Below are 72,089 nucleotides of genomic sequence, written 5' to 3'. Positions count from 1 at the left end.
GTCTTCACACACTTATCTCTGCCTGCCATAGTCTTACCCCAGTTTCTGATGAAGAAGTTAAGCCAGATCAAAATTCTCAGGATTTCATCAACATAATAATTATGGTGGATTTAGGATATATAACCAGCCTCAGGCTATGTGACTCTGGCAAAGCTGGGGCCTCTGGACTATATCTTTTCTTCCATGGCCCACATCACCTTCACATCCCTCACTGCCAAATTTGTGGGTGTTCTAAAGAGCATTTCCTTCTCATTTCAACATGACCTTTATGAAACTAGATATGTAGTTACCAGCTGTTTAAAAATTATTCAGGAGAATCTTGCCTTTTTCACAGTAATCAAACAAACATATGCTCCAAGAGTACCATTCTCTTTCTGGTGAAAGTCAGCCAGATGATCCCATCTGTACCATGGCAGCAGAAGAAGCTTCTGCAAATTAATTTCTCTAAGACCAGCTGCCTGTGCAGCTTTTCCTCCTGTTGCCAGAGCCTATTTCCTTAGTGTTCTGTCTGCTCAAAAGTGGCACTGACTTTGCAGAGGTTGTTTATGTCACAGACTCTCAGCTATCTATTCTTCTCCCTTTCCATGGCAAAACCTACATGATTTCCAATTAATTTCTGTAGAAAAATCTCCACAGTGAAAAATAAAGCAATTTTTTCAAGGTGATATTTTGAACCAGATTTCACTGTCAGTACTTCTATAAAAGTGTAAATGACATATTCTTTCTCCCACTCCCCCCAAAAGTCTAGAAAACATTACAAATTCTCTAGTAGACCTGCCCAGGCTTCCCAATAAAGGTTAAAAACCTCCTTTTTCTTCTTCAGGAACCATACTGAATCTTTAAAGTGTCTCATGATGACCTTAATTGGCTGCAAATCTCTGAATTATTTCTACACTACAGTGTGATCCATGATATTTTTCTTATTGCTCTTAATAGAAGTTATTTTATCCAGTGCACTTCAATGCCTCTAGCTCACAAAAATGGCAGTGAAATTGATCTTTTAAAACCTATGCTTTATATGGCAGTACATAAGATATCAAAGCAATATTAAGCTTAACTGTTTTTTGTTGTTTTTGTTGCAGTGTTTATAAACAAATGATTTGAAATTTGTTGGCAGAATAAATCATTCTTTTAAATGGCCCCCAAATTAGTATAATGTCAGTCTAGCCTCAGCTCCACGCTTTCCCACATTTACTAACATTCTGAAATATGCTTTGTGTAGTTTATTTACAAAGAAAGCCAAGTACATGTGCAAATATCACACTAGAATTATTTTTAAAAATGGTTTCAAAAGGTTAAACAATTCACCATCAGTATCAGTAAACACAGCTGCTAGATGAGAGAAGAATATCTAGACAAAAGAAGGGTTATTGAATTATGTAGCATCAGGGGGCTTTAAAAAATAAAAGATTTGATATTACTATTATCATAAACATCAGTTAAACAGAATCTGAAGCCTTTTAAATAATTGCAGATCCATGCCAACTCTACCATTCTTAGAGAAATAATGTTTTTCAATAACAATTGTTGAAATAAAAATTTGTTTTTAACTGATCCTAAGATATATAGCTGTAAATTTTAATTAACCAGAAATACTACACTTATGCACCACTTAGCAATCAGGATGTCTTCTGAGAAATGCATGGTTAGGTGATTTCATCACTGTGCAAACATCATGGCATACACAAACCTAGACGTTATAGTCTACTACACACCTAGGCTATATGGTATAGCCTATTGCTCTTAGGCTGAAAACCTGTACAGCATGTTACTGTACTGAACACTGCAGGTAATTGTAACACAATGGTAAGTATTTATACATCTAAACATATGTAAACATAGAAAAGGTACAGTAAAAATATGGTATAAAAAACATGGCTTACCTATATAGAGTACTTTACCATGAATGGAGATTACAGGATCAGAAGTTGTTCTGGGTGAGTCAGTGAATGAATATGAAGGCCCAGGACATTGCTGTACACCACTGTAGACTTTATAAACACTGTATACTTAGGTTACACTAAATTTATTTAAAAAACAGTTTTATTTCTTCAATAATAAATTAATCTTAGCTTACTGTAACTTTTTTACTTTGCAAACTTAAATTTTTTGTAACTCTCTGACTCTTATAATAACACTTGGCTTAAAACATGAACACATTTTATAGCTGTATAAAAACATCTTAATTATTTACATCCTTATTCTATAAGCCTTTTTCTATTTAAAAAAAAATTTAAACTTTGTTGGTAAAAGCTAAGAAACAGACACACAAATTAACCTAGGCCTACACAGGGTCAAGATTATCAGTATCACTAGCTCCACTTCCACATCTTGTCCCACTGGAAAGTCTTCAGGGACAGGTTTAATACATATTGAATATTTGCTCTGGCAGGTAATTTTCCTCCACAATCAGCTTACCTGGAGTTTCCAAAAATTCTTCAGCTGTTTTCACGTCAGCACTCACAGACTCATCACTTAAGTTTACATTATGTAATGGATAACTATTCTTGAAGTGTTTAAACCACCCAGAGATATCAGTAAATTAAACATCATAGTCAGGTCCAGACTTTTCTTTCAACATTAAAAACAAACTTATTGCTTTGACTATGATCACCACGATATTGAGAGGGATATGCTTCTGTGTCTGGTCTTCGATCCAGGTCACTAGAAGGTTCTCTGTGTCTGATGTAGGCTCTTCTTGAACTTCTGTTAGTCTCATTGTCTTCAATGAAGCTGATACTTTATAGCTTCTGTCACTTTGTTCTTGTTCTTCAAGATTGTAACTATGTTAAAATAGAAAATGCCTGACTGGTGAGCAATAACCATCATTGATTTTCTACCTTTATTTTAATTAATCACGTTTAATTTTATTTCAAGTTAAATCACTCAATATGGTCTCTAATTGGCAACAATAGCAGTGGATTTTGTATGCTTAGGGGTCATATTGAATGAGATTAAATCAAGCACAAGATAAAATGATGCAATCAAGAAACATGGTAAATACAAGGTATATGAAGCTGTTGCCAGAGTAACATGCATACTGTTTTACAGCAAACTTTTTTTATAAGTAGAAAGAGTACACTTTAAAATAATGATAAAAGGTATAGTACGGTAAATACACAGTAAAATATTCATTTATTACTATGGTCAAGCATAGGTACTAGACATAATTGTATGTTCTATACATTTATTTGACTGGCAGTGCGATAGGTTTGTTTACACTAGCATCTCCACAAACATGTGAGTAATGCATTGGCCTACAATTTCATAGGTACTAGCAATTTTTCAGCTTCATTATAATTTTATGGGACCACCATCATATGGGTCTGTTGGTGACTGAAACATCATTATGCAGTGCATGACGATATTCCAGTTAATTACAGTTTCCAATAATAGCAACAATGAATTCCTTTCAAATGAGTAACTGCAATAACAAAAGTGTCTTTGATGATGACTGTCATTCTAGAGAAATCTGGAAGACAGTTTATCAGTTAGGTGCAAGTGACAGAAACCTCAATTCATACTAAAATTTCATCGTAAAGAGAATTTACTGGTTCACATACTTAAAAAGTCTGGAAGCATACGAGGTCTGACAACACAGTTCATGAACTTGTTGCAATGATGTTGCTAACTGTTTTGATATCAGAGGGATTATTCATATGAAATATGTACCAACTGGACAAACAATTAACCAAGTTTACTATTTGGAAGTAATGAAAAGGCTGCATGGAAAAGTTAGACAACCTGAACTTCTTGCCAACAATCCACGGCTCTTGCATCAAACAATGTACCAGCTCACACCACACTGTCTGTGGAGGAGTTTTTAGCCAGTGAACAAATAACTGTATTGGAAAACCCTCACTACTCACCAGATCTAGCCCCCAATGAATTCTTTCTTTACCCAAAGATAAAGGAAATATAGAAAAGAAGACATTTTGATGACATTCAGGTCATCAAGGATAATATGATGACAGCTCTGATGGCCATTCAAGAAAAAGAGTTCCAAAATTGCTTTGAAGAGTGGACTAGCTGCTGGCATTGGTGCATAGCTTCCCAAAGGGAATACTTTGAAGGTGATATTCAGCAATGAGTTATGGAGCACTTATTCTAGGATGAGTTTGTGCGCTTAATTGTCAGTCCTCATATGTTGCTTCAGGTTAGACTTCATCTAGCAGCTAAAATGATATCACCAATGGACCTGGACTTCTCCATCTCTCTGCCATGACTTCCCATGTCAGGATTGTTCTTTAGTAGGACTAGGGACTCTCCTACTGGTTGCAAATAGCTACCGACACTAGCTTTGAACCTCACATCCTCACACCACACCATCCAGAACAAGAGACATTCTGCCAATTGCTGTCCCAGAAAATTAGAAAGCCAATGTTACATCATCTGGCTATCCATCATCTCTGATTCTGAATTGATTATATGTCCATTTTGATCCAATTGCTGTGGCCAGGGAGACTGGATAGCCAGTAGGCTGAAGTCAATCACAGGCAAATGTTGGAATTAGAGTTCAGCAGGGACACAGAGGCTGTCAGGAGAAAAAGGAAACAAGAATTAATGCTAGGGAGACACCAAACACATATCTACTGCAACATCAAACAAGGAACTCTCAAGCTTTTAAAAACGTAAAAAGCCCACTGAGGTCAGATGATGGAAATGAGAGCAGAATTAATGCAAGCCATCAGATACCCCAATTTTACAACTGATTAAGCCAGATAGGTACTTTTTGCTATATTTTACCAAGCATCATAGTTGACATAAAAGTACATGGATGCAAGGAATTACATCATAAAAATTGCAGTGTAAGGTGAGCCTCTTGAAATCTCCCCTGGAAATTACAACAAATTGAATAACTATAACTCCACAAAGGACTCCCTGTGCAGCAGACAGGCAAGACTAAGAGGCACACGACAGAAATAACCTAAAGGTGGGCAAATTGCGCGAGCAAGGGAGGACAGAAGGGAGAAACAAAGAGTCCCCACGAGCGCATGATGAAAATCTAGCTCAATGCTCTGTGGGGAGCCATGATTTCTTGTTATTCTGAAGCCTTGCAGACTGGCTCAGTTTTAGCTCCTGAGGCATTGTCTCTGCCTGCACCTGGAGGGTGCTTGCAAGCTGCTGAGGAATGAGGTGGGAACGGCCAGTTCCCGGACACAGATCACTGATGATTATCAGGGTAATTGGTGGGCTTCGTCATTGAGATAATGACTTTGGGGAAGTTTCAGGGAGTCTGTAGTTTATACGTAAAAGTTGAAAATTTTACTCTCAATGAGGTAATGCACACTCGTGATTGTTAAGCTGCACGTACACAGGTGGTATAATTGGTAAAGGAAAGTAAACTCGGTGCTTCAGGATCACTGAAGACCGGCCGCATCATCATTTGTGTGAGTGTCTTTTTTCATTCCCACTCCCCCATTCAGGTACTGTTCGATTTGTGGCGGCTCGCCTGCCACAGTGCTCTGAGCTCACTGCATCCCAGAACTACCGCAGCTATGGGACAGGAAAGAACTCTGACTGCTAGGGCTCCACTTATGGCCCACAGAGCTAAGGGGACAGCTTACAACATGGCTGAACCCAATGCTCACTGCAGCGACCTCAGAGCAAAGGTGAGGGAAGAAGGCTGAAAACGGTGGTTTAAGAGCTAACTGCCGCAGAGAACAGAAGCCCTAGGCACTGAGACTAGCTGCCCCCTCCCTACCCTCCCAGACCTGCCTAGTGCTAGAAGTGGAACACTAGCAGTGTCAGATCAAAAGAACAGAATATTTGCAGTTCTGAGAACTGTGGTCCGCAGACACAGATTCACAGCCCAAATAGTTCCGGCAAACTGGAGGGAACTGTGGAAGCAGGACTGGGTGTGGTGGTGGTCACTGACATTGTTCTGGGCCACCTCTCACAACCCACCCTGCCCCTGTCCCCACCTATCTGGGCGGATCCCTGCAGGAGTAAACAGGACTGCTGAAACACATGGGCTCTGAATCTGGTGCAGGAAGAGCTTTGGTACTTCAAAAGCTCTCAGCATCCCTACAGGGACACTGCACCATGTGACCCACGTGAACTGTTAACAGAGGAGAAGCCCTCCTTCTAGGGAATCTCCCCATTGTGTGATAAGCTGGAATAGAGCAGAGAAAACATAACACTACACTGTGAGAGAGGAAAAAAACGGCTGCAGTTGGACATAAAATAAAACATTATGGCAACAAGTACTGGAAAACAAACGACAGACCTCTTTCTATCAATCTGTTGCAGAACCCACTCTAATAGATGTCTAGGAAGAGAAATAATAAATCATTAATTGCCATAAATAACCAAGGCAACAAGACAACTCAGAAAGAAAGTGAAAAGTCTCCAGAAAATTAACTTAAAGATATAGACATATGTGACTTAAATGACAGATTTCAAGATTGCAGTTCTGAAAAAACTCAACGTGATGCAAGAAAACACAGAAAGGCAGTTTAATGAACTCAGGCACAATCAAAGGAAAAAATAAACATTTTACCCAAGAGATTGAAATTTTAAAAAAGAATCAAATGGAATTTCTATAGATTAAGAACTCAATAAAAGAAATGAAGAATGAAATAGTCAGCTTAGGTAGTAGAGTTGACCAGATGGAGGACAGAATCAGTGACACCAAAGATAGAAACCTGGAAATGGCACAGATGGAAGAAGAAAGAGACTTGAGACTTAAAAGTAATGAAAGAAATCTACAAGAACTTTCTGACTTCATCAGAAAGAGCAATATAAAAATAATGGGCATAACAGAAGGAGAAGAAAGACAGAAGGGAACAGAGATTATATTCAAACATATAGTCAATGAGAAATTCTCAAACTTGTGAAAAGAACTGCATCCCCAAATCCAAGAAGCAAATAGAACACCTAATTACCTCAACCCCAACAGGCCTTCTCCAAGGCACATTGTATTGAAGCTGTCAAAAATAAACGACAAAGGAAGACTCCTCAAGGCAGCCAGGGAAAAGAAGACAGTAACCTACAAAGGAAAGCCCATAGATTATCATCAGATTTTTCAGCAGAAACTCTACAAGCTAGGAGGGAGTGGAAACAAATATTAAAACTATTGAGAGAAATTATGAGCCAAGAATAATGGATCCAGCAAAGATATCCTTTAGATATGAAGGAGGAATAAAGACCTTTCCAGACATACAGAAGCTGAGGGAATTTTATAACACACGACAAGCACTACAAGAAATACTAAAGGAGGCTATTCGACTACCATCAACAGGGACAATTTGTGGCAACCAAAACATAGAAATTGGGAGAGTAAAGGCCTGAACCAGAATATGGGAATGGAAAAAGAAAGCGTACTGAAAAAAATGGAATACCCTAAATATCAAAATTTCTTTCACATAAACTTAATGGTAACCACTCAAAAAAAATCCAGAAGTGAAACATATACTGTAATAAGAGAAGAAACAGAGGGAAAAATCATAGAATACCACCACACAGAAGGAATAGACAGCAACAAAAGGCAAAGAAACAATGGAGACACAGTCTAACCAGAAAACTAAAGATAGAATGATAGGAAATCCTCACATATCAATAATCACCATAAATGGACTGAACTCAACAATAAAAAGGTACAGAGTAGCAGATTGATTCAGAAAACTAAAGCCAACCATATGCTGTCTCCAAGAGACACATCTCAGCTACAAGGACAAGCATAGACTCAAAGTAAAAGGGTGGAAATTGAAATTTCAAGCAAATGGTATCCAGAGAAAATCAGGTGTAGTCATACTGATATCATATGAAACAGACTTCAGGGTGAAAAAGGTAAGAAGAGGCAAAGATGGACATTTCATAATGGTAAAGGGGACTATAAAACAAGAAGACATAACGATCGTCAATATTTATACCCTCAATCAGGGAGCACTGAAATATACCGAGCAACTACTAACAGAACTAAAGGGAGAAATTGACTAAAACACAGTTATACTAGGGGACCTAAATACATCACTGACAGCTATGGATAGATCATCCAAACAGAAAATAAATAATGAAATAGCAGCCCTAAATGACACATTAGATGAAATGGATATAATTGATATTTATAGAGCACTTCATCCTAAAACATCAGAATATACAGTTTTTTCTATTGTACATGGAACATTCTCAATGATAGACCATATATTGGGACATAAAACCAGCCTCAACAAATTTAAGGAGATTGAAATCATACCAAGCATATTCTCTATCACAAGGCTTTGAAATTTGATATCAACGGCAAAAAGAAAGCAAGAAAAAACACAAACATGTGGAGATTAAACAACATACTTTTAAAGAACGACCAGGTCAAAGAAGAAATTAGAGGAAAGATCAAAAGATAAATAGAAACAAATGAGAATGAAAATACATCCTACCAAAATGTTTGGGATGCAGCAAAAGCAATTTTAAGAGGGAAATTTATATAATTACAGGCCTATCTCAGAAAACAAGAAAAATCCCAGATAAATAACCTCACATTACACCTTAAAAACTAGAAAAAGAAGAACAAATGAAACCCAAGGTCATCAGAAGAAAGGAAATAACAAAAATCAGAGCATAACTCAATGAAATAGAGAACAAAAAGACGATAGAAAAAATTAATGTGGCAAAGAGCTGTTTCTTTGAAAAGGTTAACAAAATTGACAAACCCTTGGCTAGACTCACTAAGATAAAAAGAGAAAAGACACTAATAAACAAAATCAGAAATGAAAAAGGGGAAGTTATCACGAATGCCACAGAAATACAAAGTGTCATCCAAGAATACTATGAAGGACTATATGTCATCAAATTCAATAACCTAGAAGAAATGGACAAGTTCTTAGAAACATATAGCCTTCCTAAGATAAACTATAAAGAACTGGAAAATCTAAGAAGACAGATCACCAATAACAAAATTGAATCAGTCAACCAAAAGCGAAAGTCCAGGACCAGATGGCTTCACTAGTGAATTCTACCAAACCTATAAAGAGGATCTAATACCAGTGCTGCTCAAACTCTTCCAAAAAATTGAAGAAGAGACAGTACTCCCTAACTCATTTGATGAGGCCAACATTACCCTGATACCAACACCTAATAAGGATAACACAAAAAAAGAAAACTATAGACCAATATCTGATAAATATAGATGTAAAAATTCTTGCAAATCGAATGCAACAATACATTAAAAAGATTATTCATCACGACCAAGTGGAGTTCATCCCAGGGGCACAAGGATGGTTCATCATACGCAAATCTATCAATGTGATAAATCACATAAACAAAATAAAGGACAAAAAACGATATGATTGTATCTATTGCTGCAGAAAAAGCATTTGACAAGATACCACATTCATTTATGATTAAAACACTTAACAAAATAGATATAGAAGAAAAATACTTTAACATAATAAAGGCGATATTTGACAAACCCTCAGCTAGTCTCATAATTAACAGTGAAAAACTAAAGCCCTTTGCTCTGCATTCAGGAACACGACATGGCTGTCCCCTATCACCTCTGCTTTTCAACATAGTGTTGGAAATTGTAGCCAGAGCAATCAGGCAAGAGAAACAAATAAAAGGCATCCAAATTGGGAATGAAGTTAAATTGTCACTCTTTGCAATGACATGATGCTATATATAGAAAAACCTAAAGACTCCACCGAAAAGCTATTAGAAACAATCAATGAATACAGTAAAGTTGCCGGCTACAAAATCAGTGTGCAAAAGTCCATTGCATTCCTATATACTAACAATGAAATCTCAGAGAAAGAAACACACACAAAAAAACAATTCCTTTTGCAATTGCAGCAAAAAGAACAAAATACCTAGGAATAAACTTAACCAAGGATGTGAAACTCTACCTGCTGAAAACTGTAAGACATTTTTAAAAGAAATTGAAGAAGACACTAAGAAATGGAAAGACATTCCATGCTCATGGCTTGGAAGAATCAACATAGTTAAAATGGCCATATTCCCCAAAGCAACATACAGACTTAATGCGATCCCCATCAAAATCCCAATGGCATTTTTTAAAGAGATAGAATAAAAAATCATCAGATTTGCTTGGAACCAGAGAAGATCCCAAATAGCCAAAGCAATCTTAAGGAAAAAGAACAATGCTGGAGGTATCACATTCCCTGACTTTAGCTTGTACTACAGGGCAACAATAATCAAAACAGCATGGTATTGGCAGAAAAACAGACACATAGAGCAATGGAATAGAATTGAGAACCCAAAAATAAAACCACATTAACATGGACAGATAATTTTTGACAAAGAAGCAAAAAAACATACAATGGAGAAAACACAGCCTCTTCAATAAATGGTGCTGGCAGAATTGGAAAGCCATGTGCAAAAGAATGAAACTGGGCTGCTGTCTGTAACCATGTCCAAGTTAATTGAAAATGGATCAAAGATTTAAGCATAAGACCTGACACAATAAATTGCATAGAAGAAAACATAAGTACTAAACTTATGGATCTTGGGTTCAAAGAGCATTTCATGAATTTGACTCCTAAGGCAAGGGAAATAAAGGCTAAAATAAATGAATGGGACTATATCAAACTTAAAAGCTTCTGCACAGCAAAAGAAACCATCGATAAAATAAAGAGGCAACCAACTGAATGGGAGAAAATTTTTGCAAACAGTTCCTCCAATAAGGGGCTAATATCTAAAATATACAAGGAGCTCATACAACTCAAGAACAAAAAAACAAACAACCCAATTGAAAAATGGGCAGAGGACCTGAAGAGACATTTCTCCAAAGAGGACATACAAATGGCAAATAGACATATGAAAAAATGCTCAACATCATTAATCTTCAGAGAAATGCAAATAAAAACCACAATGAGATATCACCTCACACCAGTTACAATGCCTATCATCAACAAGACAAATAATAGCAAGAGTTGGAGAGGCTGTGTAGAAATAGGACCCTCATACACTGTTGGTGGGAATGTAGACTGGTGCAGCCACTATGGAAGGCAGTGTGGAGGTTCCTCAAAAAATTATGAATAGAATTACCATATGACCCAGCAATCCCTCTCCTGGGTATCTACTCAAAATATATGAAAACATTTATCCATAAAGACACGTGTGCTCCAATGTTCATTGCAGCTTTATTTACGGTGGCCAAGACATGGAAACAACCAAAATGTCCTTCGATAGATGAATGGATAAAGAAGTTGTGGTATATATACAAAATGGAATACTATTAGGTGGTAAGAAAAGATGAAATAGGACCATTTGTGACAACATGGATGGATCTTGAGATTATAATGCTAAGTGAAATAAGTCAGACTGAAAAAACAGAGAACCTTTTGATTTCACTGATATGTGGTGTCTGAACCAAAAACAACAAAAGAACAAGACAAACAAATGAGAAACAAAAACTCATAAACACAGAAAATAGTTTAGTGGTTACCAGAGGGTAAGAGGGGAGGGTGGTGGTAGATGAGGATAAAGGGGATCAAATATATGGTGATGGAAGGAGAACTGACTCTGGATGATGAACACACAATGTGATTTATAGATGATGTAATACAGAATTGTACACCTGAAATCTATGTAACTGTACTAACAATTGTCACCCCAATAAACTTTAATTAAAAAAAAATACCTGGATGCTAGAAGATTGAGTGATAGAAAAGATACATAGAAATAACTTAAATAAATAAAAAATAAAAATTTAATAGTAATATATAAAGCCCCAGAAAAATAACTGTGTTCCCTGAGATGTCTGTTCAAGCTTTGGAGGCAGATAGATGTGGATTTGCCTCAAAACCACACCATTTATTAGCTGTGTTGGTTATGGTAGGTTATTTTCCTCCCTTGATGTTCAGGTTTTTCACCTGAATAATAAGGACAATAAGGTTTTTAACAATACTTATACATTGTCTGGGAGTCATAATAAGTATGGGACTCAGTACATGCTATGTTTGGGTCTAGGATTTTCCCCATTGTCACCAAGAGTTTCCAATGAGTGATGGCACCACTGTCTTCTCCCAACCACCTTGAGGACAAAGCACTGCCTCTGAGTTTGTTGGAGGAGACTAGTCTTGCCGGAAGTTCTCTGTTGTTTACTTATTATTTTTCTGATTCTTGATTTCTTTATGAAACCTTGAATGGCAAGTTTCTAATGTATAAAAATATGTCTGGGATCATGCCTGTATCTCTTTACAGAAGGAGCAATTTCTGTGATGATGAAGAGGAAGTGAAGTAAAAGAAGAGAATGGAATGGACAAAAAGAAGGTGGAGGAAGTAACCAAACTGCTCACTTCCATAAAATAATCATAGCATTTTTGAGGAGTTTGTTCATCAATCTAATTCCTCCATAATTTATAGTAAAAAATCTTATTTTTATATATTTATTTTCAGAGAGAAACAAATGTCCTCTTTCTCCCTAAGCCTTTACCTATCATGACACAGCAATTAAGAAGATCAAAGCAGAGCACCAATGTGGAAAGCACCTTGACATTTTGATAAGAAGCATTGTGCATAGACTATGCAACAGAAACAATAAGAGGAAATATAAAAATAGGCAAGGCTACATATGATGGTGGCTTTTCTACAACAGTGAGTGCCCCTTATATGTTGTGAATTTATCTGACACATAACCTTAGTTCTCTCCTGCTACCAAAACTTTTTCTAAGTGAAAAATTCCCATTTGGTAATTAATAAAATTTATTTGTTCTTTTTTCCCATGATTATATATATATATATATATATATATATATATATATATATATACACATATATATATATTTACATATATATATACACACATATATATATATATATACACACACATATACATACATACATACATACATATGATAATCTTTTTTACATTTTTTATTAAATTTATTGGGGTAACATTGGTTATTAAAATTATATAGGTTTCAAGTGTACAATTCTATAATACATGATCTATTCATTGAATTGTGTGTTCAGTACCCAGAGTCAGTTTTCCTTCCATCACCATATATTTGACTCCCTTTTCCCTCTTCTATGAACTTCCCTCCTCCGCTTACCCTCTGTCACTTACATAGATTCTTTTATATCTTGCAAAGTGGTGAAGGAGGTAACCATATAATCAGTCAAATTAATCAGTGCTGTATGCTAAGAGTTATAGGCAGTAAAACCTTGCTCTGCATTCTTCCCAATCAAGATTATTTTGCCTTTTTCTAGGTGAAAAATATCTAATTTGACTGTAACCATTTGGAACTCAATTGTAATTCTAGCAAGAACTTTTTTGGGCCAGCTGGAATAAAAAGGTCATCGGACAGGGTTTCTAACTGTCCTGTAAACTATGCTATAATATATTCAACTTCCCACTCTGGTGATAAGCTGAATAGGACCTGATAATTCATTAACAGTAGGTAGGATGTATTTCTGGTACATGCGCTCAATGATGACTTTTGAATGCATTACTTTTTATGTATCTCTGACATATTTAAAGATGATCCCTAGGGGAAAAATATTTGTCTTGCATATTTCTTATTTTCTTTTCTTTAATTAACAAACTTATTTCAGAGTCACAAACTCAATTGAACAACACTTCATGATAATGTTAGTAAAGCAGATTCATTATTATCTTCTCAGGGTTTAACCTAAAAGTTACGACTATGAATAAGTAGTGCATACTGGCCAATAGTCCAGCAAAGCTGCCTTTGAAACCAGAAGTTTAGTGTTCCAGTTACAGGTACTTGCATATTTGTTTTATGTAAATAAAATAATATATAAGTTTTAAAACATAGATAAGCCATAGTTGTTCCTTTTTCCTTTTCTTATCTGAACCATGTGCTCATTTTATTTTATTTTATTTTATTTTATTTTATATTTATTAATTACAACTTATTGGGGGTGACAATGGCTAGTAAAGTTACATAGGTTTCAGATGTACAATTCTGTAATACATCACCTATACATTACATTGTGTGTTCACCACCCAGAGTCAGTTCTCTTCCCATCACCATATATTTAATCCTGTTTAGCCCAATCTACCATCCGCTTCTCCCTTATCCTCTTTTTTACAGAGGCCAAGACATGGAAACACCAAAGTGTCCTTCCATAGATGATTGGATAAAGAAGATGTGTATATATACACAATGGAATACTACTCTACCATAAGAAAAGATGAAATAGTGCCATTAGCGACAAAATGGTTGGATCTTGAGATTATTATGCTAAGCAAAATAAGTCACACAGAAAAAGTGAGAACCATATGATTTCACTGATATGTGGGATATAAAACTGAAAGCAACAAAGGAACAAGACAAACAAAGAAACAAAAACTCATAGACACAGACATGTGCTCATTTTAAATATTGAAGCCTGTATGATGTGCTCTGTTCCATATTGTAAATATAAATAAGATAGTAGTTGATAGTGTTGAAAGATGAATATTGATATATTTTTGTGAACTTAAAGTACGTTTTTCATGAGAATGTCTTTTAATGAATTAATTTTAAGGGTAACAAAAGAGCAAACTCACAAATTACTTCATATTCTCAGTATTTTATGATGAAGATGTATATTTCCATCATCCATGAAGAGTATTGATCAAAAACAATCTCCAAATTTTAAATATTTTGACATTAAATGTGCCCTGGAAGGATTCATGTATGTATTTTTCAAATTATTTCAAATTAATTTTTCAAATTATTAAAAATACTAAAAAATACATCAATAATCAGACATTTTACTTGCTCAGAAATATGTTCCTCATATACCTAGAGTGCCAAAAAAATGTATACACATGAATTCTATTCATATTTTGTTATTAGTATATATTATTACAATTTTTTTTAAATTAAAGTTTATTGGGGTGATAATTGTTAGTAAAATTACATAGATTTCAGGTGTACAATTCTGTAATACATCATCCGGGTATGTGTTCACCACCCAGAGTCAGTTCTCTTTCCATCACCATGTATTCCCTTTACCCTCATCTACTAACCCCCTTTCCCCTTACTCTGTGGTAACCACTAAACTATTATGTGAGTCTCTAAGTTTTTGTTTGTCTTGTTCATTTCTTGCTTTCAATTTTATATCTCACATATGACTAAGCCATATGGTTCTTGGCTTTTTCTGTCTTATTTCACTTAGCATAATAATCTTAAGATCCATCCATGTTGTCGCAAATGGAATTATTTCATCTTTTCTTATGGCAGAATAGTATTCCATTGTGTACATATACCACATCATCTTTATCCAATAGTCTATCAAAGGACACTTTGATTATTTCTCTCTCTTGGCCACCATAAACAAAGCTGCAATGAACATCAGAACAAATATATCTTTATGGATAAATGTTTTCAGATTTTTTGGGGGGTAGATACCCAGGGGAGGGATTGCTGGGTCATATGGTAATTCTATTGGTAATGTTTTGATGAATCTCCACACTGCCTTCCATAGTGGCTACACCAATCTGTATTCCCACCAACAGTGTATAAGGGTTCCTTTTTCTTCACCTCTCCAATACTTGTTATTATTGTCTTGTTGATGATAGCCACTCTAACTGGTGTGAGGTGATAGCTCATTGTGGTTTTTATTTGCATTTCTCTGATGATTAGTGATGTTGAGCATTCTTTCATGTGTCTATGGCCATTTGTATTTCCTCCTTGGAGAAATGTCTATTCAGGTGCTCTGCCCATTTTTTAATTGGATTTTTGGTTTTTTGGTGTTGAGTTTTATGAATTCCTTATATATTTTGAATATTAGTCCCTCATCAGAGGCGTTGTTTGCAAAAATCTTCTCCTATTCTGTTTGTTGCATCTTTATTTTGTTGATGGTTTCTTTTGCTGCATAGAACCCTTATTGTTTGATATAGTCCCATTCAATTATTTTAGGTTTTATTTCCCTTGCCTTCGAAGTCAAATTCATAAACTTCTCTTTGAACCCCAGGTCCATAAGTTTAGTAGCTATGTTTTCTTCTATGCAGATTATTGTTTCAAGACTTATATTTAGGTCTTTGTTCCATTTTCAGTTAATTTTGATGTACGGTGAAAAATAGCAGTCCAGTTTCATTCTTTTGCACGTGGCTTTCCAATTCTCCCAGCACCCATCATTGAAGAGAGTGTCTTTTCACCATTGTATGTTTTTGGCTTCTTTGTCGAAAATTATCTAACCATATGTGGGTTTATTTCCAAGTTTTCAATTCTATTCCACTGGTCTGTGTTTCTGTTTTTTCCACTGATGTCATGATGTTTTGATTATTGTTGCCTTATAGTACAAGCTGAAGTCAGGGAGTGTGAAACTTCAAGCATTGTTATTTTTTCTTAGGCTTACTTTGGCTATTCAAGGTCTTTTGTGGTTCTATACAAATGTGATGAGTTTTTGTTGTTGTTCTATTTCTTTAAAAAATGGAGAGACATCATCAAAATGGAGGCATGAGGTGAGCCTCTGCAAAGCTCCCCTGGAATTTACAACTAATCGAACAACAATAACTCCACAAAGGACTCCCTGCACAGCAGACAGGCAAGACAAAGAGGCCCACTACTGAATTCACCTAAAGGTGAGCGAATCGCGGGAGTTGGGGAGGAGGGAAGGGAGAAGTGCGGAGACGGAGCCGCGCGGGTGCAGGACGCAGACCTAGCTCGGTGCTCCAAGCTCGCTGCATTCCGGAACTACCGCAGCTGTTGGAGAGGGAAGAACTCGGACTGCTAGGGCTCTGCTGATGGCCCACAGGGCTGAGGGGACAGCATATAACATGGCTGAACCCAACGCTCACGACAGAGACCTTGGAGCAAAGACTGAGGGAAGAAGGCTAAAAATGGTGGCTTAAGCCCTCACTGCCAAGCAGAGAATGGAAGCCTTAGGCACTGAGACTAGCCGCCCCCTCCGTACCCTCCCAGAGCTCACCCCACCCCACCTGCCTGGTGCTAGAAGCAGCACAGTAGCAGTGTCAGATCAAAAAACAGAATATTTGCCGTTCTGAGAACTGTGGACCGCAGACACAGATTCGCAGCCCAACTAGTTCTGGAAGAGGGGAGGGAGCTGTGGAAGCAGGACTGGCTGTGGTGGTGATCGCCACCATTGCTCTGGGCCACCTCTCACAACTCACCCTGCCACTAGCCACACCTATCTGGGCGGATCCCTGCAGGAGTAAACAAAACTGCTGAAACATAGGGGCTCTGAATCTGCGGCAGGAAGAGGTTTGGAACTTCAAAAGCTCTTCGCATACCCACACGGATACTGCTCCCTGTAACCCAAGTGAACTATTAACAGAGGAGAAGCCCGTCTCCCAGTGATGCCCCCATTGTTTGAGAAGCTGGAATAGTGCAGAGAAAACATAGCACTACCGTGTGAGAGAAATAAAAGGCTGCAGTCGGAGAGAAAATAAAATATTCTACCAACAAGTACTGGAAAACAAAAGAAAGACCTCTTCCTCTCAACCTGTTGCAGAAGCCACTCCTGTAGATGTCGAGGAAGAGAAATAATAAATCAGTAATTGCCATGAATAACCAAGGCAACAAGACAGCTCAGAAAGAAAGTGAAAAGTCTCCAGAAAAGGAACTTAAAGATATGGAAATATGTGACTTAAATGACAGAGAATTCAAGATTGCAGTTCTGAAAAAACTCAACGAGATGCAAGGAAACAGAGAAAGGCAGTTTCATGAACTCAGAAACACAATCAAAGAACAATATGAGCATTTTACGAAAGAGATTGAAATTTTAAAAAACAACCAAATAGAATTTCTGGAGATTAAGAACTCAATAGAAGAAATGAAGAATGAAATAGCCAGCTTAGGTAGTAGAGTTGACCAGATGGAGGAAAGAATCAGTGACATCGAAGGTAGAAACCTGGAAATGCCATGGATGGAAGAAGAAAGAGACTTGAAACTTAAAAGAAATGAAAGAACTCTACAAGAACTTTCTGACTCCATCAGAAACAGCAATATAAGAATAATGGGCATACCAGAAGAAAAAGAAAGAGAGAAGGCAACAGAGAATATATTCAAACAAATTGTTGATGAGAACTTCCCAAACTTGTGAACAGAACTGGATCCTCAAATACAAGAAGCAAATAGAACACCTAATTACCTCAATCCCAATAAGCCTTCTCCAAGGCACATTGTATTGAAGCTGTCTAAAACCAAGGAAAAAGAAAGAATCCTCAAGGCAGCCAGGGAAAAGAAGACGGTAACCTACAAAGGAAAGCCCATTAGATTATCAATAGATTTTTCAGGAGACACTCTACAAGCCATGAGGGAGTGGAACCAAATATTCAAACTACTGAAAGAGAGAAATTATGAGCCAAGAATAATATATACAGCAAAGATATCCTTTAGATGTGAAGGAAGAGAAAAGACCTTTCCAAGTCATACAGAAGCTGAGGGAATTTTATACTGCACAACCTGCACTACAAGAAATACTAAAGGAGGCTATTCGACCACCATCAACAGGGACAATTTGTGCCAACCAAAACAGTAAAGGCCTGACCCGGAATATGGGAATGGAGAAAGTAAGCGTGCTGAAGATAATGGAATACTCTAAATATCAAACTTTCTTTTACATAAACTTAATGGTAACCGCTCAAAAAAAAAAATCCAGAAGTGAAATATATACTGTAATAAGAGAAGAAACAGAGGAAAAATCATAGAATACCACCAAACAGAAGTAATAGACAACAACAAAAGGCAAAGAAACAATGGAGACACAGCCTTAGCTGAAAACTAAAGATAGAATGACAGGAAATCCTCACATACCAATAATCACCATAAATGTAAATGGATAGAACTCAACAATAAAAAGGCACAGAGTAGCAGATTGGATCAAAAAACTAAAGCCAACCATATGCTTTCTCCAAGAGACACATCTCAGCTACAAGGACAAGCATAGACTCAAAGTAAAAGGGTGGAAATTGAAATTCCAAGCAAATGGTATCCAGAGAAAATCAGGTGTAGTCATACTGATATCAGATTAAACAGACTTCAGTGTAAAAAATGTAACAAGAGACAAAAATGGACATTTCATAATGGTAAAGGGGACTATACAACAAGAAAACATAGCAATCATCAATATTTATACCCTCAATCAGGGAGCACTGAAATATACCGAGCAACTACTAACACAACTAAAGGGAGAAATGGACCAAAACACAATTATACTAGGGGACTTAAATACATCATTGACAGCTATGGATAGATCATCCAAACAGAAAATAAATACCAAAATAGCAGCCCTAAATGACACATTAGATGAAATGGACATAATTGACATATATAGAGCACTTCATCCTAAAACGTCAGACTATACATTTTTTTCTACTGTACATGGAACATTCTCAAGGATAGACCATATATTGGGAAATAAAATCAGCCTAAGCAAATTTAAGAAGATTGAAGTCATACCAAGCATATTGTATGATCACAAAGCTTTGAAATTGGATATCAACTGCAAGCCGGAAAAAACACAAATACTTCGAGATTAAACAACATACTTTTAAAGAACGACTGGGTCAAAGAAGAAATTAGAGGAGAGATCAAAAGATACACAGAAATAAATGAGAATGAAAATATGTTCTACCAAAATATTTGGGATGCAGCGAAAACAGTTGTAAGATGGAAATTTATATCATTACAGGCCTATCTCAAGAAACAAGAAAAATCTTGAATAAATAACCTAATGTTACACCTTAAACAACTAGAAAAAGAAGAATAGATGAAACCCAAGGTCAGCAGAAGAAAGGAAATAACAAAAATGAGAGCAGAACTAAATGAAATAGAGAACAAAAAGACAATAGAAAAAATTACTGTGACAAAGAGCTGATTCTTTGAAAAGATTAACAAAATTGACAAACCATTGGCTAGACTCACTAAGATAAAAAGAGAGAAGACACTAATTAACAAAATCAAAAATGAAAAAGAGGAAATTATCACAAACACCACATAAATACAAAGGATCATCCAAGAATACTATGAAGGACTATATGTCACCAAATTCAATAACCTAGAAGAAATGGACAAGTTCTTAGAAACATATAGCCTTCCTAGGCTGAACCATGAAGAACTGGAAAATCTAAACAGACTGATCACCAGTAACCAAATTGAATCAGTCATCCAAAACCTTCCTAAAAGCAAAAGTCCTGGAACCAGATGACTTCCCCAGTAAATTCTACCAAACCTTCAAAGAGGATCTAATACCAATCCTGCTCAAACTCTTCCAAAAAATTGAAGAACAGACAATACTCCCTAACTCATTTGATGAGGCCAACATCACCCTGATACCAAAACCTGGTAAGGACAACACAAAAAATGAAAACTACAGACCAATATCTTTGATGAATACATATGCAAAAATCCTAAGCAAAATTCTAGCAAATCGAATACAACAATGCATTAAAAAGATTATTCATCACGACCAAGTGGAGTTCATCCCCAGGACATAAGGATGGTTCACCATCCACAAATCCATCAATGTGATACATCACATAAACAAAATAAAGGACAAAAATCACATGATTGTATCAATTGATGCAGAAAAAGCATTTGACAAGATACAACATCCATTTATGATTAAAACACTTAACAAAATAGGTATACAAGTCAAATACCTTAACATAATAAAGGCCATATATGACAAATCCTCAGCTAATCTCATAATTAATGGTGAAAAACTGAAGCCCTTTGCTCTACGTTCAGGAACACGACAGGGCTGTCCCCTGTCACCTCTGCTTTTCAACATAGTGTTGGAAGTCTTTGCCAGAGCAATCAGGCAAGAGAAAGAAATAAAAGGCATCCAAATTGGGAATGAAGAATTTAAATTGTCACTCTTTGCAATGACATGATGCTATATATAGAAAACCCTAAAGACTCCACCAAAAAGCTATTAGAAACAATCAACAAATACAGTAAAGTTGCTGGCTACAAAATCAATGTACAAAATTCCATTGCATTCCTATATACTAACAACGAAATCTCAGAAAAAGAAATTTAAAACAGACAATTCCTTTTGCAGTTGCAACAAAAAGAGTAAAATGCCTAGGAACAAACTTAACCAAGGATGTTGTGGGGACAGAGCCCCAAAAAGCAGTTTCCAGGCTCTCAGCCTCACATAGAAAGGTGCTGGCTCAGGTAGTAAACGGCCATCGACTGTGATCAAGTGGCCATCAGCTGTGGCTAGTTGGCCGTCAGCTGTAACCAGTGAGCCATTAGCCATGAATATAACTGCCGTGGCTAGGCTAGCAGAAAAAAAAATGGGGGCTAGCAAGAAGATGGTGGCTGGGCCTGCAAGCGGCAAAGTGAGGGTGGAGAATTGTGTGGCTCCTGGTTCCTGTGTCTCCAACCCAGCCGCCAGCGAGAGTATAGTGGTGTGACTCCCCTACCTATGGCTCCGTGGGTGTTCCTTTTTGGCCTCACCATATCCTGCATTCTTGTGTGGGGAGCGGGACTAGAGACCCCGCCAGACACCCTGCGTGACAGATGTGAAAGACCTATATGCTGGAAACTATAAGACATTTTTAAAAGAAATTGAAGAAGACACAAAGAAATGGAAAAACATTCCGTGCTCATGGATTGGAAGAATCAACATAGTTAAAAATGGCCATATTATCCAAATCAATATACAGATTTAATGCAATCCCCATCAAAATCCCAATGGCATTTTTTAAAGAAATAGAACAAAAAATCATCAGATTTGTTTGGAAACACAAAAGACCCCGAACAGCCAAAGAAATCTTAAGAAAAAAGAACAATACTGGAGGAATCACACTCCCTGACTTTAGCTTGTACTACAGGGCTACAATAATCAAAACAGCATGGTATTGGCAGAAAAACAGACCCATAGACCAATGGAATAGAATTGAGAACCCAGAAATAAAACCACATAAATATGGACAGACAATTTTTGACAAAGAAGCCGAAAACATACAATGGAGAATACACAGCCTATTCAGTAAATGGTGCTGGGAGAATTGGATAGCCTCATGCAAAAGAATGAAACTGGACCGCTGTCAGCATGTACCAAAATTAATTCAAAATGGATCAAAGACTCAAGCATAAGGCCTGACACAATAAACTGCATAGAAAAAAACATAGGTACTAAACTTACGGACCTTGGGTTCAAAGAACATTTTATGAATTTGACTCCAAAGGCAAGGGAAGTAAAAGCTAAAATAAACAAATGGGACTATATGAAACTTAAAAGCTTCTGCACAGCAAAAGAAAGCATCGATAAAATAAAAAGAGGCAACCAACTGAATGGGAGAAGATTTTTGCAAACAGTGCCTCCGATAAGGGGCTAATATCCGAAATATACAAGGAAGTCATGAAACTCAACAACAACAACAAAAAAACAACCCAATAGAAAAATGGGCAGAGGATCTGAAAAGACATTTCTCCAAAGAGGACACACAAATGGCAAATAGACATATGAAAAAATTCTCAACATCATTAATCATCAGAGAAATGCAAATAAAAACCACAATGAGATATCACCTCACCCCAGTCAGAATGGCTATCATCAACAAGACAAATAGTAACTAGTGTTGGAGAGGCTGTGGAGAAAAAGGAACCCTCATAAACTGTTGGTGGGAATGCAGACTGGTGCAGCCGCTATGGAAGGCAGTGTGGAGGTTCCTCCAAAAATTACGAATAGAATTACCGTATGACCCAGCAATCCCTCTCCTAGGTATCTACCCAAAAAATCTGAAAACATTTATACATAAAGACACGTATGCTCCAATGTTCATTGCAGCTTTGTTTACAGTGGCCAAGACATGGAAACAACCAAAATGTCCTTCGATAGATGAATGGATAAAGAAGTTGTGGTATATATACACAATGGAATACTATTCGGCGGTAAGAAAAGATGATATAGGAACATTTGTGACAACATGGATGGATCTTGAGAGTATTATGCTAAGTGAAATAAGTCAGACAGAAAAAGCAGAGAACCATGATTTCACTGAAATGTGGTATATTAACCAAAAACAACAAAAGAACAAGACAAAATGAGAAACAAAAACTCATAGACGCAGACAATAGTTTAGGGGTTACCAGAGGGTAAGGGGGGTGGGGGTGGGAGATGAGAGTAAGGGGGATCAAATATATGGTGTTGGAAGGAGAACTGACTCTGGGTGGTGAACACACAATGGGATTTATAGATGATGTAATATAAAATTGTACACCTGAAATCTATGTAATTTTACTAACAATTGTCACCCCAATAAATTTAAAAAATAAAAAATAAAAAATAATGGGCAACAGTGAGCTAATTTGTGACTACTCACAATCCCATTCAAAAGAAACAGCATTGTTCCATCTACAAGAGACCTGAGAAGAGATTTAAATGTATACTGAAACCTCTTAAAAAGGCATTGCATCAGTCTCAAGTGGGGGAGGGGAAGATGTCAGTTTGTAGTTAGAGTCCTCTCTAGTGGGTCTCACATTTTTTTCAGACCCTGTCACAGCCTAAGGTTCTTGATTGTGATTCTGATGTTTGAAGACACTTCATTTCTGTCAGATGCTCAACTGAAAAAAGAATGGAAAGACCCACACAGGGTTTGACCACCGGAGAGACAGCATCAGTCCGCAGCATGGCTCTACCTAAGGGACTTTAAGGGCATTCTTGTCAACTTGAGATGTTAGCTAACTTTATGTGTGGATTTTAGAAACTAACCCCCAAGTGAGAATTGATGACACCTCTCTAAATAAACTGAAGTTTCTGTCTATTACTACAATACATAAATACAGCCAGATGGGTTTTTGGATTTGGGGGATTTTTTTTTAAATTGAAATTGGAAGGTTCCTTTGCATCAAGGTGGACGTGGGAGAGGTGACTGAGAGAGGCCATTGCATTCCAAAGCAGCAGAAGCCAGCAAAATTGTGGCTCCTCTCTGCCAATTAGGACGAACATTGCATATGTATTAAATATAGCTAGAGACAAGTCACAGTGGCTTTAAATACAAAACTCAAATCAAAATTCACAAGAGCTGATGATGTGAATTGCAGGTGTTAACTTGCTGTTAGGTAGCTTTCACCATAGCAACCACACAGTGGTGTGCTCCACTGCCTTAGTGTGGAGTAGCAGCATTTGTCTATGTGCAGAGAGCTCATGATTCACCCAGCAACCCAGATAGGACATCCACTGTTGCAGTGTCTCACCAGGATTACATAGGTATTGCTGAAAACCTGCAAATGAGCATTTGCATTGAATTCTACAGTTCAGAAATTACCACATGTTCCACTAAACTCCATGAAAGCATGAATTTTTGTCTTTCTTTTCCAATATAGTATCCCCAGTGCCTAGAACAGAAAATAAAGAAAGAGTAGATGTTCCATAAATATCTGTTAAGTGAATTCTCACCACAATCTTTTGAGAAAGTGTCCCTATTTTAAAGTTTGGAATATGGAGGTTGGGGACTTGGTACAGCTTGTCTGAAGTGGTTGTAGCAGTGAAGGACAAGTTTAGAGGGAGGTTGATGTATCACTTTGGGTCATGTGGAATTCGAGGTACCTGAGACATATCCAGTTGAAGAGGTCAGCCATACCTGTATCCAGAAGGGATTTTTCTGTTCTTCCAACTCCTAAAATACTTTTTTATGTCATTTCCCCATTTTAGGCAATTAGCACATATTGCCTGGTTTTACAATATCTGTGTGTGAGCCTTACTCTTCTAATTAGTTTGTACATTTGGTGATAGAAGTAATAGTGTCAAATTCTTTTTGGAAAGGTTACGGGACCTACTTGACATAAAGGCTATCACAGGTAGCAGATGTTTAATCCAGGCAATTTATCCAGATTCCTTTAGCAATGACTGTCAATATGCTCACCAACCCATTTCCTTTTCACCCTGGGCACAGAGCAAATGTATTTCCTAATCTCCCTTGAAGTTAGGTGTGATCATGTGATGGCTCTGAATTGAAAGAGGGCAGAAGAGAACTCATGCTTTCCAGGCTGGTCCACAAGACTCCTGCTTAGTTCTCTACACAATCTTTTGTTTATCCCAGCTAGATTCAGGGAATTCAGAGGTGAACTTCAATGCCTTAGAAGATGGCAGAGCCTGAAGGAACGCAGTCTCATCATATGCACATGACCCTCCCCGGTCTATGACATTAACCACAAAGTAAATTTCAAAGCCAGTGAGATTTTGGAATTGTTTGTTACAGCAGTTAGCTTTTTCTGACTAATACAGTTACCAAAATAAAAAGTACCCGATCTGGATGCATATTTTATGATTCCTGGGTAAGTGCCCTTTCCTATTACTTATCATTATCATGACAGCTTTGAATTTAAATGAAGACAACACTGATCGTATATATGATCAGAGCAAGAAGGACTTGAAGTTAGGATCTAGACTCTTTAGGTACACATGCAGGTCTTCTTATCTTAGCCTTTTTAATCATATTAAATGGTAAACACCTCAACACAGGGATTGTTCCTTGTTTCTCTCTGTATCCTAGCTCTAGCATAGTGGAGTCAATAGATATGTGTTGGATCAATTAACACATAAACATATTTATTGTGTTCCGTTTCCCATCTATTATTTGGAATAATTCAAAGTTTAAGCATTTGGGGAAAAGTATGTTTCTTCTAAGAAGCAACAAGTCTTATGAAATGAAAGCTTTATCCCCATGATGGAAATCAGCCCTTTAATTTTCCAAGAGTCTACTATTTACCTTAGCCAGTAGAGGATCGAGTTCCCTTTCATTGGCAAGCTGTATTGTCTATTCAGCCTAGAGGCTCCAACCATAGTGTCTGAACTCCAACCATAGACTCCAACTTATTCATGTCTTATTTGCATTCTACTGTGCAAATGCAAGAGTAGTTTTTGTCCCCAGTAAAGCCAGACAGTTAAAACTTAAGAATAAAATCTTTCAACTAGTGCCCATGTCCATGAGTTTCATTATCAGTAAAAACAAGAAACGTGTGTGAAAGAGAAAACATCTCAATCACTGAGACCAAAAAAGAACTCTAATCTGCTATCAGGAAATGAGGCTATAAGAGCACAACTGGTAAGGCCAATGTCAATTGAAAAACTGGCTTTTGATCTCAACTACAGCTGAGAATGCCATTAAAGCAAGGCACCAGAAGTGTTGCTTCTTGTCTGCTGCCACATTTTTACTCTGAAAAAATCAAGACAAAACTGGTTGGGTCAGAAAAGTTTCATCATCTCCATAAGGCAAAGGAGATACCAAAAGTCATCCATAATCTACTCCATCATCTCCACAACTCCACAGCTTTAGTGCTCCATTTCCACAGTCAGGAGTACCTCCTTCCAGAGATAGTCATCAACTCTAAGCATCTCCAGAAGATGGTTCTCTACATTTTGATTTAAACTTCTTCATAATTATCACACTAACCATTGGAAAATAAGATAATGAGAGCAGAGAATTTGTTGTTTTATTTCCAGCATGTAGAACAGTGCCTAAGCACTCAATAAATATATTTTGAATGAATCAATTTATACATGAATGAATTTGCTTCAGCAACGATCCACACTCTGGATCTGTGTCAAAATGGCCTGACTCTTTATGACAACTTCTGCACTCTTGTTTTCATTCCATAATGTTGTTATTCCAAACAACTTAAATAACTATCTCTCAGAATCCATGACTGTATTAGGCAACTGAAATTCACCACTCTATTTCAATATACTGCCAAGCTTTATCATCACCGAAAGATGTTGACAATTCCACAAAGTAGGAAGCCAGAAATTAACAAGTCCTCATTATTTATAGCATATGAAATTCTTTGTGAAACTTTACATATTATTAATTGATCTCTAAGGAGCCCAACACATCTTGAGGGATTCATAAGGGGAATTGTTACACTAAATCCCCCAATACTGATGTTTCATCAGGACATGAACATATGCTTTGGGTTAGGCTGATGTGGTCATGGCTTTGGGCCTGCTATTTTAATTCTGACCATAACCAGGAGAGACTTCCTATGAATGAGAAAGGATTCTCTATCACAGATTTTAAAATAAATTTCTCACGTGATGTTCTAAGACAGATATCAGAAACTGAAGTATCAAATAGTTTTAGGGGAAGCAGTAGTTCCATTGAACTCATTGTTCCTTTGTTCCTGTTTTTAGTATCACATGGAGTCTAGATGTTTCAGGATAAGCTACTCAATACTATCCAGATCCCTAAGTCCTTACAAAAACTTGTGTGTCTTTTGGGAGGGTCTGTCTGTGCTCTAGGCACTCCCTAGGAAGGGACTAAATATACAGATCATGTTTCCAGTTGAGTCAAAACCTCAATTATAAACCAATTTGATTCTGCTGTTTTCATCTATCAGACCCTATTCATGTCAGAGGAAGGTAAGACGATGGTTAGGAAAAAGAGATTGCCTTACCCAGGTTTGTGAAGTGCTCTAAAATTTCTCATAAGTTCTGCTGATACATGATAGTATCGACAGGATCTATCAAAATTCCCAACAATTCTTTATCTAGGATTCTAGACTTACATAAACAAATATAAGTATGGAAGATGTATTTTAAGTACTAATTAAAGGAGAAAAAAATGAGACAACTTATATGTCAATTGTCATAGGAATGGTTAAATAAATGATGGTGTGTCCACATTATACCATATCATACAGCCATTCATTTCTATGCCACAATATTCAGATTTTTTTTTTTTCAAATCATGTTGAAAATCTTGGGAGAGAAAATTCTTGTATGTGTGCATGTATCTGGAGAGACACAGAGTAGTGCATTGTGATTTCCTCCAAGGACTGAAATGGAAACCAATTTGAGAGAGAACGTGTACCGTTTACTTTAAATACACCTATATTGTCTGATTTTTTTTACATGAACATATATTATTTACCATTAAATTAAAATAAAATTTTTTAACTATGTAGGTGGTAAGAATTAAAAATCCTTAAATATATAAATTATGATCTAGATTACTTCATAGTTGCTCCCAAGATAAACTTACTGAAATCTGGCAGTGAAGGGTTTGGCTGTCCTGATGAGGACACAAAGGAAATTGTCCTTTCAGGGTTGAAAGAAAAAAGCAATTCGTTCCAACTCATCTGGGGTAAAATATATTCCACTGAGTGAATATATCTCAGTGGAAGCCCACGCCAATGTCCAATTGGCCCATAATTTACCTCCCCAATCTTTAGTGCTAATTTGCTACAGATGTATAAGCCATATGATGACTTTTATCAGCAGATAAATTTTGCCTACCTTGGATTTCAATAACTGCCTCAAAAAAAGTTTCAGCATCAACCAATTTTTCACTGCACTCAAAGCTTGATGCTAGAAGATCTGAGGTATCTCGATATACTAACAAATGCAAAAGTGGAATAAATAGCCTCTGCCTTTCATTCAAAATCAGGTTGGAACCTCAGGTTAAATCTTTCATCATAACAGAACTTTGTTCTTACCATGTCTTGTCTTCTTGCTCAGACTAAATTTCCGTACACCACTCCACAGACCAGGAAAATAGCTCCTGGCTTTATCTATGCTTCAGTCCTTTTAGAATCATAACAAAACATTAGATAATACATAAACATGTAAAATGAATAGCACCTGCAAAACTCCCAGCAGATACAAATAAGCACTGCTATTATTTGGTATGTATCCTGTTGCATATTTGCTATGTGATTATGTTTCCTGTTGCATATTTGCTATGTGATTATGTACACATATAGGCATGTAAATATATAATATACATACATGAAAGACTTTTACAAGACTATCATGGTATTTGGTAGTTTGACTTCTCTTAAATAAAGTGATATACCAGATATCTGTACACCTAATTTACACCATCATTTTTATTAACCACATAGTATTTCCTTATACAGATAATTTGCAATTTATTTAACCAATCTTCTATGGATTTATATTTAGGATATTTTCTGTTTGTCTCTGTGATCTACTGTACAGTAGTAAATATCCTTGTATATGCATTTTTTTATATTTGTCCAATAATTTCTTTCAGTTATATTCACAGAGGTGGAAATGCAAGGTATATTTTGAATTTATTGCACACCAAACTGCCCTTCAAACAGGCTATACCTATTTATACTCCCACCATGTTATTTATTTATATTACCTTAGTCATTTTATCCTGTAAAGTTGACTACTCAACAGTGCATCCCATAAGTAAAAATAGTAAAATGTGTTTTGTGGCCTTGTACACACTGATTAGTAAACTTTCCACATTTTTCAGTCACTATTAATGTGGCCTCATGTTTATTTTCCTAACCTCACTTTTCATATTTCAAGCTCTTTCCCTTCTTGCCCCACCTCTCCAAATTTCTTCTGCAACTCTTGCATAATGTCTTTCATTGAACTTTACGGGTTAATTTCTTAATTACAATTGTAAAATATCTCTAATCGATTCATACATCTCCATCAAAAATAAAAACAATAAAAAGTTTGTATGTACTTCTAATAAATTGTTTGTATCTACTTCTTTCTATCCAGTAGAAAGAAAAATGTACAATGAGAGAGTGAATGGGTAAAACATGACAATATAAGATCATTAACATAATAAAGTGTTTAGTTTGTGACATCTCAGAAAAATTATGACATTGTTGCAAATAAAATAAAATTGGACATGTTTGAATGTTTTGAAATTTAGATTAAGGATGAGTTAGGGAATAATGGTTTCCCTGTGGAAACCATAGTTGTTTCCAGAAAGAAGAATCAGAGAGACAAGGGGATTTGATAATGTTACATCTATTTTATATTGTTGGAAAGACCACAGTTTGTTGCTTAAGCAGGCCCTGTGAGACTTGGGACAAAGAAACTCCAAGAGACCCAAACAGAAGTCACATCCTGGTCCAGGCAAAATGGTAAAGAAGGCTAAATTTGTTTCCATAATCCTAAACTCCACCTTCTGCACAATGCCCCCCCATCTCTCATCAGTGGACCCCCTCTCCCTGTTCTCACTCTCTGTCCTTACTGACTAAATTAACACTTATTACCCAGAAAGCATCAGAAACCCATCTTACAGAGGTATTCAGAATGTAACAAATTAAATTGTTACCTTTGTGAAAGCTATTACTTTGTGAAGTTATTTGCACTCTCACTGACTGTATTATTTAATAAATGACTCATGTGAGAGGATAGCAGGAGGATAGGGCATGTGAGGAGGCCCAAAATTGCCGCATACATAAAGTGGCAAGCTCCATAGAGGAAATTATAATCCACTCATTATACAATCAAAGATCCTGTAATTAATAACTGAAAACACTCATTGGGCCTATGATATGTGCAAATAACTAAAAATCACATTGTTGATCTTCCTAAGAGCATTGGTGCTAGCAGCTTTCATCAGTTGATCTAAATATATGCTCCTTTCAGGTCAGTGCTCTGTGATCCTTTAATATCCCACAGTTCTTGGAATGGCTTAAAGGTGTACTGATGTAGATCATAGCCAGTCATTTACCTCAGAAAGCTGGGCTGTCTGTAAAATTACTCATAAATACCTTTCCTAAAATTTCCAACAGACAACAGACAGAGAAGGAGGAGAAGCTCTCTCAGGAAGAAGCAGAGGGAAAGAACACAGTATTGCCTGTCTGCTCAGCTCCTCTGAGAAGAAGGTGGCATGATGTGATTCGCTGTGCATGACATGTATTGGGGGAAACGCCTGTGAAGGAGAAAGGAGGGTGCAGCAGGAGTGGGCAGGGAAAGCAGTTAGACTGCAGTACTGATTTGACACCTGTGAAAGAAGAGAGGGGGAGAAAGAGGGTGGGTAGGAAGAACTCAGACTGCAACACAGTTCTGAGAATGTCTTGATAGGGCCAAATGAGGTCCCTGAGTAAAAGAGCCCTCCACAGGCAGAAATGGGCCAACTCCAGAATTCCAGCCCAAGAAGACAATGGGTCCAAGGTGTAGAAGCTGGAAGCAGTCAGTCAACGATGCTCCCACAACACAACACGTTCTCTCAAAGGGAGAGATGAATGGCCAATCTCCACAGTCACCACCCCATGTTTAAGAGAGGAAAGACTTTTTTTTTTTTTTAACTTTTTTATTTTTATTTTTATTTTTAATTTATTGGGGTGACAATTGTTAGTAAAATTACATAGATTTCAGGTGTGCAATTCTGTATCACATCATTTATAAATTACATTGTGTGTTCACCATCCAGAGTCAGTTCTCCTTCCATCACCATATATTTGATCCCCCTTACCCTCATCTCCCACCCCCCAATCCCCTTACCCTCTGGTAACCACTAAATTACGTTCCCCAGATTAATTTTCAACCCCCGTGGCCATGTTGTGGTTACTGATTGTTTTCTAATCCCCTCACCTTCCCCCTTACCCCCACCCCCCCGCCACATATCGAGCAACCCTCAGTTTTTCCTCTTTGTCTCCAAAACTGTTTCTGATTAGTTCATTCACTTATTCTTTTCTTTAGATTCCTCATATAAGTGAGATCATATGGTACTTATCTTTCTCTGTCTGACTTATTTCACTTAACATAATGTTCTCTAGGTCCACCCATGTTGTTGCAAATGGTAAGATTTCTTTCTTCTTTATGGCTGCGTAATACTCCATTGTATAAATGTACCACAGTTTCTTAATCCAGTCATCTACCGATGGGCATTTCGGTTGTTTCCATGTCTTAGCTATTGTGTATAGTGCTGCAATAAACATAGGAGTGCATAAAGATTTTTGAATTGGAGTTTTGGATTTCTCCGGATAGATACCTAGGAGTAGAACTACTGGATCATAGGGTAGTTCCATTTTCAGATTTTTGAGATACCTCCATACTGTTTTCCATAGTGGCTGTAACAATCTGCAATCCCACCAACAGTGCACAAGCATTCCCTTTTCTCCACATCCGCGCCAGCACTTGTTGTTTGTTGGTTTATTGATGATAGCCATTTTGACTGGGGTGAGGTGGTATCTCATTGTGGTTTTTATTTGCATTTCTCTGATGGTTAGTGAGGTTGAGCATTTCTTCATATGTCTGTTTGCCATCTGTATGTCCTTTTTAGAAAAATGTCTCTTCAAGTCCTCTGCCCATTTTCTAATTGGGTCGTTTGTTTTTTTTGGAGTTGAGTTGAGTGAGTTTTTCATAGATTTGTGATATTAATCCCTTATCAGATATATCATTGGCAAATATCTTTTCCCATTCAGTGGGATCTCTTTTTGTTTTATTGATGGTTTCCTTTGCTGTGAAAAAACTTTTTAGTTTGATATAATCCCACATGTTTATTTTTTCTTTTACGTCCCTCGAGCGAGGGTATATATCAGTAAAAATCTTACTCCGGGTAATGTCTGTGAAGTTTCTTCCTATATTTTCTTCTAGGTATTTTATGGTTTCAGATCTTACATTTAAGTCTTTCAGCCATTTTGAATTTATTTTTGTATATGGTGTAAGGAGGTGGTCCAGCTTCATTTTTTTGCATGTGTCTGTCCAGGTTTCCCAACACCATTTATTGAATAGACCGTCTTTACCCCATCGTACATTCTTGCTTCCATTGTCGTAGATTAAATGGCCATATAGGCATGGATTTATTTCTGGACTCTCTATTCTGTTCCATTGATCTATGTGTCTGTTTTTATGCCAGTACCATGCTGTTTTCATTACTGTAACCTTGTAGTATAATTTGAAGTCAGGTATTGTTATACCTCCCACTTTGTTCTTATTTCTCAAGATTGCCTTGGCTATTCGGGGTCTTTTATGGTCCCATATAAATTTTAGGATTATATGTTCTATTTCTGTGAAAAACATTGTTGGTAGTTTGATAGGAATTGCGTTAAATATGTATATTGCCTATATTAATTCTTCCTATCCATGAACATGATATGTGTTTCCATCTATTTATATCTTCCTTCATTCCTTTCTTCAGTGTCTTATAATTTTCTGAGTACAGATCTTTTACTTCTTTGGTTAAAGTTATTCCCAGGTATTTTATAGTCTTTGGAGCTATTGTAAATGGGATTGCTTTTTTAATTTCTACTTCTGAAGTTTTATTATTTGTGTACACAAATGCAACTGATTTCTGAATATTAATTTTGTATCCTGCTACTTTACTAAATTCATCTATCAGCTCTAATAGCTTCTTGGTGGAGTCTTTAAGGTTCTCTCTATATACTATCATATCATCTGCATATAATGATAATTTTACTTCCTCCTTACCAATTTGGATGCCTTTTATTTCTTTTTCTTCTCTGATTGCTGTGGCTAGAACTTCCAGCACTATGTTGAATAGAAGCGGAGATAGTGGGCAACCTTGCCTTGTTCTTGATCTTAGGGGGAATGTTTTGAGCTTTTCCCCATTGAGTATGATGTTAGCTGTGAGTTTGTCATATATGGCCTTTATTATGTTGAGATATGATCCTTCTATTCCCACTTTCTTAAGGGTTTTTATCATAAATGGCTGTTGGATTTTATCAAATGCTTTTTCTGCATCTATTGATATGATCATGTGATTTTTATTTTTCATTTTGTTAATGTAGTGTATCACATTAATTGATTTGCGGATGTTGAACCACCCTTGCATACCAGGGATGAATCCCACTTGATCATGGTGTATGATCTTTTTAATGTATTGCTGAATTCTGTTCGCTAATATTTTGTTGAGGATTTTTGCATCTATGTTCATTAGAGATAGCGGCCTGTAGTTTTCTTTTTTTGTGGTGTCTTTGTCTGATTTTGGGATCAGGGTGATAGTGGCTTCGTAAAAAGTGTTTGGGAGTCTTCCCTCCTTCTGGATTTTTTGGAAGAGCTTGAGGAGAATAGGTGATAATTCTTTTCTGAACGTTTTGGAAAATTCACCTGTAAGGCCATCTTTTCCAGGGCTTTTGTTTGTTGGGAGATGGTTGATTACTGATTCAATTTCCGTGGTGGTAATCAGTCTATTCAAGTTTTCTGTTTCTTCTTGAGTTAGCCTTGGAAGGTTGTACGCCTCTAGAAAATTGTCCATTTCTTCCAGATTGTCAAATTTGTTGGCATATAGTTGCTCATAGTAACTTCTTAAAACTTTTTGTATTTCTGCAGTGTCCGTTGTCACTTCTCCTCTTTCATTTCTGATTTTATTAATTTGGGTCAACTCTCTCCTTTTTTTATTGAGTCTGGCTAAAGGTTTGTCGGTTTTGTTTATCTTCTCTAAGAACCAACTCTTGGATTCATTGATCTTTTGTATTGTTTTTCTGGTTTCTATTTCATTTATTTCTGCTCTGAACTTTATTATCTCCTTCCTTGTGCTCCCTTTGGGCTTATTTTGCTGTTCTTTTTCCAAATCCCTTAAATGTGAAGATAAACTGTTGATTAGTGATGTTTCTTGTTTCTTTAGGTAGGCCTGCAAAGCTATGAATTTCCCTCTTAGGACTGCTTTCGCGGCATCCCATAGATTTTGGGTCGTCGTGTTTTCATTTTCGTTTGTCTCGAGATATCTTTTGATTTCTTCCTTGATCTCCTGCTTGACCCATTCATTATTTAGTAATAAGTTATTCAGCCTCCATGAATTGGTGTGGCTTCCAGTTTTTTTCCTGTAATTCATTTTTAATTTCATAGCATTGTGATCAGAGAAGACAATTGGTATGATTTCAATTTTCTTAAATTTATCAAGACTTGTTTTGTGGCCTAACATATGGTCTATCTTGGAAAATGTTCCATGTGCACTTGAGGAAAACGTGTATTTTGCAGCATTGGGGTGAAATGTTCTGAAAATATCGATTAAATCCAAGTGGTCCAATGTATCATTTAAGGCTGTTGTTTCCATATTGATTTTCTGTCTGGAAGACCTGTCCCTTGTTGTCAGAGGTGTGTTGAATTTCCCTACTATGATAGTGTTACTGTTGATCTCTGTCTTTATGTCAGTCAGTACCTGTTTTATATATTTAGGTGCTCCTATGTTGGGTGCATAGATGTTTACTAGGGTTATGTCCTCTTGTCGGATCGATCCCTTTATTATTGTATAGTGCCCATCTTTATCTTTTAATATGTTCTTCATTTTAAAATCTATTTTGTCAGATATAAGTATTGCAACTCCAGCTTTTTTCTCGTTTCCATTTGCATGAAATATCTTACTCCAATCCTTCACTTTCAGCCTGTGTGTGTCTTTTGTTCTGAGGTGAGTCTCTTGTATACAGCATATACAAGGGTCTTGCTTTCTTATCCAGTCAGCCACCCTATGTCTCTTGATTGGAGCATTTAATCCATTTACATTTAAAGTGATTATTGATAGGTACATAGTTATTGCCATTTTTAAATTTGTAGTTAGGTTGTTTTGATCTTTCTTCTATTTACAGAAGTCCTTTTAGTATTTCTTGCAATGCTGGCTCGGTGGTAATATATTCCTTTAGCTTATTTTTTTCTGGAAAGCTCTTTATCTCTCCATCAACTTTAAATGATAGCTTTGCTGGATAAAGCAATCTAGGTTGTAGGCCTTTGTTTTCCATCACTTTGAGTATCTCCTGCCACTCCCTCCTGGCCTTCAATGTTTCTGTAGAAAAATCATTTGATAGTCTTATGGGAATTCTCTTGTATGTAACCCTCCGTCTTTCTCTTGCTGCTTTTAGGATTCTCTCCTTGTCTTTAAGCTTTGCCATTTTAACTATAATGTGTCTTGTTGTGGACCTGTTTGGGTTAATCTTGGTTGAAACTCTCTGCACTTCCTGGGCTTGTATGTTGGTTTCCTTCATCAGGTTGGGGAAGTTTTCAGACATTATTACTTCGAATATGTTGTCAATCCCTTGCTTCCTCTCTTCACCTTCTGGTATTCCTATGATGCGCATGTTGTTGCGCTTGATGTTATCCCAGAGGTCTCTTAAGCCATCCTCATTATTTTTCATTCTTTTTTCTTTCTGTTGTTCCGTTTGGGTGATCTCTGCTACCTTGTGTTCTAAGTCGCTGATTCGATCCTCTGCTTCATCTAACCTGCTGGTAATTCCTTCAAGTGAGTTCTTAATTTCGGTAATTGTGTTCTTTAGTTCTAACTGATTGTATGTTATGATTTCTACATCCTTCTTTATGTCTTCTCTAAGCTCCTTAAACATTCTTATCACCCGTGTTCTGAACTCTGTCTCTGAAAGATTGGTTACCTCTGCTTCATTTGGTTCCAGTTGTGGAGGTTTCTTCTGTTCTTTTATTTGGTACGTTTATCTTTGTTTCCCCATTCTGGCTGACTATCTGTGTTTGTTTTGATGTATTAGGTAGATCCCCTAGAGTTCTTAGTTCTTGCTAGGTTATCTTATGTAGAATGTGTCCTTTATCTTTGACTGGCACTACGTCGCTCTTCTCCTCTGAGTGTGCTCCAAAGGTGACTCTTGTGTTGTGTATATTGTCCTGTTCAAGAAGATCTTTAATTGCTTTTTGCTTGTGAGTAGGTGGGGTTAACTCCTGGACTGACTCATTGTGAGACATGGCTCTGCCCCCCACAGGGTGTTCTGCTGCGTGAGGGTTGACCACTTAAATGTGGTTTGGCCTCTATGGGCTCTAGTGCCTGCAGAGAATTCCCTCTGGGTGTGTGACTTGTAGGTCAAACCCGGTAGTACTCTGGTTTGGTCTGGAGTTGGCCTCTGGATATGTTGAATCTTGTGCCTCTTAAGCTGGGCCCTCCTGGTCTCTGGGCTCTCCGTTCTGCCCTGGGATCCAGTGCGTGCCCGGAACTGCGGGTGCCACCACGGTTTTCACCTCCGCCACCGCCAGCCGTGCATTTTCACTCCGCTCCCTTCCTTCCTTCCCCTGTTCGCCCAATTAGCGCACCTTCAAGTAATCCTTAGCTTCAAGTAATCCACGAGTCTCTTAGCTGTTCTGTGTGATGAGCAAAGAGTTCTTTGATGGGTTATAGGTCCCGTTTGTAATAAGATCTGGAGGAGAACTCAGAAAGTGTGCCCTGCTACCTCCATTCCTATGACGTCACCTTGAGGAAAGACTTTTAAGTGATGGGAGCATTACCATCAAGAGGGATAGAGGGATGTCGACTGAAAAAAATAAGTTGGTCCAATTGTGAAGAGTCTTGTATGTCACACTACAGATTGTGTAATTCACCCACCATCAGAATCTGTGAGAAAATTGGGTTCTGTGAGCAAATTAACTTCAGAAACACAATTTATAAGATTTTCTTCTTGGACATTCATAAAGCATAGAATTTATTGAAGGCTTTGAAACATCTTACAGTAAAGAAAGCTGTTTAACTTTGTTTAACTCAGTATTTTCCAATCCTATCTAACAAGACAACTCATGAAATTAGAATCCCATGGAATACAGTTTGGCAATATTAACCAACAGACCATGTGATCCCAGCACAGCAGTTTTTGATTAAGGACACAACTGAGGCTCAGCTCCTGTGATGGCAGTGTCAAGAAATAAATTGAAAAGCAGAAACAACTCTGAAGACCCAACAATAAAATAAGAAAGCCTGAACGGGGTTAGTGGATGTACGAGGTCTGACAATTAAGTTCACGAACTTGTTGCACCAGTATTACTAACCTTTTTCTGATATCAGAGGGATTATTCATTATGAATTCACACCAACTGGACAAACAGTTAACCAAGTTTACTACTTGGATTTCTGAAAAGGCTGCATGAAAAAGTTAGATGACCTGAACTTTTCATCAACAATTCTTGGCTCTTGAATCATGACACTGTACCAGCTCACATGGCACTGTCTGTGAAGGAGTTTTGAGCCAGTAAACAAACAGCTGTATTGGAACACCCTCCATACTCACCTGATCTGGCCCCCAATGACTTCTTTCTTTACACAAAGAGGAAGGAAATATTGAAAGGAAGACATTTCGATGACATTCAGGACATCAAGGATAAGATAATGAGAGCTCTGATGGCCATTCCAGAAAAAGAGTTCCAAAATTACTTTGAAGGTTGGACTAGGCACTGGCATCAGTGTATAGCTTCCCAAGGGGAGTACTTCGAAAGTGACCATATTCACTGCTGAAAGTGATATTCAGCAGTGAGGCATGTAGCACTTTTTCTAGGATGAATTCGCTAACTTACGTGTCCGACCTCGTATGTGTTAGTTTCCTAGGGCTGCCATTACAAAGTACCACAAACAGTGGCTTAGAACAACAGAAATTTATTTTCCCATAGTTCTAGAGGATAAAAGTCTGAGAAAGTATAGGCAGGCTTGGTTTCTTCTGAGGACTGTGAAGGAAGGACTCTTCCAGGCTTCACCTCTTGGCTTGTAGATGGCCAGTTTCTCCTTCTCTCTTCACATGGTCTTCCCTTTGTTTATCTCAGTCCTAATCTCCTTTTCTTATAAGAACACCAATAAGATTGTATTACAGTCCACCCTAATGATTTTAACTTAATTACTTCTGTAGAGAAGCTTTCACCAGGTACAGTCACATCTTAAGGTACTGGGAATTAGGATTTCAACACATAAATTTTGGGAGGACATGATTCCTGATTCAGCTCATAACAGTATATCAGAGATTGTTACAGCTCAGAAATATCTGGTCCTGCCCACTCCTGGGCCTATCAACTACACTGCCTGCAAGTTAGAGGTACAACATGGACTAGTGGACTAGTTCTGACCACTGGACTGTGAAGTGTCATGTGACATGTCCAGGCTGGGCACTAAAAACCCCTGCTCAACCCCTTCCATGAAAAATCCTAAAGCCAGGTGCTGAGGAGATGGCCTTAAAAGATTAGGGGTCTCCCTCTGCCCTAGTCCCTCAGTGACAATGTGGGACAGAAGGCCCTGCCAATCCACACTGGATGCATTACAGAGGGAGAAATAGGTCTTGTCTGTATTGAGCGAATAAAATTTTGGGATTAACTTTATATGTCAGAATAACCTAGATTATTCTTGCTAAGCATTGGAATTCGAGAAAGGATACACTGAAAAACATAGATGAGGTGACCATTTTGTGAACAATTTAATTCATTTATTTCAGAAAGGGAATGAAGGAATATGACCTGTACTCTTTTTGAATATGTAGAATAAGTGAATAGTGATGTTATTACAGAGAATAAAAGAGATGAAACGGCTTTGGCAATGAATTTTACTTCAGCCATGTTATACCTAGGGACACTTAGCTGGTGATGTCTATTAGGTGAAACCTCAGGTCTAAAATGAAAAAAATCATATTGGTGGTCATCTGCATACAGATGATAAATAGGTGGGAATTCATTGAACTACCTGGGAAGAGTATGTGCAGTGAATAAAAAGAGGGCCAATGGCAGCTGGGAAGTTAGACAACTCCAACTTTGCAAGGGTGAGTGGAGGAGACAACACAGGAAGAGAGACTGAGAGCAGTCAGAGGTAGTTGTAGTAAGGGGCAAAGATGAAGTAAGAATAGACTGCCATCCCGCTTCTCCCTCCCATCCTCTTTCTCAGATATCTGCTGATACCTGTTGATTTATGCAGACTTATCTCAGGTTCCACGTGCCCAATGATGCCTCCCTTAGGAGCCAAGTCATAAATTGCTGGGTAGTTCTAATATCTATCTCCAATCCCAGATTGTAAACTCCTTGAGGATGGAGAACATATCTTGTTCCATCTCTAGAATCCCAAGTACCTAGCATAACACTGTGTTTTCATTACATGCTCAACAAACATTCTGAACAAATTAATACACTACTTACCTTATAACCTTGGTTTATGATCTACTATTATATTACAAGTACTATAGATGACAAAATATAAACTGATATCATGAAAGCTAAAATGCTCTGGTTTCAGACCTCTGCTCTTTTTTTCTCTATAATGATGTCCCTGGAGAACTTAAGCTCTCCACATGAATGTAGGCATCACTTGACCATCACGTGTCTTCTCAGTGTTACCATAGGCCTTCACTGCATCCTGAGCCCATCAGCACCTAAATCTGGGGGTATGCCAAATGTGATGTATTTTCCTCCTCTGTGTGATTGCTTCTTTCTTCATCCCCACATTAATGCACCATCCATCATTTCCCTGCTGTGCTCAGTCCCCACTGTGACTGTTATCAGGTCTGCTCTAAGTCTCATGTCAGCATTGACAACGTACTAATTATTAGTAGGTAACAATGGAAGCCCTTAAACTTAACTATCAAGATTTTCAAGCAGAGGGAGAAAGGATGAAAAACAGATATGCATTAAATTATTTTGAAAGTGAAGGTGTCATGTAGTAGAAAGAGTTCCAGGCTGACTGTCTGGTCAGCTCTACCCTAATTAGCTGTGTGACCACAGACCACTACAGAGAATGAGTTGAATTATGTCCCCCAAAAGACATGTAAAGTCCTTTCCCTGGTACTGGTGAATATGATGTTATTTGTATATAGGAGCTTTGCAGATGTAAGCAAGTTAAGAAGGGATTTCTGGTCAAGATGGCAGTGTCAGTATATGCTGTGTTTACCTCCTCTCACAACCACATCAAAGTTACAACTAAACTACAGAACAACCATACTTGAAAATTGCCTGAAGTCTAGCTGAACTGAAACCCTACAACTAAGAGCATACAGAAGTCAGCTCGAGACTGGTAGGTGGAGCAGAGACACAAAATGGGCTGGTCTCACACACACATGTGACCATTAATAATCTTGGCTGTGGAGATTTCCCTCAGAAGAGTTAGGGGTCCCAGGTCCAAACCAGGTTCCCCAGCCCAGGGATTCAGTGCCAGAGAGAGAAGTCCCCATAACGTCTGTCTGTGAAAACCAGTGGCAATTGTAGCTGTGTGAGACAAGAGTGGCTGCATTCTTAGGTGCTGCTTTTAAAGGATCCGTGCACAACTTTACTTACTGATAGACTCACTCACTCTGGCTCTAGTGCTGGGGCAGCACCTGGAAAGGTGCCAGGGACAAACAAGGAGTGATTGAGTTGTCTGGCTTCAGGGTGAGAGCTGGAGGGGCAGAAGACAGAGAAGGTGGTGGAAGCCATTGTTCCTTTGTTGAGCCCTTCCCTCCTCCCAGCATGCAGACACAGATGGCCGCCATATCTGAGTTTCTATAAACCTTGCTAACACCATTCATTTGTCTCACCCTGGTGATTCTGAGACCTCGCCCCACCCAAATTTCAGGCCCACGCAAGCTGCTTCCAGTGGCTTTTCCATACAAACTGCATGCCTTGGTTCATGCTGCAGACTTTCCTAAAATCTCTCAAAGGTTCACAAAACACAAACAAGCAGCTTCTGTCTTTGGTGTTTCCCATATCACAGGCTGAGCAGCTCTAAGCCCAGCACTAGCCACAGCCAGCCTTGTTTCTTGGCTTAGCCTTTCAAAGCAACTCCAAGTACAGCGCAGGGGGTGGCCATGTGTGAATTGCTTTTGGGCTCATGCCAGGTGGCCCTAGGCATGGCAAAGGCTGTGGCTAAACTTGGCCTGCAGTGGATCCCTTCCCAGGAGGCCCTGGTGCTTGCATGCTAAGTGGGCAGCTTTGGAGCCAGCCAGAGCAACACCCAGCCACTTCTGGGGACAACACACCCAAAGGGCACACTGGGCAGGCACAAGAGCCCTGCTAAATCAAATCCTGCTCTGTAGGGTCAGCCCTACAAAACAGCTCCTCCACTGTAGTCACAGCCAGCCTCACAACAAATCCCTCCCATTAAGAGCAACCAAGACTCAGCAGGAGGGCATACACAGCCCACACAAGAAACACACCCAGAGTACCCACCTCTGATAATCAGAGAGACAGCATCACTAGGCCCCACAGCATACCTACTACACAAATCCACTCTACTAAGACTGGGAAACATAGCAGCCCTACTTAATACATTGGAAATGGGGAGAAAAAGACACATTTCCCAAATAAAAGAACAGAACAAATCTCCAGGAAAAGAACTAAACTAAATGGAGACAAGCAATCTATAAGACACAGAGTTCAAAACACTGTTTATAAGGATGCTCAGTGATCTTAAGGGAGAACTTCAACAAAGAGATAAGAAATATAAAAGTGGAGATAGAAAAACATAAAAAAGAACCAGTCAGAAATAAAGAATTTAATAACTGAAATAAAGAATACATTACAGGAAATCAACAGTGCATAAGATGGAGCAGAGGATTGAATCAGCAATTTAGAAGATAAGGTATCAGAAAATACCCAATCAAAACAGCAAAAAGAAAAAAGAATCCCAAAAAAATGAGGACAGTTTAAGAAGTACAAATTGGTTGCTACACAATAGTCATGGGGATGTAGGGTATTGCATAAGGAATATAGTCAATATTGTAATAACCATATGGTGTCAGTTGGGTACTAGATTTATTGAGGTGATAGATGGGAAGGGGTTGGAGGGCAAAATGATAAAAGTGAAAGGATTAAGAAACACCAATTGGTAGTTACAAAGTTGTCATGGGGATGTAAAGTAAAGCAAACAGAATATAATCAATAATATGGTAACAACTATGTACAATGCCAGATGGGTACTAGACTAGTCAGGGGAATCACTTCTTAAATTATATAAATGTCTAACCACTATGCTGTACACCTGAAATTAAAATAAAATAATATTGAATGTAAAAAATAAGGTGTTCTTCAAAAAAAAATTAAGATGAGATCATCCCAGAATAAGGCGCGCCCTGTTCCATATAGCTGCTGTCCTTATAAAAAGAGGAAATTAGCACACAGACACAGAGATAAATGGTCATGTGACAACAGAGGCACAGAGCAGAGTGATGCAGCTATAAGCCAAGGACTACCAAGCATTGCCAGTAACCACCAGAAGCTAAGAAGAGAGAATGACCCTGCTCAACACCTTGATTTCAACTTCTGGCCTCCAAAGCTATGCAAAAATAGATATCTGTGGTGTGAAATCACCCAGTTTATGGTAGTTTGTTACAGCAGCCTAAGGAAACTAATGCACCGTTCTGTTAATTATACAGCCTGCAATTTATAAAGTTAGCAGCATGCTTTTATACATCCTAATTTGATACTCTCGATACCAGGACAGGGTAGGCATTATTATTCCCATCTACTGAGGAAGATAATTAGAGTTATGAAGATTAAAAATTTCATCTAAGATCACATGACTGGTGAGACGTATAGGTGCACAAGAACCCAGGTGCTCTAATTCCCAGACTTAACTATTCTACCTCTATGAACTTCTCTGACTCTATTTGCCTATTTAAAGTGGGTTGGGTTCAATGAAGTTCTCAGACCACATTCCAGACTCACAGAGTCAGTAATCTGTGCTTTATCAAACAGTATATGTGATGCTGAATTATGCTTGAGTTTGAGAATCAAGCTATGGGAACTCAGAGGATGAAGGCCAGACAAGGCTCCATGAAAGAATAAAATTCAAATGGGATTCTTAAAGCATAAATAGAAGGTTAAAAAGTAAAAAAAAGTGTAAAAAGGACTTTTAAGTGGAGGAACCATCATATGCAAATGTGGAGAAATCATGTTGCATTCAAAGAATTACAACAGCTCAATCCAACTGCAGGGCAAAAGGCAGATCATGAGCTTGGAAAAGTGGGCAGGATCAGAAAGGTGTGGAGACCCAATTGCATCTTGTGGATCTGTTTTGTTCTTTACTTTTAAGGCTGTCCATCAAAATGTTCATAGGCGCTCTGTGATAAGAGAGTTTCATAAGAAACAATTTGGGAAACTCTGTATACTATATCTACCTGTACCTTAGACACACAGAACACAATAACATATCAAAGACGCAGATTTCCTACAGTTGAAAAAAAAAAAGGATGGAAGAAAAAAATCTGTCCATCTTTGTTTAGACCAACATTAATTAGACTAACTTAAAAACGGAACACATTTTTCATGGGGAATCTATTAACATCTTGATGTTACATTATATGTATATCGATGTACATTAAAGCTAGTGGAGAACTTTTGAGGTATTTTACTTAGAAAAGGTATTTTTATTTTAGAAATATTCCTGTCATAAGGATGCAATGGAGTGATAGAAATATGGAAGAAATTTGCCATGAAAATACTTTGCTGTGTTGGACTAGGAATCACAGTAGATTAATTCACAATTTGATAGATGCACTATTCCTCTATTCAGACACTATGATACACCTATATATTTAAATACAATTAACTATTAAAAAAAAAACAACATGAATTACAAACCCACCAAAGATTTTTTCTGAGGACAGGACTAATTTCTATCAAATAAGCTACCCTGATACTAATTATGTAAATTACAAATTTTTTTGAAGTCATGGTTTAATTCAAAGATAATCTGAAATCTTGAAAATAATCAATGATGCTACAATGAGTTATTACTTATTTTTCCAAGGTGTAAGAAAATACATATCACCTAAAGAACCAGCTTTCAACTCTGTTATAAACTTAATATTTGTGTCCCCTAAAATTCATACGTTGAAACCTTAATCCCAATGTGATGGTATTTGGAGATGAGGTCTTTGGGAGGTAATTAAATTTAGATGAGGTCATGAGGGTAGAGAGCCCTGATGAATGTAATTGGTGCCTTTATATGGAGACAACAGAGATGATCTTATTCTCTCTGTTATGTGAGGATACAACTTTCCTGCAAACCAGGAAGCAGGTTCTCACCAGGACCCAAACTGGCCAGTACCTTAATTTTGGACATCCCAGACTCCAGACTGTGAGAAATATTTGGGTTGTTTAAGCTACTCAGTCTATTATATTTTGTTAGAGCAGTCAAAGCTAAGACAAACTCTTTCTCTTTAAAACTTTATTATGTAGATTGGTCTACTATCTTATAATATTACTTGGATTTCTTCTCTCAAGCTTTCTGAATGTGAGGTACTAGATTTCCTAAAATTCTAAAATCCCACCAAACATGTCACATTCTGCATGGTCTCAGATTTAAGGGCATCAACTTCCCTGCATCATTTGCATCATGGTGGATCTGCTGGAGAGAGAATTGCAAAATGACCAAGTTGATGGGATTTTAGGACTTCTGACTTATGATCAAAAGACTTGAGTTTTATATCCCACATATGAGTGAAGTCATAGATGACTTATTATAGAAATGTACACTTGAAACCTATATAATTTTACTAACCAATGTCACCCCCAATAAATTAAATAAATATATAAATAAAATAAGTTAAAAAAAAAGACTTGAATGAAGAAATCCTGGAGTTATCAAAATAGAGGAAAAACCATTTTCAGTGCAAGAAGTTTTGCATATACAATGTCATAACACCATTACATTCTAAAGTAATTAATAAAAAGGACTAAATTTGCTCAGCACTTCAACTACTGGGATGTCACCATCTATGTCACTTTCTTTTTTTCTTGTTCAAAAATGTTGTTTCAGGTCTTTGCCTATCTGAAAGTGTTGCTATTTCTTAAAGAACAACTGACATTACCTCATTACTCCCTGTCATTCTCAAGTCAAAATATTTCAAATGGACCTGCAAGTGTTATCAATCTTCATACTTATTGTGTAGCATTGGTGGTTACCATTCATGTTACTGAAATATCACCTGCTACCTATTCAACCAAAACAAAAGCTACTTACCAGAATTATTTTAATATTCTCTTTAGCTTAAAATAACCTTTGGAGATTGGACGTTGTATTAGTTTCTTGGGGCTGCCATTAAAAAATACAACCTCAGACTGTATGTTTTAAACAACAGAAATTTATTTTCTTACAATTTTGCAAGGCTAGAGATCTTAAATCATGATGTCAGCCGGGTTTATTTTTTCTGAGGGCGCTCTCTTTGGCTTGTAGATGGCCATCTTCTCCCTGTGTTCTTATATGGTCTTCCTCTGTGTGTGTCTGAGTCTTAATTCCTCTTCTTATAAGGACATGAGTCAAGTTGGATTAAGGTCCTGTCTTAATGACCTCATTTTAACTTAATTACCTCTTTAAAGGGTAATTCGTGACTTCAAATGCAATCATACTTTGAGGTGCTGAGGGTTAAGACTTCAACATATGATTTTAGGGAGGAGAGGACACAATTCAGCCATCATAACACAGGTTGTATAGTGAATGAGCAATGGGATTAAAACACAAACGATGAGGGTTGTAGTCTCAGCTCAGAACTTATTAATGATGTCAGCTTGGACAAGTACCTTAGCCGCCCAGGGTTTTGGCTTCCTCTATGCACCATGAGGAAAGATGTGTGGAAAGAAACATGGCATCATGAGGTCATGAGTTCTTGCTCCAGAGGAGCCATTGGGGCTCCGACCACTTTGCAAGGCATGTTTTGGGGCTTTTCCACTGCCTTCTGGCTTTGAGAGTCTGGCTGGTTAGTGCCCTCAGGAGAAGACCAGGTTAGCTGGACTCCAGGAGACTAATGTATAGCAACCATAACAGCCCTGGGGCACATGGAGCTTCAGCCCTTGCTGGACACACTCACATGTGGTCAAGCTCCAGAGTCAAAGTGGCCATGAGAAGAACACCTGGTATGTTAAAGTCAAAACAAAGGAGCTTTCTGGAATGTTCCTCAGCTCTTATTACTTGATGCACTCTTTTTTTTTTTTTTCAAGAAAGCCATTTTATTTATTTTTTTTTAAATTTATTTTTAATTTATTGCACTCCTATTCATTGCATAAATACTTCTGCTAAGGAAATAAAGATTAAGTCCTCTAGCTAAAACAGCTCCAAGGAATAGTGTCAGTACACAGTGACCAAATTCTTCATCTGTCCCCATTTCTTATTACAAGAAATTTAAGATAATTAAAATTAAATAAAATGCAAAAGTCAATTTCTCGGTGGCACTTGCCACATTTCAAATGTTCAATGGCCACATGTGGCTAGTGGCTACCATATTGGACAGCAAAATAAGGAACATTTCCATCATTGCAGAAGTTCCATTGGACAGTGCTGCTGTAGCTTATACAAAGTTTAGTTGTTAACTTCTACTTTTTAATATGCCATTATCTATGCCATGACTTTAAACATATCAACACAGCCAGACTATTGAATACATATTATGGTTTCTCAAGAAATATCTTTGTCACTCATGTATTATTGCACCGATAATATTAACAATAATAATAATGTGCCTTCTGTAGCTCTTAGAAGCATTTCATATACATAATTCATTTAATTATTACAATGATCCTATGATTTTAGTATTATTATTGTCCCAATTTTACAGACAAGTGAATTGATGCATAGATAGGTTAAATATCTCTCCACCAAAGATCACACAGCTATTAAGAAACAGCTGGTTTGGAACCGAGGACATATGGCTGTGGAGACTCTGCTCTTACTATGCAAGATGACATAAGTTGACCAACAGCTTGGTCTAGCTCACCATGCCTTGGTTTGTTAATTGTGACCTTCAGAGTCCTTCACTGTCTCCTACAAATATATATTAACATAACCTGAAACTGCCTCAGAACTTTGATAAAATTTGAATCATACTCAAGGGTTTATACTAGGAAACACATAGCTCTAATCAGATTTCGATTGCTTTGGATTACATATCTTCATGAAATTTACCATATAAACTCACATCATAAAAAATTGCAAAATAGAGTCTACCCTGATTATTTGCAGATTCCAGATTTGTAAGTTCACCTACTTGCTCATATTTATTTTTAATTCAAAAATCAATACTTGCAGAACTTTCATTGTCATGCAGACATGTCCAGAGAGGTGAAAAACTTGAGTCACCCCAAGCAAACGTTCCCAGCTGAGGTTGAACAAGGTGACACTGCCTTCTTGTTTCTCATAAAGTAAACAAGTGTCTTTCCATACTCTATTTAGTGCCATGTTTTCTCTAATTTTTGAGTGTCTTTTTGGTGATTTCACTGTTTAAAATGGCCTTCAAAAGTAGTACCAAAGTGCTGCCTCATATTCCTAAGCACAATTAGCTGTGATGGGCCTTAACAATATACTCGCATAAGTGTCTTTAAACTGTTACCATGTTTCCCCCAAAATAAGACCTAGTCTTATATTATTTTTTGCTCCAAAAGACGTATTAGGGCTTATGCTAGGGCTTATTTTCCGGTTAGGTCTTGCTATGGGGGAAACACGGTACCTATGAAATATGAGATATCCAGGTGGAAATATATGTCTCTATTCAGAAGTGATGTCTTTCTCCCAATAACATTTTATACATATACTCTTCTGGTAGTTACAAAAAGCTTTCTTATATACATAATATATATGTGTGTCTTACTTTTATTGCTAGATTACAAACTTGGTGATAAGAGATATAGTGTGTAATTTATTTTTATATGCCCTGTAATGCCTATCTAGCACAAAGCCTTGCACGTAGTTAGTGCTTAATTTATGTAATGCATTAAGAATAGATGGATGGATGGATGGATGGATGGATGGATGGATGGATGGATGGGTGGATGGATAGCTTCAAGCAATTTCAGGGATATAAGGTTAAAGATAAATATGAAAAACAGAACCAAGTACTAGAATTCTGATCTGACATTTGCTGCCAGGAAACGAGTTCTGTTTTATGTTTGTTTAAATGCATAAACTGAATGGCTTTCAGATAATTTACTTTATCAAAGATGTAGGAAAGAGAGATGTAGTCTTATATTATGAAATAACATGAATTTATGTAGCTGCTAGGACACATTTTATTTATGAAACATATTAAAGGTGGTGCAACATAATTAGCAGTGTTAATATATTGAGGGTGTTTTCTATGGTAATTCAGTACATCAATTCTGCGCACATTATTTAATTCAAGAGAAAATTTTTCAAGCTACAAACTCATAGCTTATAAAAATTAAAATATCCATTGAACAACTCACTTACCTATGCTGTTTAGTTGGTAGCTAGGTTTCCATGAAGAATTGATGTTTAGTTCATTCTTGTTGATGACTTTTCTCTTCTACTTCACCTTCCTAGCAGCTTCAGATCACACTAGTCACAAGCCACTTTCCAGTATGAATGTACATTTCATAATAATAATTATTACAGACGTTGTGCTTGATTTGACTGGTCTGTAGGAAATAAGGTGCTCACCTTTTGGAATCAATAGCCACTTAATACATCAGAAAAGCAATTAGCTAAATAGCAGCCTAATATCCTGAGACTACTCATCCACCTCTAAAAAGTTGATAATTTATTCCCTTTTGAGTAGTGAAATGAATCCTATGGTTATTGCTAAGTATTATTTACAGAGAGAAATCCTTAAATTTCCCAGCAATTAAATACAACTGTAGCCCTTTAGTGTCAAAGGTAATATTTTAGATTAGAGTATGCCCCACCCTCCCAAACTCTCTTATCTCCTTCCCACTACAACCACTTTTAGAACTGCTTGGGGTTGAATTTTTTACACTCTTTGATCTTGAACAAGTTACCTAACTTCTCTGAGCCTCTATTTTCACGAATACAATAATTTTACAATGTTATTGTGTGTTAATGAGATAATACGTGCAAAGGTCAACATGTAGAAGTGATCAATGAATATTACCTTGGCTAACAGATTGTGGTATCAAATCTATGATTATAGACAGATGTTCTTTCAAGAAGCTATGCTAGTCTACCGTTGAATTTAGCTGATGTGATTTCTGGTTTCCAATTTCGACACGAAGCACAAAAATGAAATCTTCTAGCATGATTTGGTTCTAGAAGGAACAACTAAAGCTCCTCATTCAGTGTTGGCTGTTTACTTGTACCCCACACAGTTTCCGCTCTAAGGTGCACACAGAAAATACTAGCATCAGCTAAAGGGTGAGTGTAACTAAGGGTGGTAGACAATGAAATGGGTCAAGGAAAGGACAGAATGTAGTGTGCTCTGCTTGACCTCCTTGCAGATTTTAACATTTTTTATCACTTTCCTTAGTGTGCGCTTCTCCTTTAACCTGACCCAGTGTTATTTACCTCTTCCTGTCTCTGCCTGAACCTATCCTATTTTGTTATTCTTTAATATCCAGGTCTGGTACTCTGATCTTGCTACATTTTATAATAAACAGTAGTGTATATATCTTTATTCATTCTGCAAATTTTTATCTCCTTTGGGACAGGTCATGAGTACATCAGGGTCCTGCCCTCCAGAAGCTATCAGTCAGAGGGAAGACCATGTGTGGAAATAGATAAACAACAAGGCACTACAGCCCATGCCAGTCACACTTCTAGCCAAAGGTTTACGCCATCTACAAACTGAATTAAGTTTGGTAAAGCTGATCTCTTGCCAGCTTCATAAATAATCCTGCCTGCTCTCAGCCAGCTCTTTCTTACTTAGCTCTGCCCTCTTTGATATTCTTCCCTTTTTATCCAGAGCCTCTTGCACTGGGCTTGTCAGAGACCCCTCAGTTTTAATCACTGGCTTTGGAACTTACTGCTTGCTTGTGCATTCAGTGCCTATACTCAGGTCAGTCAGAGTTCAGAGTTCTCCTCTTGACCTTTCCCACAGCCCTCTAACCCCAAAACCTCCTTCCTTAAGGCTAAGGGTTCTCAAAGGGTGATCCACAAACACCTAGGGATCCTAGGGATCAAGGGTGCACAAGATCAAAACTGTTTCATAATAATAATTTGACATTTCCCATTATGTAGACATTTGCATTGATGGTGCAAAAGCAATGGTGGATAAAATTACTGATGCTTAACATAAATCAAGGCAGAGGCACCAAATTGTACTAATAGTCATTAATTCACCACTGCAGGGTTTTTTTTTCCAAATTAAATACTGTTTATTTATTGCTTACTTTTTAAAAAATGATTATTTTTTTTTAGTTTCAGGTGTACAAAACAATGTAATAGTTAGACATTTACATTCCTCACAAAATGATAACCCCCCCCAATCTACCACCCCTTTGACATCGAATATAGCTGTTATAGTTCCATTGATCATTTCTCCAATGTTGTACTCTACCTTCTGTGACTATATACAGAGGGTGCCAAAAAAATGTATACGCATTTTAAGAAAGGAAAAAACTGTATTAAAGTTATAATACTCAATATATACTGATAACAGAAAATGAATACAAATCATGTTTAACTTCTGCAATTATAAGAGGTGCTCAAAGTGGTTACCATCAGCATAATTTTAATAGTTTTTTTCCTTTCTTAAAATGTATATACTTTTTTTGGCACCCTCTGTTTGGGTGTATTTGTGTGTGTGTATTATTTTGTGTGTGTGTGTGTGTTTGTGTGTGTATATATATATATATATATAATTGACACTCAATATTATTCAACTTCAGCTTCAGGTGTATAGTGCAATGGCCAGGCATCTACACAGTCTATGAAATGATATCCCTGATAAATCCAGTGCTCATCTGGCACACTATACAATCTTTACAACATTATTGATTATATTCCCCATACTGTATTTCGTATCCCCATGACTATATTGTGTCTATTAATTTGTACTTTCTAATCCCTTCACCTTCTCTCCCATCCCCACTCCCCTACCATCTAGCAACCATATATTTTTTTTCTTTTTTCCCTAACCTAAATCTCTATTTCTGTTTTGTTTGTTCATTTACTCTGTTATTTAGGTTCCACATATAAGTGAGATCATATGGTATTTGTCTTTCTCAATCTAACATTTCACTTAGCATAATACCTTATAGGTCCATCCATGTCATTGCAAATGGTAAACAGTGCTGGGGAAACTAGACAGATACATGCAAAAAAAATGAAGCTGGACCACCTTCTTATGCCATATACAAGAATAAATTCAAAATGTATTAAAGACTTAAATGTAAGACCCAAAACCATAAAACTCCTAGAAGAAAATACAGGAAGTAAATTTGCAGGACATTGCCCTTAGTGATATTTCCACTGATATATCCACTTGGGCAAGGGAAGCAAAAGAAAAAATAAACATGTGAGATTACATCAAACTAAAAAGTTTTTTCACAGCAAGGAAACCATCAATAAATCAAAACAGTATCCTAATAAATGGGAGAAGATATTTGCCAACGATACATCTAATAGATGGTTAATATCCAAAATTCATAAAAAACTCACACAACTCAACACCAAAAAAATAAACAACCAATTGAAAAATGGACAGAGGACATGAAGAGACATTTATCTAAAGAGGACATACAGATGGCCAACAGACATATGAAAAATTACTCAACCTCACTAATCATTAGAGAAATGCAAATAAAAACCACAATGACATACCACCTCACCCTGGTCAGAATGGCTATCATCAATAAATCAACGAACAACAAGGGCTGGCAAGGATGTGGAGAAAAGGAAACACTCATGCACTGTTGGTGGACTTGCAGATTGGTGCAGCCACTATGGAAAAAAATTTGGAGGTACCTCAAAAAATTGAAAATGGAACTACTTTATGACCCAGCAATTCCACTCCTGGGTCTGTAACCAAAGAAATCCAAAACGCTAATTAGAAAAAATATATGCACCCCTATGTTTATTGCAGTGCTGTTCACAATAGCCAAGACATGGAAACAACTGGAATGCCCATTAATAGATGATTGGATAAAGAGACTATGATACTTTCATATGATGAAGTATTACTCAGCTTTTTTTTAAAAGCCAGTTTCACTTTAGCACTTCATTGATGAAGTAGTAACAATTATTAACTTTATTAAATCTCAACATTAGAGTACACATCTTTTTAATATTCTGTGTGATAAAAATAGGAAATGTATATAAAATAATTCTGGCAACATATCAAACTGTGTTGATTGTCTCAAAGAAAAACACTTCATCTTCCACTCCCCTCCCCCTTACCCTCTGGTAACCACTAAACTATTGGGGAAAAAAAGAAAGAAAGAAAGAAAAACACTTGTGCAATCATTTGAGTTGTATGCTGAACTACAGTTTTTACATGGAATACCATTTTTACTAAAAGAAAGATTGCAAACCAACTATGGTTATTCAGAGTTGGATATTTAAGAGTCTTTTTCCAAAATGAACCAATTGAGCTTGTTACTTCAAGGAAAACAAATGACAATATATGTTGCCAATGTAAAATCCAAGCATGAAGTGAAAATTAAAATTTTAGATTTCCCAGTACTTAAAGAGTTTTATGATGAGGTCAGTAGTAATGTTAATATAATTTTTGATATAATATGAAATGCTTCAACATATGGAACATCTGCATAATTCGAAGTACTAATGTTTCTTTCAAATTACCAGTACATGATGAAAAGTGTGCATGGGTTAAAACTCCATCCTAAGTGAGAGCTGGCCCAGTGGATTTTAATGTTGCAGAGTATGAGAAGTTTACTGACACGGTTTCTACCTTCTTCCTGCAATTAACCTTTAAGAAATTGTGTTAATTACTTTGATTATAGTAATCATTTCATAACATATACATATATCAAATCATCATGTTGTACACTTTAAATATACAATTTTTTAAAATATATAATTTTATGTGTCAATTATGTCTCAATAAATCTGGAGATATCACTAGTTGAATTTGGTTTAGTATCAAAGAAGAATATCTACAATTATCTGAAAAGGCTATTAATCTATTCCTTCCTTTTCCAACTACCTATATGTGTAAGAAAATGAGTTTTCTTTATATTCTTCAACTAAAACAGCATATTGTAGCAGATTAAATCCAGAAGCAGACATGAGAATCTAACTGCCTTTCTGTTAAGCAAGACATTAAAGAAATTAGCAAGAGAATAATGCAATGCCACTTTTCTCACTGAATATTTTTCATTTTGGAAAATATAGTTATTTATGTTTCATATAATTATCATTGTCATTTTTAAATGTATTTTAAAATTTCTCAGGTTTGATTTCTCATATAGAAAATGTAAGTAGATATAACTCACATAAATAAAAGTTTTTTGAGCCTCAACGATTTTTAAGACTATGAAGGAGCTCTGAGACCAGAAAGTTTGAGGATCTCTGTGCTATGTGTTGCAAGCTTATCCCACCCATAAAAAATGGACGCAAGTTTTAGTAGGATCCCAAAGGAGACTGAAGTCCCACAAGGATCAAGGAGGCTTCATAGAGGAGGCCTTCCGTCAACTCTCATTTGAAGGATAATTAAGGTCAATTAGGTTTGTGAACTCATGCTAGAAAAAATGCTACAAATCTCATTGCTGAAGATCACTATGGTCACCTATGAAGTACTCCCCTTGGGAAGCTCTGCACTGATGCCAGCGCCTAGTTCATACTTCAAAGCAATTTTGGAACTCTTTTGTAATGGCCATCAGAGCTGTCATCGTATTACCTTGATGTCCTGAATGTCATCAAAATGTCTTCTTTTCAATATTTCCTTTATCTTCAGGTAAAGGGAGAAGTCACTGGGTACCAGATCAGGTGAGTAGGGAGGATGTTCCAATACAGTTATTTGTTTACTGGCTAAAAGCTCCCTCATAGACAGTGCCAAGTGAGCTGGTGCATTGTCATAATGCAAGAGCCAGGAATTGTTGGTGAAAAGTTCAGGTCATCTAACTTTTTCATGCAGCCTTTTCAGCACTTGCAAATAGTACACTTGGTTAATTGTTTGTCCAGTAGGTACAAATTCATAATGAATAATCCCTCTAATATCAAAAGAAGGTGAGCAACATCATTGCAACAAGTTCATGAACTTAATTGTCAGACCTTATATAGAGCTTTATTTGTGTCCTCCTTAAATAGTAAGCTCCTTAAGAGTATATTGCATGTATGGTAGTAGGCTGGAGGAACTCTGGACCACGAATCAGAAAATGTAGGATATTACTATTTTGTGATATATGGCCATTGTTTTATTATCTATGGGCCTTATTGTCTTGACTTATAAAATGAAGATATTAAATTAGGTCCACTCTCTATGTTCCCTTTTACATATATGTCATATAGTTGGCATTTAACAATGAGTGATTAATTTCATGAACCATTCATGAATGGATAGTTTTCAATCTACTGGAACTGAAGAAGAATTCTAAAAGATATTTGAAAAAAAATAACCCTTTATATTTAGAGTCATTAAAAATCAAATCATATGCTCAGAGACTTCTTTAGTGGTACAAACTATGATTATAATATAATTGTGGCCGACCAGCAGCCACGAATCAACGAAGAACCTGAAAGGGGGAGTGGGAATTAAATAAAGACACTCACAATTAATTAAGATGCGATATCGGTCTCCAGTGATGCTGAAGCACTGAGTTTACTTTCTTTCACCAATTTATACCATCTGTGTACATGCAGCTTAACAATCATAAGTATGCATTATCTCATTAAGAGTAAATTTATGACTGTTACATACAAACTACAAAATCCTTGAAACTTTCCCAAAGTCATTATCTCATGACAAAGCCCACCAATTATCCTGCTAGTCTTCAGTCCTCAGTGTCCGAGAACCGGTCACTCCCACCTCATTCCTCAGCAGCTTGCAAGCACCCTCCAGGTGCAGGCAGAGATAATGCCTTAGAAGCTGAAACAAGTTAATCATAAACTGAGCCAGTCTGCAAGGCTTTAAAATAACAAGAAATCATGGCTCCCCACATATAATATTAATGGAAAATGATATATAAAATTGAATACATAGTATAAACCTAAATTTACTAGGAGAAATGTACATATGCATATTTTTACAAACAGTTTTCTCTACGACAGGATTTCTCAATATTAATATTTTTTCTTTATACTTTTCTTTCTGAGCACAACCAGAAAGTTTTTATTTTTCATATTTTAGAATTGCTTATTTCTTATGACAGCACTGTAAAATAAGCTATCATTTTTAATCTGCAGGTGAGCATGTGTGATGCAAACAAAACAAGTTGCCCCTTTTCCCAGAAGTTACGAATAGAAAGTCCAGTTTTCTTACCAATAAGACCACTAAGGTATATCACCTTTCCTGATTGGTTTATTCTCTGAGCTCTAGGTATCAGGATTCACACATTCTGGGAAGCATGGTTCAGCTTGTGGCAGAGCCTGGTAATTGTTCCATTCTCCATTTCTAGGCACATAGATGTCAAGCCAGAGACTACATATCCCAGCCTTACTTGCACGTAGGTGTAGCCATGTGACTCATCCTCGGCAAAGAAGTCAGGCAGCAGTGACATGTGCAACTCCTGCATCATATCAAGAAGCTGCTTATCTCCTCTTCCTCTTTCCCACTCTTACTGACGGGAAAATGGCAACCAACTGAAGAAGGCTGCCTGGAACCTGAGATGATATCTACTGATTGACAATGCAGAGCCACCTAAAGAGCCTGGGTGCAAAGAGAGCCTTATGAAGCAATGCCACTTAATTTCCTCTGACCTATCTGGCTGGGTCTGGACTATTATGTGAGAGAGAAGTAAACTTCTAGATTACTTGAACAGCTTTGTTATGTATCTCTTTGTTACAGTTTGACTTGTACCAAAACTAATATCTAGTTGAAGACTATTTCTGAAAGCTACATATTGCTGTTTATGTATTCACAAACTTTGGTTATCAGAATTTCAAGGGCTAATCCATCATCAAGAAGCAAAATCGATAACCATGATATCCTTGTTTCAAAGTATTGAGAGGCTACTTTGACTTGCATTTATTCTTCTCCGAGTTGGTAGTATCAAGGAATTGAGCCTACTAACTCTACTATAAATAGCACTTTTCCAAAAGATACTGCTAAACTTCTCCATGGCATCTTTCTACAAGTTTTCCAAATGCTTCAGGGAAAGTGAAATAAGAGTAAGAAATTATTAGTAAGCACTTAGACTGTATTATAATAAAGATACCCATAATTTTTTAAAATCCACTTCTAAAATTCGAAATCTGGGAGTTTAATTTAAGGAATTACATAATTTAAAAAATGGAAAAAATGGAAATGTATACAGAAACCTATACATTATTTTAACATTTTTACCAAAGAAAAATATAAACAATGAAACATCCAGCAATTGAATGATGGTTAAGTAAATTATAGTACAACCTCTCTGTGGTATTTTATTAATATCTCAAGAATTATAATCATGAAGAATATGGAAACATGGAATAATGTGCCTAATATAAAGGTAAGTCAGGAAGCAGAATAAAAATTTTATTATTATTATTATTTTTAACTATGAAAATTAAGACATATTCATTAGGACAAGTAGTGAAGAAACAGAAAACTGGGAGGATACAGGTTACAGAGTAGATAGTGTAGGTGATGCTGTTTCCTCTTTTAAATTGTCCATTACTGTGGCTTTGGTACTATGTGAGCAACAAATAACTTTCCTTTTAAATTTTTTTTCGTTTTTACCTTTCTTTTCAAAATGTATGGGAATAGCACATGCTTACTAATCAGTACAACACCTCTAGTGGCTCCCCCTTCTCAATGCACTCCAAGATAACCATAACACAGCAAGGTAGGAGCCCTTCCATGATTTTCTGCATGTGCAAACAAAAAATGCGTATCTAGTCACATTTTTTTTTTTGGCATTGTAGTGGTGTGATTTTCTTTTATTCTTTTTTTCAAAGTTTATTGGGGTGACAATTGTTAGTAAAATTACATAGATTTCAGGTGTACAATTCTGTATTACATCATCTATAAATCCCATTGTGTGTTCACCACCCAGAGTCAGTTCTCCCATCACCATATATTTGATCCCTCTTACCCTCATCTCCCCCTTTACCCTCTGGTAACCACTAAACTATTGTCTGTGTCTGTGAGTTTTTGTTTCTCATTTGTTTGTCTTGTTCTTTTGTTGTTTTTGGTTTATATACCACATATCAGTGAAATCATATAGTTCTCTGCTTTTTCTGTCTGACATATTTCACTTACCATTATACTCTCAAGATCCACCCATGTTGTCACAAATGGTCCTATTTCATCTTTTCTTACTGCCGAGTAGTATTCCATTGTGTATATATACCACAACTTCTTTATCCACTCATCTAAGGAACGACATTTTGGTTGTTTCCATGTCTTGGCCATCGTGAATAAAGCTGCAATGAACATTGGAGCAAACGTGTCTTTATGCATAAATGTTTTCAGATTTTTTGGGTAGATACCCAGGGGATTGATGGGTCATATGGTAATTCTATTCGTAATTTTTTGAGGAACATCCACACTGCCTTCCATAGTGGCTGCACCAGTCTGCATTCCCACCAACAGTGAATGAGGTTTCCTTTTTCTCCACAGCCTCTCCAACACTTGTTACTATTTGCCTTGCTGATGATAGCCATTCTGACTGGGGTGAGGTGATATCTCATTGTGGTTTTTATTTGCAAATCTCTGATGATTAGTGAGGTTGAGCATTTTTTCATATGTCTATTTGCCATTTGTATGTCCTCTTTGGAGAAATGTCTCTTCAGGTTGTCTGCCCATTTTTTAATTGGGTTGTTTGGTTTTTTGTTCTTGAGTTGCATGAGTTCCTTATATACTTTGGATATTAGCCCTTTATCGGAGGCACTGTTTGCAAAAAACTTCTCCCATTCAGTTGGTTGCCTCTTTATTTTGTGGATGGTTTCTTTTGCTGTGCAGAAGCTTTTAAGTTTGATATAGTCCCGTTCATTTATTTTAGCTTTTACTTTCCTTGCCTTTGGAGTCAAATTCATAAAATGCTCGTTGAACCCAAGGTCCATAAGTTTAGTACCTACGTTTTCTTCTATGCAGTTTATTGTTTCAGGTCTTATGCCTAAGTCTTTGATCCATTTTGAATTAATCTTGGTACAGGGTGACAGATAGCAGTCCAGTTTTATTATTTTGCACGTGGCTATCCAATTCTGCCAGAACCCTTTATTGAAAAGGCTGTCTTTTCTCCGTGGTATGTTTTTTTGCTTCTTTGTCAAAACTTATCTGTCTATATTTATGTGGTTTTATTTCTTGGTTATCAATTCTATTCCATTGGTCTATGTGTCTGTTTCTGTGCCAATACCGTGCTGTTTTGATTATTGTATCCCTGTAGTACAAGCTAAAGTCAGGGAGTGTGATATCTCCAGCATTGTTCTTTTTTCTTAAGAGTGCTTTGGCTATTCGGGGTCTTTTGTGGTTCCAAACAAATCTGATTATTTTTTGTCCTACTTCTTTAAAAAATGCCATTGGGATTTTGATGGGGATTGCATTAAATCTGTATATTGCTTTGGGTAATATGACCATTTTAACTATATTGATTCTTCCAATCCACGAGCACGGAATGTCTTTCCATTTCTTTGTGTTTTCTTCAATTTCTTTTAAAAATGTCTTACAGTTTTCAGCATATATGTCTTTCACATCCTTGGTTAAGTTTATTCCTAGGCATTTTATTCTTTTTGCTGCAATTACAAAAGTAATTGTTTTTTTTTTATTTACTTTTTGAGATTTCATTGTTAGTATATAGTAATGCAATGGGCTTTTATACATTGAATTTGTAGCCAGCAACTTTACTGTATTCGTTGATTGTTTCTAATAGTTTTTTGGTGGAGTCTTTAGGGTTTTCTATATATAGAATCATGTCATCTGCAAAGAGTGACAATTTAATTTCTTCATTCCCAATGTGGATGCCTTTTATTTCTTTCTCTTGCCTGATTGCTCTGGCAAGGACTTCCAACACTATGTTGAAAAGCAGAAGTGATAGGGGACAGCCCTGTCATGTTCCTGAACTTAGAGCAAAGGGCTTCAGTTTTTCACCATTAATTATGAGATTAGCTGAGGGTTTGTCATATATGGTCTTTCTTATGTTAAGGTATTTTCCTTCTATATCTATTTTATTAAGTGTTTTAATCATAAATGGATGTTGTATCTTGTCAAATGCTTTTTCTGCATCAATTGATATAATCATATAATTTTTGTCCTTTATTTTGTTTATGTGATGCATCACATTGATGGATTTGTGGATGTTGAACCATCCTTGTGCCCCTGGGATGAACCCCACTTGGTCGTGATGAATAGTCTTTTTAATGCATTGTTGTATTCAATTTGCTAGAATTTTGTTTATGATTTTTGCATCTGTATTCATCAGAGATATTGGTCTGTAGTTTTCTTTTTTTGTGTTGTCCTTACCAGGTTTTGGTATTAGGGTAATGTTGGCCTCATCAAATGAGATGGGGAGTACTGTCTCTTCTTCAATTTTTTGGAAGAGTTTGAACAGGATTGGTATTAGATCTCTTTGAAGGTTTAGTAGAATTCACTAGTGAAGCAATCTGGTCCCAGACTTTTGCTTTTGGGAAGGTTTTGGATGACTGATTCAATTCGGTTACTGGTGATCAGTCTGTTTAGATTTTTCAATTCTTCATGGTTCAGCCTAGGAAGGCTATATGTTTCTAAGAGCTTGTCCATTTCTTCTAAGTTATTGAATTTGGTGGTATATAGTTCTTCATAGTATTCTTGGTGATCCTTTGTATTTCAGTGGCATCCGTGATAACTTCCCCTTTTTCATTTCTGATTTTGTTTATTAGTGTCTTCTCTCTTTTTACCTTAGTGAGCCTAGCCAAGGGTTTGTCAATTTTGTTAATCTTCTCAAAGAACCAGCTTTTTGTCAGATTAATTTTTTCTATTGTCTTCTTGTTCTCTGTTTCATTTAGTTCTGCTCTGATTTTTATTATTTCCTACCTTCTGCTTACCTTGGGTTTCATTTGTTCTTTTTTTTCTAGTTCTTTAAGGTGTAACACGAGGTTATTAATTTGGGATTTTTCTTGTTTCTTGAGATAGGCCTGTGATGATATAAATTTCACTCTTAAAACTGCTTTCGCTGCATCCCCAAAATTTTGGTAGGATGTATTTTCATTGTCACTTGTTTCCGTGTATCTTTTGATCTGTCCTCTAATTTCTTCTTTGACGCAGTCGTTCTTTAAAAGTATGTTGTTTAATCTCTATGTATTTGTGTTTTTTCCTGCTTCCTTTTTGCAGTTGATATCCAATTTCAAAGCCTTATGATCAGAGAATATGCTTGGTTTCATTTCATCTTCTTAAATTTGCTGAGTTTTTTTTTATGTCCCAATATGTGCTCTATCCTTGAGAATGTTCCATGTACACTAGAAAAAAATGTATAGTCTGATGTTTTAGGATGAAGTGCTCTATATATGTCAATTATGTCCATTTCACCTAATGTGTCATTTAGGGCTGCTATTTCGTTATTTATTTTCTGTTTGGATGATCTATCCATAGCTGTCGATGATGTATTTAAGTCCCCTAGTACAATTTTGTTTTGGTCAATTTCTCCCTTTAGTTTTGTTAGTATTTGCTTGGTATATTTTGGTGCTCCCTGATTGGGGGCATAAATATTGATGACTGTTATGTCTTCTTGTTGTATAGTCCTTTTTACCATTATGAAATGTGCATCTTTGTCTCTTGTTACCTTTTTCACACTGAAGTCCGTTTCATCTGATATCAGTATGGCTACACCTGATGTTCTCTGGATACCATTTGCTTCGAGTGTCAATTTCCGCCCTTTCACTTTGAGTCTATTGTTGTCCTTGTAGCTGATCTATGTCTTTTGGAGACATCATATATTTGGGTTTGGTTTTTGGATCCAATCTTCTACTCTGTGCCTTTTTATTGGTGAGTTCGGTCCATTTGCATTTAGGGTGATTATTGATATATGAGGATTTCCTATCATTCTATCTTTAGTTTTCTGGTTAGGCTGTGTCTGCATTGTTTCTTTGCCTTTTTGTTGTTGTCTATTATTTCTGTGTGGTGGTATTCTATGATGTTTCCCTCTGTTTCTTCTTTTATTACATTTAGTATGTATTTTAAATACATTTAGTATTTATTTCAGTTCTGAATTTTTTTTTGAGTGGCTACCCTTAAGTTTATGTAAAAGAAAGTTTGATATTTAGAGTATTCCATTTTCTTCAGCACGCTTACTTTTTCCATTCCCACATTCCGGTTCAGGCATTTACCTCCCCATTTTTATGTTTTGGTTGCCACAAACTGTCCCTGTTGATGGTGGTCGAATAGGCTCCTTTAGTATTTCTTGTAGTGCAGGTTGTGTATTAGAAAATCCCCTCAGCTTTTGTATGTCTGGAAAGGTCTTTATTCCTCCTTCATATCTAAAGGATATCTTTGCTGGATATATTTTTCTTGACTCATAATTTCTCTCTTTCAGTAGTTTGAATATTTGGTTCCACCCCCTCCTGTCTTGTAAAGATTCTGCTGAAAACTCTGATGATAATCTAATGGGCTTTCCTTTGTAGGTTACCGTCTTCTTTTCCCTGGCTGCCTTGAGGATTGTTTCTTTGTCATTGATTTTAGACAGCTTCAATGCAATGTACCTTGGAGAAGACCTGTTTGGATTGAGGTAATTAGGTGTTCTATTTGCTTCTTGGATTTGAGGATCCAGTTCTTTCCACAAGTTTGGGAAGTTCTCATTGACAATTTGATTGAATATATTCTCTGTTCCCTTCTCTCTTCCTTCACCTCCTGGTATGCACATTATTCTTATATTGCTGTTTCTGATGGAGTCAGAAAGTTCTTGTAGAGTTCTTTCATTCCTTTTAAGTCTCAAGTCTCTTTCTTCTTCCATCCATGGCATTTCCAGGTTTCTATCTTCGATGTCACTGATTCTGTCCTCCATCTGGTCAACTCTACACCTAAGCTGGCTATTTCATTTTTAATTTCTTCTATTGAGTTCTTAATCTCCAGAAATTCTATTTGGTTCTTTTTTAAATTTTCAATCTCTTTCGTAAAATGCTCAAGTTTTTTTTTTTCTTTTTTAATTTATTGCGGTGACAATTGTTATTAAAATTACATAGATTTCAGGTGTGCAATTCTATATCACATCATCTATAAATTACATTGTGTGTTCACCACCCAGAGTCAGTTCTCCTTCCATCACCATATATTTGATCCCCCTTACCCTCATCACCCACCCCCAACCCCTTTACCCTCTGGTAACCGCTAAATTACATTCCCCAAATTAATTTTCAAACCCCGTGGCCATCCTGTGGTCACCGACTGCCTTTCAATCACTTCACCCACCCACCCCCGCCAATCTAGCAATCCTCAGTTTTTCCTCTTTGTCTCCAACACTGTTTCTGGTTAGTTCATTCACTTATTCTTTTCTTTAGATTCCACAAATAAGTGAGATCATATGGTACTTATCTTTCTCTGTCTGACTTATTTCACTTAACATAATGTTCTCTAGGTCCATCCATGTTGTTGCAAATGGTAAGATTTCTTTCTTCTTTATGGCTGCGTAATACTCCATTGTATAAATGTACCACAGTTTCTTAATCCAGTCATCTACCGATGGGCATTTCGGTTGTTTCCATGTCTTAGCTATTGTGTATAGTGCTGCAATAAACATAGGAGTGCATAAAGATTTTTGAATTGGAGTTTTGGATTTCTCCGGATAGATACCTAGGAGTGGAACTACTGGATCATAGGTTAGTTCCATTTTCAGATTTTTGAGATACCTCCATACTGTTTTCCATAGTGGCTGCACCAATCTGAAATCCCACCAACAGTGCACAAGCGTTCCCTTTTCTCCACATCCACGCCAGCACTTGTTGTTTGTTGATTTATTGATGATAGCCATTTTGACTGGGGTGAGGTGGTATCTCATTGTGGTTTTTATTTGCATTTCTCTGATGGTTAGTGAGGTTGAGCATTTCTTCATATGTCTGTTTGCCATCTGTATGTCCTTTTTAGACAAATGTCTCTTAAGTCCTCTGCCCATTTTTTAATTAGGTCGTTTGTTTTTTTGGAGTTGAGTTGAGTGAGTTTTTCATAGATTTGTGATATTAATCCCTTATCAGATATATCATTGGCAAATATCTTTTCCCATTCAGTAGGATCCCTTTTTGTTTTATTGATGGTTTCCTTTGCTGTGAAAAAACTTTTTAGTTTGATATAATCCCACATGTTTATTTTTTCTTTTACGTCCCTCGAGCGAGGGTATATATCAGTAAAAATCTTACTCCGGGTAATGTCTGAGAAGTTTCTTCCTATGTTTTCTTCTAGGTATTTTATGGTTTCAGATCTTACATTTAAGTCTTTAAGCCATTTTGAATTTATTTTTGTATATGGTGTAAGGAGGTGGTCCAGCTTCATTTTTTTGCATGTGTCTGTCCAGGTTTCCCAGCACCATTTATTGAATAGACTGTCTTTATTCCATCATACATTCTTGCTTCCATTGTCGTAGATTAAATGGCCATGTAGGCATGGATTTATTTCTGGACTCTCTATTCTGTTCCATTGATCTATGTGTCTGTTTTTATGCCAGTACCATGCTGTTTTGATTACTGTAGCCTTGTAGTATAATTTGAAGTCAGGTATTGGTATACCTCCCACTTTGTTCTTATTTCTCAAGATTGCCTTTGCTATTCAGGGTCTTTTATGGTCCCATATAAATTTTAGGATTATATGTTCTATTTCTGTGAAAAACGACGTTGGTAGTTTGATAGGAATTGCATTGAATATGTATATTGCCTGAGGCAGTATGGACATTTTAACTATATTAATTCTTCCTATCCATGAACATGATATGTGTTTCCATCTATTTATATCTTCCTTCATTCCTTTCTTCAGTGTCTTATACTTTTCTGAGTATAGATCTTTTACTTCTTTGGTTAAATTTATTTCCAGGTATTTTATAGTCTTTGGAAGGATTGTAAATGGGATTGTTTTTTTAATTTCTCCTTCTGATGTTTTATTATTGGTATATACAAATGCAACTAACTGATTTCTGAATATTAATTTTGTATCCTGCTACTTTACTAAATTCATCTATCAGCTCTAATAGTTTCTTAGTGGAGTCTTTAGGGCTCTCTATATGTAGTATCATATCATCTGCATACAATGATAATTTTACTTCCTCCTTACCAATTTGAATGCCTTTTATTTCTTTTTTTTGTCTGATTGCTGTGGCCAGAACTTCCAGCACTATGTTGAATAGAAGCGGAGATAGTGGGCAACCTTGCCTTGTTCCTGATCTTAGGGGGAATGGTTTTAGCTTTTCCCCATTGAGTATGATGTTAGCTGTGGGTTTGTCATATATGGCCTTTATTATGTTGAGATATGATCCCTCTATTCCCACTTTCTTAAGGGTTTTTATCATAAATGGCTGTTGGATTTTATCAAATGCTTTTTCTGCATCTATTGATATGATCATGTGATTTTTATTTTTCATTTTGTTAATGTGGTGTATCACATTAATTGATCTATGGATGTTGAACCACCCTTGCATATCAGGGATGAATCCCACTTGATCATGGTGTATGATCTTTTTAATGTATTGCTGAATTCTGTTCGCTAATATTTTGTTGAGGATTTTTGCATCTATGTTCATTAGAGATATCGGCCTGTAGTTTTCTTTTTTGTGGTGTCTTTGTCTGATTTTGGGATCAGGGTGATAGTGGCTTCGTAAAAAGTGTTTGGGAGTCTTCCTTCCTTCTGGATTTTTTGGAAGAGCTTGAGGAGAATAGGTGATAATTCTTTTTTGAACGTTTTGTAAAATTCACCTGTAAAGCCATCTGGTCCAGGGCTTTTGTTTGTTGGGAGACTGTTGATTACTGATTCAATTTCCGTGGTGGTAATCAGTCTATTCAAGTTTTCTGTTTCTTCTTGAGTTAGCCTTGGAAGGTTGTACGCCTCTAGAAAATTGTCCATTTCTTCCAAATTGTCAAATTTGTTGGCATATAGTTGCTCATAGTAGCTTCTTAAAACTTTTTGTATTTCTGCAGTGTCCGTTGTCACTTCCCCTCTTTCATTTCTGATTTTATTAATTTGGATCCTCTCTCTCTTTTTTTTAATGAGTCTGGCTAAAGGTTTGTCTATTTTGTTTATCTTCTCTAAGAACCAACTCTTGGATTCATTGATCTTTTGTATTGTTTTTCTGGTTTCTATTTCATTTATTTCTGCTCTGATCTTTATTATCTCCTTCCTTGTGCTCCCTTTGGGCTTATTTTGCTGTTCTTTTCCCAAATCCCTTAAATGTGAAGATAAACTGTTGATTAGTGATGTTTCTTGTTTCTTTAGGTAGGCCTGCAAAGCTATGAATTTCCCTCTTAGGACTGCTTTCGCGGCATCCCATAGATTTTGTGTCGTCGTGTTTTCATTTTCGTTTGTCTCGAGATATCCTTTGACTTCTTCCTTGATCTCCTTCTTGACCCATTCATTATTTAGTAAAAAGTTATTCAGCCTCCATGAATTGGTGTGTCTTCCAGTTTTTTTCCTGTAGTTCATTTTTAATTTCATAGCATTGTGATCAGAGAAGACAATTGGTATGATTTCAATTTTCTTAAATTTATCAAGACTTGTTTTGTGACCTAACATGTGGTCTATCTTGGAAAATGTTCCATGTGCGCTTGAGAAAAACGTGTATTTTGCAGCATTGGGGTGAAATGTTCTGAAAATATCGATTAAATCCAAGTGGTCCAATGTATCATTTAAGGCTGTTGTTTCCATATTGATTTTCTGTCTGGAAGACCTGTCCCTTGTTGTCAGAGGTGTGTTGAAGTCTCCTACAATAATAGTGTTACTGTTGATCTCTGTCTTTATGTCAGTCAGTACCTGTTTTATATACTTAGGTGCTCCTATGTTGTGTGCATAGATGTTTACTAGGGTTATGTCCTTTTGTCGGATCTATCCCTTTATTATTATATAGTGTCCATCTTTATCTTTTAGTATGTTCTTCATTTTAAAGTCTATTTTGTCAGATATAAGTATTGCAACTCCAACTTCTTTCTCGTTTCCATTTGCATGAAATATCTAACTCCAACCCTTCACTTTCAGCCTGTGTGTGTCTTTTGTTCTGAGGTGAGTCTCTTGTATACAGCATATACAAGGGTCTTGCTTTCTTATCCAGTCAGCCACCCTATGTCTCTTGATTGGAGCATTTAATCCATTTACATTTAAAGTGATTATTGATAGGTACATAGTTATTGCCATTTTTAAAATTGTAGTTAGGTTGTTTTGATCTTTCTTCTATTACAGAAGTCCTTTTAGTATTTCTTGCAATGCTGGCTTGCTTGTAATAAATTCCTTTAGCTTATTTTTTTCTGGAAAGCTCTTTATCTCTCCAGCAACTTTAAGTGATAGCCTTGCTGGATAAAGCAATCTAGGTTGTAGGCCTTTGTTTTCCATCACTTTGAGTATCTCCTGCCACTCCCTCCTGGCCTTCAATGTTTCTGTAGAAAAATCATTTGATAGTCTTATGGGAGTTCCCTTGTATGTAACCCTCCGTCTTTCTCTTGCTGCTTTTAGGATTCCCTCCTTGTCTTTAAGCTTTGCCATTTTAACTATAATGTGTCTTGGTGTGGACCTGTTTGGGTTAATCTTGGTTGGAACTCTCTGCACTTCCTGGGCTTGTATGTTGGTTTCCTTCATCAGGTTGGGGAAGTTTTCAGACATTATTACTTCAAATATGTTCTCAATCCCTTGCTTCCTCTCTTCACCTTCTGGTATTCCTATGATGCGCATGTTGTTGCGCTTGATGTTATCCCAGAGGTCTCTTAAGCCATCCTCATTGTTTTTTATTCTTTTTTCTTTCTGTTGTTCCGTTTGGGTGATCTCTGCTACCTTGTGTTCTAAGTCGCTGATTCGATCCTCTGCTTCATCTAGCCTGCTGGTAATTCCTTCAAGTGAGTTCTTCATTTCGGTAATTGTGTTCTTTAGTTCTAACTGGTTGTTCTTTATGATTTCTACATCCTTCTTTATGTTTTCTCTAAGCTCGTTCGTTATGATTTCTACATCCTTCTTTATGTCTTCTCTAAGCTCCTTAAACATTCTTATCACCAGTGTTCTGAACTCTGTCTCTGAAAGGTTGGTTACGTCTGCTTCATTTGGTTCCAGATGTGGAGGCCTCTTCTGTTCTTTTATTTGGGACGTCTATCTTTGTTTCCCCATTCTGGCTGACTGTGTTTATTTTGATATATTAGGTAGATCCCCTAGAGTTCTTAGTTCTTGCTAGGTTATCTTATGTAGTATGTGTCCTTTATATTTGACTCGCACAGCATCGTCCTCCTCTGCGTGTGCTCCAAAGGTGACTCTTGTGTTGTGTACCCTGTCCCGTTCAAGAAGATCTTTAATTGCTTTTTGCTTGTGAGTAGGTGGGGTTAACTCCTGGGCTGACCTGTTGTGAGACTTGGCTCTGCCCCCCGCAGGGCGCTCTGCTGCGTGAGGTTTGACCACCCAAATGTGGTTTGGCCTCTATGGGCTCTAGTGCCTGCAGAGAACCCCCTCTGGGTGTGTGACCTGGAGGTCAAACCCGGCAGCACTCCAGTTTGGTCTGGAGTTGGCCTCTGGATATGCTGAATCCCGTGCCTCTCAAGCTGGGCCCCAGCAGGACAGTTTCAGCACAAAGCAAATCACCAAGCACAACAGCAAGGACAACAGCAAAGAAAAAAATCAAATACATTCACATGCAAAAAAACAGCCGATAACCCCCACTCGTCACAGGCAAAGATATCAAAGATATAAAGACAAAGCAAAACAACACAAAACAAAGCAAAACAAAAAGCAGTGACAGTCTCGGCCTGAGCCCACCAAGCAATGTCCAGGTTGTCCTCTGCTGTACCAAAGAGCCCCCTGCTTATTGCGCAGGAAGAGCCAGTCACCTGGTGCCCAGAGAGACTTTGGGACTGCAGACTTAAATGTGTGGGCCCGAGGGGTCTGGATGATAGTTTTTACAAAATCAGTGCAGTTTCTGCCCTTGCCTGTACATATGCAAACTGAGAGTGGCAGCACCGGCCCCATGTCCAGAACTCCTGAGACTTAAGGCACTTCTTCAGTGTGTGTGTGTGAGTGCGGGCGGGAGATTTCTGATCTGCTGAAAACCCAGAGCTGCACCTGCCTCACTGCTGATCTCCGGGTGTGTCTCTGCAGTTGCACCCGCCCCGCCCTAGGCAGGCCAGAAAGGGTGGGGGCTGGGGATGGAGGGGTCTTCACTCTCCCAACCCAGCCGCGCGTCACCCTCTTCCCGCAGGCCAGAAAAGGTGGTGGTTGGGGGTGGAAGAGTCTCTTCTCTCCCAGCGCAGCCAAAATCACACACACTTCCCAGTCTCCCTGGGCCAGGGCTGCCCGCCAGGACTCCCAGAGTCTGAGCTTCATGGCTCCTCTGCAATCTGCCGCCACTCCTCAGTTCAGGGGCCGGCTCAAGTCTCTGGAAGGGCGGGTAGGACTAGAAGAGCAGGGCGGGGGAGGGGCCCAGGTATGGAGATTGTGTTCTTTGTCTGTCCTCGGGCAACTCCCTCCGCCCTCCCGGCGGGAGAGATCAGCCGTGGGACGCAGGGAAAGAGCCCACCTCTCGGTCTCTGCGCTCTCCGCTTTGCCCTGGGCTCCCTTGCGTGTCCGGCACAGTGGGTTCCGCCACTGCGGCTTCCAGTCCAAGTCTCTGGAAGGGCGGGATAGGACTGGAAGAGCGGGGCGGGGGAGGGACCCAGGTGTGGAGGCTGTGTTCTTTGTCTGCCCTCGGGCGACTCCCTCCGCCCTCCCGGCGGGAAAGATCAGCCATGGGACGCAGGGAAAGAGCCCACCTCCCGGTCTCTGCGCTCTCCGCTCCGCCCTGGGCTCCCGTGCTTGCCCGGCACAGCGGGTCTCACCTCGGTTCTCGGTTTTCGCCCCCGCCAGCCGAGGCTCCGTTGCGGGCTGGGATCTCCCGCCGCCGGCCGGGCGCTTTCACTCCGCTCCTCTTTTTCCTTCCCCTGCTCGCCCAATTAGCGCAATTTCAAGTTCATGTTGTTTTTTTATTGTGTTTCTGAATTCATTAAACTGCCTTTCTGTGTTTTCTTGCATCTTGTGGAGTTTTTTCAGAACTGCAATCTTGAATTCTCTGTCATTTAAGTCACATATTTCCATATCTTTAAGTTCCTTTTCTGTAGACTTTTCACATTCTTTCTGAGCTGTCTTGTTGCTTTGGTTATTCATGGCAATTACTAATTTAGTATGTCTCTTCCTAGACATCTACAGGAGTGGCTTCTGCAACAGGTTGATAGGAAGAGGTCTTTCTTTTGTTTTCCAGTACTCATTGGTAGAATGTTTTATTTTCTCTCCGAATGCAGCCTTTTTTTCTCTCTCACACGCTAGTGCTATGTTTTCTCTGCACTATTCCAGCTTCTCACACAATGGGGGGATTCCCTGGGAGATGGGCTTCTCCTCTGTTAATAGTTCTCCTATTGTGTGAATAGGGCGCAGTGTCCGTGTGGGTATGCAGAGAGCTTTTGAAGTTCCAAAGCTCTTCCTGCACCAGATTCAGAGCTCATATGTTTCAGCAGTTCTGTTTACTCCTGCAAGGATCCACCCAGATAGGTGGGGCCAGGGGCAGGGTGAGTTGTGAGAGGTGGCCCAGAGCAATGGCAGTGACCACCACCACAGCGGTCCTGCTTCCACAGCTCCCTCCCCTTTGCTGGAACTATTTGGGCTGCAAATGTGTGTCTGCAGTCCACAGTTCTCAGAACAGCAAATATTCTGTTCTTTTGATCTGACACTGCTACTGTTCCGCTTCTAGCACCAGGCAGGTGGGGACAGTGTGAACTCTGGGAGGGTGGGGTGGGGGCGGCTAGTCTCAGTGCCTAAGGTTTTTGCTCTCTGCTCGGCAGTGATGGCTTCAATCACCATTTTCAGCCTACTTCCCTCAGTCTTTGCTCCGAGGTCTCTGCAATGAACGTTGGGTTCAGCCATGTTATATGCTGTCCCCTTAGCCCTGTGGGCCATAAACAGAGCCCTAGCTGTCCAAGTTCTTCCCTCTCCCACAGCTGCGGTAATTCCGGGATGCAATGAGCTCAGAGTACTGAGCTAGCTCTGTGCCCTGCGCCCGTGTGTCTCCGTTTCCACACTTCTCCCTTCCCCCTCCCCCACTCCCGCAGTTCGTCCACCTTTAGGTGAATTCAGTAGTGGGCCTCTTCGTCTTGCCTGCCTGCTGTGCAGGGAGTCCTTTGTGGAGTTATAGTATTTGTTGTAAATTCCAGGGGATATTTACAGAGGCTCACCTCACATCGCCAATTTGGTGATGTCTCCCTAGTCACATTTTAGGGGGCTTTGTCACTGATATTTGTTTCTACAAAAAAAGAAAAAGGGATGATATTAACTAAATTACTCTGCTATTGTTTTTCTTATTTAATGGCACATTCTTGATATCTCTTTAAATCACTCCTTTCTTGCAATTGCTATATAGTAAGTAATGTATTCACTATTTTAAAATAAAAAGCATTGCCTTCCAGTTACTTTTCTGCCTCCTTACCTCATCACCATCATCTTGAGTTAGGTAAGAAAAAGCGTACACTTTTCTTGACATGCTTGTGAACTTTGCCCCAATCAGTCAGTAGCTACAATGCTGTTTGAGATCTGTGTAGCAAAGGGGAAATATTCAGCTCACATATTGCAGGACTAAGGACAGGTTTTCCTTCTTAGACCCAGGAGAGACATCCATAGGAATGTCTTCAGAAACTAACATTCTGCTCTGTGTTGTGACAGTTCTGCAAAAATGCAGCACTTTTGCTGTTGTTTTCATCTCTAGGATGTCTATAGCACTTCACAGAGCTGGGAAGAATTCTCAGAGCATCAGTAATTAATTTTCTTTTCTTCTTCCAGTTTAAGATATCCATAGTTTGAGCTAGAGGTCTCTAATGATTTTTAAATGACATCCCTTCAATCAAAAGCAAATAATTATCAAATTCAACTGTACAAACAGGAGATTCAAGGTAACTTAAGGAAAATAGCAAAATTCAATTGATGCTTTTAACAGCTGAAAACTTGGCTATCTCTGAAATTTTGTTTTATGAAATGATTCAGTAGATCTTCACTTCAATATTTCAATTACTCAGCAGTTCTGTCTTTCCGCATCACCTTCTCCATCAGAATTTATCAAGTTTTCAAATACATTTTAGCTGATAAAATATTTCATTTGATTATAAACAATTTCTTTATTCTTAACATCATTGATTCTTCTGAATTAATATAACCTGAGTTAATCGATTGGGTGGATATGAAAATGAAAGCTCAGATAATTAGAAAGTAGAGTAACGATTTTTCTTACAATCACTTAGTTACGGAACTCAAAGGCTTTGGGCAATATATCATATGAAGTCACTCTCTTGAGACCAATATGAAAAAAGAAAGGCAGGAGAAATAAGACAGAGAAGTATACATACACCGTCCATTTCTAATGTTCAAAAAATGCAAAAAAAATTTTGATTAAGGGCTTTTAACTGTCTGAGAATGAAAAACGATACTTTATAGAGTCATTGATCTGAAGAAAATTGTCAGAGAATACAAAAGATCATAGTATGTCCACAAATACAAAACTATGTGGAGAACTATCTTGTTCATTTGATTCACAGAGATGCATACATGAGAAAATTCTAAGGTTTTCTTTATCCATGTGGAGATTTACTCATTAATTGTTTTGATATTAGAGTTAACCATTATATCTTGGTCCCAAATCTCACTATCTAATTAATGACCTTCTCTTTATCCATGAAGATCAAATAATGAGTTTTACTTAAACAGGTAAAGAAATGGAAAATGGCTGAGGATCATTGCAAAATTGTGTAAAAGTTCATTCAGGCCTGTAGTGCTGCATTTGGTGTTGGACTGGACAGGAGGGACATTTGGAGACATGACTACTCTCCATTACATTCACCAATAATACCATAAGCTGATCTTCAAGGCCTTGCT

This window comes from Rhinolophus ferrumequinum, chromosome 14, assembly GCF_004115265.2.
Source record: "Rhinolophus ferrumequinum isolate MPI-CBG mRhiFer1 chromosome 14, mRhiFer1_v1.p, whole genome shotgun sequence".
Lineage (NCBI taxonomy): Eukaryota > Metazoa > Chordata > Mammalia > Chiroptera > Rhinolophidae > Rhinolophus > Rhinolophus ferrumequinum.
Note: the sequence above shows the minus strand (reverse complement) of the source record.